The 68,706-nt window shown below is 45.1% G+C and overlaps 1 protein-coding gene and 1 non-coding gene across 2 annotated transcripts; one reads left to right on the top strand and one right to left on the bottom strand.

Moving 5' to 3' along the window:
- The first annotated feature begins 31,731 nt into the window (after positions 1–31,731).
- On the top strand, positions 31,732–31,803 carry Trnai-gau (transfer RNA isoleucine (anticodon GAU)). The gene has a single exon. It is a non-coding gene; the product is annotated as a tRNA-Ile (tRNA).
- Positions 31,804–48,050: 16,247 nt separating this feature from the next.
- LOC119463512 (uncharacterized) lies at positions 48,051–58,726 on the bottom strand. The gene is made up of 5 exons (XM_037724352.1): positions 58,601–58,726; positions 57,961–58,032; positions 54,029–54,198; positions 51,939–51,988; positions 48,051–48,163 (listed from the first exon to the last, which is right to left on the bottom strand). Exons 1-5 carry the CDS (start codon positions 58,610–58,612, stop codon positions 48,051–48,053), a joined length of 417 nt encoding a protein of 138 aa, XP_037580280.1. The 5' UTR covers positions 58,613–58,726.
- Positions 58,727–68,706: the final 9,980 nt, after the last annotated feature.

The following is a 68,706-nucleotide window of genomic DNA, read 5'->3' as shown; positions in this document are numbered from 1 at the left end:
CTATCTTTGTGTCTTTCAACAGCAAAATACGATTTGGTGTTGATTTCATCATTTAGAAAGCTGCGGCAGTGGTTCGTTGCCGATGATCCCAGGTGGCACTGCAGTTTCGGCCAACGTTGAAAATGTATCGACATCTCCTGAGCCATTGATGGCCTGAGGATGAAGTGCGTTACCAGTGTAGGCTTTGCCGTTTTTATTCCTGTCCCAATGATTGCCAGAGGTGGACAGCGTTGCGCCAATATCAGCTATTCCATTTTGAAATAACCATCGGCGGCTCAGATTGTTGGCACTGCCATGAAATAAGGCGGGAATTATTGTCCCGAAATGTATCTTTTTTACCAGCATCGGACACTAAGGTGCCATTGTTAAGGGAACACTTGGTATATTCAGATTTGTTGCTTTTATTCATTCTGAAATAATATAAAAAATATTTCACTCAGTACAGCGCATAAAACAAGCACGGTTTTCGCAGTGACACGTTGTGACCCCGCCAACAAAACTGGCACTACTGCCAGATGGCGCCAAGACACAGGACACAAGCAATGGTATTTTTGTTCAGATTTTTAGCCTAGCTCATGCTTATCTGTCTCCGGGGACGGGCTGACTTAGCGCTGGTTTCACAGACCAGGTTTCACACAGCGTTACTGTATATGGAAGAGATAATTATTTACCTATTCACAGATTATTTATCTATCTGTCTATATGTCTATCTATCTATCTGTATACTTATCGATGTATGAATGTTTGTATATTTGTATCTAACGATTTTCCTGCCTATCTGGGCCACGAGGTGTTCTGTGGTCGAGTGGTCAGCGCATCGGGCTGCTGTGCTGAGATAACAGGTTTCGAAAGCAACCACCGGATCAACTTGTACCACTGAGTATGTGCCACTGTGTACATAACGCGCCTATCTGCAAGGAACTCGTTTTGCTCCGGCATTGGTCACTGCCGATTTCAGACGGCATAGGCACTGGTGTTCGAAGAAACTCTGTGACGCCGACTTACAGTTGAGCGTATCTGGCACGCGGTCTGTGCTGATGTTCAATGAACCTCTTTGATGCCAACTTCGGTGGCTGGGTATGTGCTGATAGGTGTGTGTGCCGCTATTCAATGAACGTCTTCGATGCCAACTTGGGTAACTACGTATGTGCCACTGGGAACGTACGTGCCGTTCTATAACGACAAAAAAGATCAATTAAATGTATCCTTTGCTCAGCGGAATGAAACCCACGTCACAACTGTTGCTCAAGGACAGCAGCCACACATGCACGGGGTATGCGCGGCGTCCAATGAACGCCTTTCGTGTAAACGCTTGAGCGAGCTGCGCCATGAATCCACCTCTTTTGGGCAGACCTTAACTGAAACCCTGACCAACTTGGGTCACTGAATGTGTCCCACTGAGTCTGTGGGAAGCAGGGAGACAATTATTAGAACTTGCATGCACCGGCGCGCCACGCTTCTCGTCTTGAAGGCCACACGCGGACTTCGCGGCACTGCCACTAGATGCAGCGTGTGCGTGCCCAGAATGAAAACCGACAGAAGAGCCTATTTGCCGCATTGCACGCTTCTCAGCCTTTGCACGCACCGGCGTGCCATGCATTACGGAGGCCAATTGCAGGCTTTGTGGTGGTGGTGCTATATGGCACCAGGTGTTTTAACCGTTAAATGATGGCATATGTGAACATCCCGAAAAAATGCGTATTTGCTATTTAAACGTGCAAAACACGCCGAAATTAAGCGTCATAAATTAAAAGAAAAATATACTTTGCGGAAACGTTTTCAGCAATAGAGGGGAAACACCAGGCAGATAGCTCGAAGTGGGCTTCACTCTAAGCCACCTATGGCTTCGCTTTGAATTTGTAGACAGCTCTCGTCATATGTGAACCATAGGGGTACATTTCGTTCGCTTTACATAACCTGTGTGACACTAGAGCATGTGGAGATCTTGCATCGCTGTGCTTCCTCTGACAGTGCGTTCAAAAGAAAATGAGTCACGTGCGAAACCTTTTCCTCCTCATCCTCTATTCCTACACTAAATAAGCAAATGACGCTCACTGCTTGTCATTCAGTATTGGCCAAAGACATTTAGCCGCAAACTTTATACTCAATTCCAAATCTTGGGAAGACAAACATTTTTTTCTGGTATGCTGCCTGTAGGCAACACTCGTATTTGAACGGTTGAAGAAGCGCGAAAGAGAAGTCACGCTGCAGCACACGCCTCATGCATACCTCGTTTCGACGGTGGCAATACGTTTTATCGCCATATTGATTCAATGCTAATAGCGTTGCAATTAACAATCATCATGAGATGCGTTCACCTACTATTTTTTATTCATGTTGTCCCTCAATTTCACGGCACATGCCTGTGTGGTCTGCCTACAGCTTTAGGTATCTTCTAAAGCGGCACTCATCAATATACGTTACAAGCGGCATTTTTCTACTTTTTCTTTCACATCGAGCACATGAGTACACGGTGTGTGGCTAAAAATTCTGCCCTGCCGTTGTATTTGCGAAGTGCGACTCCTTTGGCCTTTTTCCTTTTATATATTGTGTGAATTGTCCGTTTTTGCGGGTTGGCGTTTCTTTGTCTAGCCATCCAATGGATTGGCGTACCAGTTCACGCGTGAGCTTGCTCTGCCCCTTCTGGAAGTGCTTGTTAGTCTGCCTTCAAACATGTTTTTTTTTATATTCATAGCGATGACAACAATTTTATATAGATAGAATATACGATATACGATTTCACATGAACTTTTAGGATAATTTTAGACTTTGATGGTGCATAGAAATACAAACTGTTTACTAAAATCAGGAACAACTTTTTTCATAGAAAATATGTCAATGTAATTATAAAGACCTTATTTTCTCCACATTTCATTCCGTCGAGGTAAGCAAAGTATCTACACATGTGGCAACTTCCGTAGTTGTAGTCGTAGTTGCCTTCACTTAGAGATTCTTCTGTATATGTCGAATTTATCTGGTTCTCCATGCTAAGATTATCTGGCCAGCAACACTCGACTTCACATTCATCTTCATCGCGATTCTGCTGAAGAAGAGAAATAAACATGTACAATTTGTCGTTGCTGACTGAAAGATTTCAACGAATGAATGCAAGATAGTCATAAAGCGTGCCATTTCTTGATACATAAACAATTCGACTACATTTATATGCCTCTGTTGTCTCAAAATTATTACATTTATTGTGATTTCGGGTGTGTTCGCCTAAAGTTTGAAAGTGGCAAATTATTCCTTCTAGCTACCACACTTATGTGAAGTTGGCTGCTTTCTTTAATGATTAGTAGAATATATACAGGCAGGCGTTATAAAAAATTTCACGAATTGATTGCACTTGGTTACAGAAGAATATATTATACAAAACATTATAATGTAATGACCATGAAAAGAACGATATTTTAGCCAGGCTTAAAAGAACAAGGTCCTGACAAAACAAGTTATTAGTAAGAGTTTACTGTACGAGGAAGCTATCGTTATAGAGAAATTGAGGTAGGCAATGTGACCAGTAGTATTTTAGCCAGTGGCCTAACGTACTTACTCTGGAAGCTTTCACATCATCATGCTCTGGGTTTATTATTTTGCAATATTCACTTTCAGTGAAGTTTTCCCCTGGATATATCACATTCGTGTAATTTCCTGCTATGCTGACACCTATTCATGCGGCTGATAAATTGCTGCATAACAAAAAAAGGTTGCGTTTTAATATTTGCAGAAATGTAGGTAGAACAAATGAGCAGGATGATTTTGTAGAAATATTGAAAGCATACTGGAAGTCGTTCGGTATATTAGGAATACAGAAATGTGTAACGTGAGGCGTGGACCATAAAAATGTTCAGAATAATTGTACTTTAGGCCGATTGTGTTAAGTACTCTTTTAGTGCTGAATAACTTTTGATTGTACAACGCAGTTGCCTCTAATAGGAGAAATTAGGAAATCGCACACGAAGTACCAGAATTGTACAGTTGATAGCCCTGCAAAATAATTAATACATAAATGTAAAAAAAACGGGCAAGGCCTGCTTGTTTTTTCAGTGAAAATACCAATACAGTAACACCTCGCTTCATTTCTAAATCCCCTATTTTAACATTGTGAATCCGGCATCTGGTCTTCACGGGAAAGAGAAAACAAAGGTGGGGGAGGCGTGAAAGTCTCGTATACCCCCGGAGTCCTTCACTCAGCCTCCCCTGCCACAGTTCCCTGTCCATATCGATAATGCTTGACTGGACCTTTATCTCTTCCAAACACATTCTTCATTCCTTCTGCATCGGACACCCCCTATGCTTGGTAGATTTTCTGCCCTAATAGGATCCGGGACATAACAAGGCGCCTGTAGCCACGCGTGTCACTGGTTGCTTAACCCCACTGAAGCCACTGTGTTATTTGCTGTGGGAAAGTCTACGACTCTTTCATTGTTACATTTCCTCTTTATACCACAACTTTTGAGGCAATGTTGTTTGCGTGGTTCATGCGAAGGAGCAGACAAGTTTCCAGGGACGAGCGACGTTTATTGCCACAGATAGTCGGTGCGTGACTGGCCGAGACAAGCAGCGGGCCGGTTGCGGCGCACGTCTTTTATTCGTTTTGCGCGCCTGCGCATTATCGACCTGACGATAAAACTGTGGTGCTTGGCCGGACAGCACAACTTTCACCTTCCTTTTTTGCAGCGGGTCGTTTGGAACTAGCCAGAAATATTTATGTTACGCTTTGGTTTGTTCTCCAATTTTATGTAATATAAAAACATTCGCTCACTAGAAATGAGAAACAGCTTTGAGTGCATCAACGCCATTTCATAATTCAAAACAAACCTAATCCTACCGCGCGGAGGTGTTATATAATAGGCTGTCAGTATTACACATGGGGGGATGCTACCGCATCACGGTCAATTTTGGCTGCACTTCTTGTCTTTTTTAATAGTGTACAGTCTATTAGTGCATTAACATAGTACCACAACAAACATGACACAGTCTAAAAGATAAGCACCTTTGTGCAACCCTCTCAAGTTACATAGGTCGTCTACCCCCAAATTCGCTCTCTTGATCAAAGTGTAGAAACTGGAACATAATAAAGAGTAATTGTACTACTGTAACGAAAAAAAGCATGAAAAATCAACAATATAATCTTTCTGCTAGGAATGTTAGCCTGGGTTTTGTATGTACAATATTTGCGTTGTGGCCTTCATGGTTGTTTTAAATACTGACAACGAAGCTCGCCGTTTTTCCAATGGCATTAAAAAGGTGAAGAAAGCACGCAAGTGACGCTCTTGACCATGCTGATTCATTTCTCTATTTATGCTTGAGTGTACTACCTGTCTTCTTGCGTATTCTTCGTCCTTGCGCAGTTACTATATAACATAAACTATGTAGATCCGCTCTCGTGCACTCATGCTATGCAATGTGCCACACGTGGCTTTGGTCCGACACGAGTATACGTGGATGTCTATCGAGCTGCCATACTTGTTAACCGTTGTTTTATCCAATCAGCAGACATGTAATTCAATGTTGTTGTTTTATTATTTTGATCAAATAATCGGCCGAACTGCAGCAGCATCCAGCAGCCACGACCATGAGGGTAATGACGGGTTCGAAAAGAAAGCTTCGCTTTGTTAGTGAAGCACCACGTTTTGAAAACCAAGGTTTCACTGTAGAAGAAGGCCGTGAAACTTACGTCCTCTTCAATGGCTCACGTATAACAAATTATTAGATGCATGATTGTGAATCACTCAGTATTGAATGGTGTTCATAGGGAATAGTTTCTGATAAAACATATTTTTATTTTGATGAATAACTGTAACATACCGTTTAATCAAACATCATTATTCTGGCCGCCACTTCTACCTCTTCTCTTCTCTTGATCTCCCCTGTGCGCTTCTTGCTTCTCTTTCACGAGCGTTACACGGGCCTCCCCTCTGTCGTCAACCCTCCTGGGTTGATATGGTACCACGTTGTTCACAGATGATGTTTCAATAACACCTTGTGGTCCACTGTAGCAGAGTCTTAAAAATTCCTTGTTGATGGCGGTCTTCACGACCTTGCAGGGCCCTGTAAAAGGAGTCTCTGATCCTTGCAGACCCCTCCGAACAAGCACGTAATCTCCCACTTGTATGTCCGGAGATTGGACTGAATGTCGGCGGTCGTAATTTCTTTTCATTGCGGTCTTGTATAGAGCACGTTGATCTTCAGATTTCTTTCGTTCTTGCAGCACCAAAAGATTCGTGATCCCCAACAGGTGGTCTGCGGGAAGCCATTCCGATTTGCCATGGTACGCGAAGTACAGTGTACACCCCAAGCCAGCCGTGTGTGCGTGGTTGTGGTGGTTCACAGCAGCTTCAAGGGCACATTTCCAACCGGCTGGAAATCCCGGCTACAGCGCGATGAACTGTTTGACGTCCCGTATCGCTGTCTCGGCTAGTCCATTTGCTTCTGGATGGTATGGTGCAGCGAAACGAAGCTCTATGTTCCTCTCGTCAGCCCAACGTTTCAAGCGATCACTTCTAAAAGCTGGACCATAGTCAGTGATGATTACTTTGGTGTGTTTGAACATATATCTCCATTAAGCAGTGAGATAACGCTCTTGGAATCTTCTTTTCCGGGCTTGCATGCCACCATGCGTGCGCACTCATCAATGGCCAGTAGAAAAGCTTGCGTAGTTCGTACTCCCTCCCCCTTTTTTCTGAGCTCCGCGAAGTCAAGGTGTATAGTCTCAAATGGCTTTTCTGAATGTTTTTGGATAATCAATGCGCTTCCACGGGGCCAGAACTTCGCTTTGCAGAACTGGTATTGATGGCACGTCTTCACATATTCCGAAATATCTTGTTTCATCGTCTTACAGTAAAATATTTGTTTAATCTTCCAGTAGGTCCTCCAAAAACCGTCATGGCCACCGGATTCCGGAGAATCATAATACAGGCTTAATATTTTTCCTACACTCGTTGCAGGCACGTGTAGCCTACCATTTTTAAGAGTCATCTCTTCCGTGCCGTCCCACAACATAAGGGTGACATACTTGTCATCTTGGTTCCTAATTAGCAGTCTTGACAAGGCGTCTGCATCTGGTAATTTTTCTCCTGGCCTGTGAGCGACAACAAAGGAAAACTGTTGTATTTCGCTCACCCATCTGGCCAATCTTCCTTTAGGTTGTGAGAGATTAAGAATGTATGTCAGTGCTTGGTTGTAGGTGAATAGGCTGAAGTGTTTGCCTTCCAGGTACGTCCTGAAATAACGAAAGGCCGTTACGACTGCCAATGCTTCTTTTTCTATCGTTGGGTAGTTAACTTCTGCCTTGGTGAATGTGTATGAATAACAGCCGATCACTTTGAGCTGTCGCTTCGGATGCTCACTCTCACCCCTTTGGTATAGTACAGCGCCAGTACCATAATGGGAAGCGTCGGTGTTTAGCTCGAACGGCATCGAGAAATCCGGTATTGTCAGCACGGGGTCAGATGATATAATTTTTACAAGCTGCTGATATTTCCATTTGCATTCATTAGTTCACAGAAATGTCGTGTCTTTTTGTGTCAGCAACGTTAGGCATTTGGTCTTTAGGGCGTAGTCTTTTATAAAAGCCCTAAAATGTCCAGCGAGACCCAGGAACACTCGAAGAGAGTGCAAATCGTACGGTTTTGTCAGCTGGGAGATGCGCTTGACAGACTCTTCTTTCGTGCTTTTTGTTTGTCCGTCAAATATTCTCCCTAGGAAGACAACGGTGTTCTTAAAGAATTCGCTCTTCTTCAAGTTAATCTTTAGCCCAGCTTCGCTAAGTGCTTCTAGTACCCGGGTTAGATGCGAGCAGTGGTCATCGCGAGTCTTCGAATAAATGATGATGTCATCCACATACACGTTGCAGAAAATTCCGGTGAATTGGCTAAGCACGCTGTTCATTATCTTCTGAAACCATGCGCCAGAATTTTTCCAACCGAAAGGCAGTCGGTTGTATTCAAAATGTTGAAAGGGGTAACAAATGCCGTGAATGGTTTGTAGTCTTCTTGCAGCGGAATCTGCCAATATCCTTTACAAAGGTCGATGCGGGAAAACCATGTACATCCGCATGTCTCGTCAGTAATATCGTCGATCCTTGCCATCAGGTATGGGAATAAATCAGTGTGACGGTTTACAAGTCTGTAATCAGTGCACATCCTGAAAGTGCCATCATCCTTGGGCACAATTGTAATCGGAGATGCAAAGGTAGATGTTGATGGTCGAATAATTTCAACATCTAGCAAGCCTTGCAACTCTTCTTTTAGGCATTTCTTTTTTTCATAGGACATCCCATAGGGCTTTTTTTAACAGGTGTTAAAAAAAGCCCATTCAAACGAAAGTGCCATTCAAGCTGAGCTTGAATGGAACTTCAGTTACTTTTGCTGCAGGAGGGTAAACTCCAATGCATATCAGCTCCGGGAACTGTGTCGGTACATCCGAACTTTCTCTGACCAATTTGAGACGTGTTTCAGAGTCTGCACACACATTCAGCTGGGATGTCTCAACCAGAATATCAACAGCGACTTCATCGCGCCATGAGATGTTTATCTTTAATTTCTTCATGTGAGGGCGTACCAGTATAAAATTAAATGCGCGGTCATGAACAAGCATTGCTTCTACAGTTGTTTTGCTTGTTTCAAACTCCACACACACGCGTGCCCACTTGTCTAGCACTCGAGAACTTCCATCGTAACTTTGTACTTCGACAACCTTTCCATTGAATATTTGATCTTGCAGAATCAGTAGCGAATTAACTATACTAACTGATGCTCCAGTGTAAATTATTACTTCAATCGTGTTTCCATTGACGCTCATCTGTGCGTACAGTAGGCCTGCCGCAGACTTCGCCAAGTAGACGCTTTCTTTCGTGTCTCCAAAGAGAAGGAAAAATCCGGGCTTACCAGTTCTTTTACTCGTTTCGGGTATGGAGTCCTCGCTTTGGCTGAGTCAATTTCAGCACAATTCACTTTCGTGCTTTGACCATAGGACGCCTGGTCTTCCGGGGATCCGATGGTAGAGCTTCGACTACTGATGTTGCTCTCTTGGTCGTTGGCTAGTAAAAGGTCGTCGGGGACGTCTTTCAGTGTCTGTAGGAGTTCATCCAATGTGGCAGGTTGTCTCATCATGATAAGACGCCGATAATCCTTTGTCATGCCCGGAATAACCAGGGGCACGATTGATAATTCCCGCAGCTCGGGGTCGGCGCGTTGCAGAAGCAAACGTTTCTCGTAAAAGTAGTCGATAACCGATCCTTCTCGCTGTTTGTATGCAATGGCCTTTCCCCAGCATTCTATTGGATTCAAAGCGAAATCTCGCAGAAAGCTAGCTCGCCATTCAACCCATGGTACACCTGTGTTGATGGGTACGCGTAATTCGAACCACTTCTTCGCATTTCCTAAAAGGAAATGGCGCACATTATAGATGCGGTCACAGTCCGTGGTCCAATTGTTCTGCGAACAGGCATATTCATAAAGTGAAGCCATGTTGACGGGCTTAACGATGTACCATCAAAAGGTTCTTGCTTTAAAAGTGCTTTCAACGCCTGCTTTGTTGATAGTAGTGTTGATGACAATATGGTCAGAAGCTGTCGCTGTACTTGCTGTTCCTGATTTTTCAAAAGGTGTTATATGAGATGGGCGGCAGCTTGAGTTTCGTGTTTAACTACCGTTGGTCTACTCGAACTCTTAATCCAACGTTGGAAGTCAGTCACGCGCATATGCACTCTGACTGAGCCAATGGATTCGAGATTCTCAAGCGATGAATTGGCTCTATCGGCTAAGAAGGCCAAAAAGTCCAGTGTGCTGACCTTTTCAGGTAACTCGACGGCATTGTCTCCATCTTCCTGGTAGTTCCTTACCAGTAGACGACCATCTTCATGTCGGGCGATGGTGAATGACACCCACCTGGTTCAAAACTGCGACTGCGCCAAAATGTAACATTCCGTTTAATCAAACATAATTTTTCTGGCCGCCACTTCTACCTCTTCTCTTCTCTTGATCTCCCCTGTGCGCTTCCTCCTTCTCTTTCACGAGCGTTACAATAACTATGGCAGAAATATGCATAAAACGTGAAGCCTAAACCTGTATTAACGTCCCACAGCTCAATTGCTTTGCTAGAAGCTAGTACAAAACTACATAACATCGATGTTATGCCTGATGTGCACCAACAACTAAAATAGTCTCTGGGCAGATTCGCCTAAGATTAGGCAGGCAGTGTGTAGCGAGATCACATCGGACTAAAAAACATTCAGGATCAATACAACCTGACTACTTGCTGCTTCAAAGCGTTTCGCTGGTAAGGAAAGAAAACAAAGGGCACATGCTAATTTTAATTTATTTAGGGCAAGCTTGGTCTACTCTGCCTCAGAGTAGAAATTCTAGCCGTGCCTTTTATTGCGAGCATCCCACACTGCTCGGACCATGTGTACTTGGCATAATGCGTAAAAAAGGATTCATATACGACATTTAGTATATTTCCTATTAAACATTATACGAAATATTTGAGTACCCCCCTCCCCCTGTCAGTGTAGTACACCATAAAATAATGTCTTGCTGAACCACACCGGTGCCCTGTGCATCCATCGTAAACAGACAGACAGTGGAATCATACCGAGATCGAATTCGAAAGAGCCAACAAGTCAGCAATGACGCGGTCTCCACGCGAGCATAGCCTATTCCCTGATGTTGCGGAACCAATTTCCCTGCGAAGCGCTTCAGTGCTGTATCTCTTCTTTCTTCTGTAGCTACATTTAGTGTTCTTAATAACATTGTTCAAATACACCGAAAATAGCTAATTCTATTGTGATTTCTTCATGCAACACCTTTGATACAGCATGCATTGATCGTGAGACGAAAAGAAGTCGCAGTTTCAACCGAAACAGGAACATTGATAGCGACAGAAAAGTATTAGACAACTATACAAAGTAAGGTAGGTAGATTTATCGTCCATATAAATTGCAGTAAACATTTTTTACTAATTATATAACGGGTACAGGGTTATGCGCTTCACGACAAACATGAACATACCTCATTCTATGACCATGGCTTTCACAACTCTGGCCTGATGAAGACTCCCAGCAGGAGCAGCGAACGCTTCGTGCTGCAGCTAGCTGCGCTGCCAGACAGCGCACATGAAGCAATTAGCCATCTCGGGTCACCCAGCCGTTTGAACTGCCACAAAATGCCACACTGCCACACCGCAGCCAAGAAAGGGAGCATGTTCCACCTATGCGCTCAGCGCAGACATATGGAGCTACGGCCATGCTCAAGCAGGAGACGCGTGTTCGCCTTTCGCGGATATTGAATTAGGTCACGAACATCAGTGCAAGATTGTCCACATTTACGAGATTCTTATGACACTTTTATTACAAGCACACAGATTTTTCTTACATTTTTCTTGGCGTCAATAGCATTTGTACTGAAATGGTTAAACACGTTTAAATAAAGCCTCTTTAAACAAAAAAGCCTCTTGGTCCATGAAGTGATTGTGGAGCTACATGTTCACCAGCATAATAGAGATGTATGTGAGTTTAGACGCACGTACGAAAGAAAATTTCTTGTTCTACGAGCGATCGACAGCTCTAGTATCAGAACAATTACGTAGAATCTCCTCAGAGAGTTATCTGAATGATGCGTAAGCATTCCGTAGTAACGACGTGCATTGAGCGCTCCCATTCAACACTGCTGGTAATCGTAGCACTGCTCAATGGCTGCGGTCGTGTTGGCGCCATTACGGTGAATGCGACATCGCTGCAGTGACACGAACTGATGCGGAAGCGGGGAAATGTGTGAACTGCTGAGGCAAGACAATTAGTGCAGGTGGCAGCGACAGGTAGGCTGATGCCGTTCAGATCCGAAGCCACGGCTGCTCCACAGCTCTGGCTTACTAAAACTATTGCGTGCCGGATTTCACACTTCACGGGGTCGCAGAAAGGCTCTCGGGCCACTCCTCGTGCGTTCGTCGTCTTCTTGCACAGCTTGCCCCGATGCCGCTGATCATGCCAACGTTCCCATACTGCCTCTCGCGCTCGTGCCAATCCTCGCGGGTTCGTCGTCTTCTTCCACAGCTTGCCCCGATGCCGCTGATCATGCCAACGTTCCCATACTGCCTCTCGCGCTCGTGCCACTCCTCGCGCGTTCGTCGTCTTCTTCCACAGCTTGCCCCGATGCCGCTGATCATGCCAACGTTCCCATACTGCCTCCCCCGCTCGTGCCACTCTTCGCGCGTTCGTCGTCTTCTTCCACAGCTAGCCCCGATGCCGCTGATCATGCCAACGTTCCCATACTGCCTCTCGCGCTTGTGCCACTCCTCGCGCGTTCGTCGTCTTCTTCCACAGCTTGCCCCGATGCCGCTGATCATGCCAACGTTCCCATACTGCCTCCCGCGCTCGTGCCACTCCTCGCGCGTTCGTCGTCTTCTTCCACAGCTTGCCCCGATGCCGCTGATCATGCCAACGTTCCCATACTGCCTCCCGCGCTCGTGCCACTCCTCGCGCGTTCGTCGTATTCTTCCACAGCTTTCCCCGATGCCGCTGATCATGCCAATGTTCCCATACTGCCTCCCGCGCTCGTGCCACTCCTCGCGCGTTCGTCGTCTTCTTCCACAGCTTGCCCCGATGCCACTGATCATGCCAACGTTCCCATACTGCCTCCCGCGCTCGTGCCACTCCTCGCGCGTTCGTCGTCTTCTTCCACAGCTTGCCCCGATGCCGCTGATCATGCCAACGTTCCCATACTGCATCTCGCGCTCGTGCCACTCCTCGCGCGTTCGTCTTCTTCCACAGCTTGCCCCGATGCCGCTGATCATGCCAACGTTCCCATACTGCCTCTCGCGCTCGTGCCAATCCTCGCGGGTTCGTCGTCTTCTTCCACAGCTTGCCCCGATGCCGCTGATCATGCCAACGTTCCCATACTGCCTCTCGCGCTCGTGCCACTCCTCGCGCGTTCGTCGGCTTCTTCCACAGCTTGCCCCGATGCCGCTGATCATGCCAACGTTCCCATACTGCCTCCCCCGCTCGTGCCACTCTTCGCGCGTTCGTCGTCTTCTTCCACAGCTTGCCCCGATGCCGCTGATCATGCCAACGTTCCCATACTGCCTCTCGCGCTCGTGCCACTCCTCGCGCGTTCGTCGTCTTCTTCCACAGCTTGCCCCGATGCCGCTGATCATGCCAACGTTCCCATACTGCCTCTCGCGCTCGTGCCACTCCTCGCGCGTTCGTCGTCTTCTTCCACAGCTTGCCCCGATGCCGCTGATCATGCCAACGTTCCCATACTGCCTCCCGCGCTCGTGCCACTCCTCGCGCGTTCGTCGTATTCTTCCACAGCTTTCCCCGATGCCGCTGATCATGCCAATGTTCCCATACTGCCTCCCGCGCTCGTGCCACTCCTCGCGCGTTCGTCGTCTTCTTCCACAGCTTGCCCCGATGCCACTGATCATGCCAACGTTCCCATACTGCCTCCCGCGCTCGTGCCACTCCTCGCGCGTTCGTCGTCTTCTTCCACAGCTTGCCCCGATGCCGCTGATCATGCCAACGTTCCAATACTGCCTCCCGCGCTCGTGCCACTCCTCGCGCGTTCGTCTTCTTCCACAGCTTGCCCCGATGCCGCTGATCATGCCAACGTTCCCATACTGCCTCCCGCGCTCGTGCCACTCCTCGCGCGTTCGTCGTCTTCTTCCACAGCTTGCCCCGATGCCGCTGATCATGCCAACGTTCCCATACTGCCTCCCGCGCTCGTGCCACTCCTCGCGCGTTCGTCGTCTTCTTCCACAGCTTGCCCCGATGCCGCTGATCATGCCAACGTTCCCATACTGCCTCCCGCGCTCGTGCCACTCCTCGCGCGTTCGTCGTCTTCTTCCACAGCTTGCCCCGATGCCGCTGATCATGCCAACGTTCCCATACTGCCTCCCGCGCTCGTGCCACTCCTCGCGCGTTCGTCGTCGCATTCTTCCACAGTTGGCGAAAACATAGCTGGTGGCTCTACCTTGAAAGTGATCGTCTTACGCCAAGGACGGACGGACGGACGGACGGACGGACGGACGCGCGGACAGTTTTGTCGTTGGATAACCATAGAAATGCTTACGCATTTAATAGTAGCAGTTTCTTTACGAAAACGTAGGCAAGCCAGAAGAACTACATGAATCGAAAGTGGTGTTCGTTTGGGAAAGTCCTTCAACGTATGATATATTATCGAACATTTATCAAGTAACCTTGCCGGCCTGAATACAGTATTACATAATAAAAGCCCGTATCTGAGACTGAAATATTTTCGTATTAACCGTAGTACGAAAACATCAACGGTGACCGCATTCCACCGACTAAAGGCAAACAATTATGCGTGTCATTATTTAGGCGCAATATTCTGTTTCTTCTCTATAAAATGTGCAAAAATCGCATGTAGATTGTGGTACCGGTGTTCTTTTTAAACGCGGCCCTTTTGTAGGGTTTCGACGATCATCAAAAAAACCACGCCACAGGAAATTATTCCTTTTTTCCGCAATGCTCAACGCACTGTTAGTTCTTGCCAGTTCAGGCATGATAAAACTTTGGTACTACTAATTTGTTTTGTGGCAGAAACAGAAATTTACGTTACAAAATCTCGTATTGCTGCCTGACTGCAGGGTGACAGTTTGGATCTGTTAAGCATTTCTTTGTCCAGGGTACTCATTAGGTTCCCGAAAGCCGCAGGACAACACTGTGCTTCTGAAGAGCCATCATGGTAGGCCCCTAGCCTGGAAACGTAAAATAAATTTCATGCTGCGTTAAATTAGACAAGAGGTATAAAAATAGTACCACCAGAATCTCTGCAAACCTAACCTTCGGATACATACAGACTCGCAAGATAGTTGAAGACAATATTGCAAAAGAGAAGTTGTCATACCAGTGAATCACCATTGTAGTTATAATATTGCCCATATGCTCTAGAAACAATTTTTTGTGCACGTTCAGGGGTACGTGCAGAATTCACCTGTGCGAGTATTAAAGGATTGTTATACCTTTACATTCGCATTACGATCAGTGTCTGTTTGAAACACTATTTTACTTTGTTTCAAATGTGGGTAAATTGTTACTTCACCCTGAATTGCAGAATGCAGTAATTTCTCGAACTACTAACTCATTTAGTGCAACAGCATGAACTCATCTGACACCTGTCAACGTCCTCAGCTTGGTGAATACCTGCTTTAGTACTGTGCTAAGTACCCAGTATGTACTCAGTGAAGACAGAGAATTCGATGTCGGCGTCAGCGAAGGTGGTATGACAATGACCAAGGTGCGACGCTAATTGCAACTACACTGGCACCAGCGGGACTACGACACCAGTACAGCATACGGGCTATGAGCGACGCCCTATAGACAGGGGTTTTCGAATAAATAACGAATCAACGTAGGTGATCGTTTTCGTAATTTTGCTTCAATCGGAATGCCGAATATAACTACCTATAGTCCAGCAGCAATACACGGACTGCAGGGAGGCAGAAGAAACACAATATTTTGTTAAGTTGGCTTAGTGAGGGGTGGCTGGCTGACGAAACGCTCTAGCCATAGGCAAATAATTTTGTGTAAGAACTAAAGAAAGAATCTAGGCCGAAGAATATAATCACAATGTATATTCCATGACAAAGGACAATTTGTCATCCGAAACGAAGGTACAATCCGTAGCCAGTAAGGAAAGTATCATATGCCCAGAAAGCTGTACACGCAGTAAAAAAATGGGACAGGATGGACGTACGCTTCAACAACTGTGATATTCGGAGGCTGGAGAATAGCGTTGAAAGCCTCCATGGGACGAAGTTCCCTCGTAGCCTTCGTCGACGATGTACTTACGCAAACCTAAAGACAATGCTTCGGGAGCAAGCACTCCGAAACTGAATCAAATAGGGAGCCTGTGCAGGATAAGGTGGGGGCCATCAAACAATATACAAATAATGTGTGACCATTAGACTGTGTGAACTTATCCTTTTCAGTCCCAAGAACACAATGTTGGTGCAGTTTCTCTCAAACTCGTTTATTGGGCTCTTCTACATACAAACAAACTTAGAAAAAAAGATATTACTGAGCCTTCGTGTTCCGCCTGAGGTGTGGTGCTGGTGAAAGCGTCTTTATTTACAGGAATAACCATGAAAGGGAAGGAAAGGGGAGCAAAGTATCCCGCGTCTGATCTCAAGAAGTCTAAATTTACATCATGTATGTAGCATATTAGCGTGCGTGAAAGAACACCGGGCGGTAAATAACTCGGATTGGGGCTCGGTAAAGTAAAGCATGGTATTAGTGAATTAAAAAAATGTCTACCCTTGCACTCGGCCGCGCAACGTTAGGGGCAGTGAAGCTAGACAATCGTAGCCCCTCATTTTCCGAAAGTGTGCGCGAAATTTTCATCTTATTACTCATGATGATGATAATTTCTTTTCGCGCGTCTCGGACTTATGGCTGTCACTGCGTGTTGCATACCGCAGCTTGCAACAGCGATACCGCGTTGCAATACCGACGACGCGTTCCAGTGGACCCGCTCCTTGAATGCGTCTCTCACTCCCTCAGAGCGCGCAAAACCACTTCACCTCGCAGAGCACGAGCGTGCGAACACGCCAGCTGTGGACGAATACGACGACGCTCGAACGCAATCATATGGTTCGCATAAATGCATGCTCTGCAAGCGTAGCTGTATAGCCTAGTGGTTACGACGCTCCCCTTGGGACCGGCGGCATGCGGGTTCGAATCCCACCTCGGCAAGAAAGTTAATTTTCCCTTATTCTTCATAGTTTCTTGATACAAACCGCAAATTACGGCTGGCTTAAACAGCTTCACTCTTAAAATATTGGGCAGTTTCGCTCGAAGGTGAAGCACTGCAAGCAAGAACAAAAATTAACTTTGTGTTGGAGCTATTTATACGGTGTTCTAAGTATAGGTGGAGGCGACATGTCGGCGCGACGCTGTACGCGAGTCAACTGCTGTTACGCAGCAGAAACAGTGCCCTCGGAACAATTGCCCATCTCAAAACGCTGGTGTGTTGAGGTCCACAGCCACCTGCATTTCAGGCAGTGCAGTCTGCTGGTGCAGGATGTGAGTCCGAAGGAATGTCATCAGCGTTTGTTCTTGTTCTGCTTGGAATGCTGCACGTCCACAGTGCTGTATGATGCTCAACTGGAATCTTACGTTCGTGCGCACAACGCTCGTACCTGTACTAGGCCCCGGAAAGTAAAGCTAGTTTCAGTTTCAAGTAACATGCCTAGCGGTTGCCGGACATTACAAGTTATTTTTCTTATTTCTCTTTTTGTGAAGTTGCAATCAGGCATACACAGCCAAGGTCAAAAAACAGAAAAGAAAAATCTTCTTTGGATCTTCTGGAATGTATTTTCACTCATTATGTACAAATTTTCGTTGTGAATGAAAATTGCTTCTGTAGATTGTCACTATCACACTGCGTGGAGGTCAGTCTTTTTCCCGTGCGGAATGTGTGAATAAAAACAAAAGCGTTCAACTTTTACTTGTGTTGAGTATTGGCTGGCCGTGAAATCGGCTAGTTTTAGTGGATCCATAACTTCACAATACACGAACAAAATTAACGATTGATGGTGGCAGGAAGTTATTTTTTATGCTACCCCCCACTATATCTGTGGACTAGTTGAAGTGTAGCATTAAACGGAACTGCAAGTTAGGACTTGCAAAGCGACTACTTTCACGAAATGACTAAATGTAATATATTAGCCGCGATTAGAGGTAATTAACAATGGTTCGCTATATAAATATTCTTCATTATAATTGCTTGGCGCTGGTGCGAACGAGCAGAGGTTTCGAAAATGAATAGCAGCTTCCGAGGTAAACCTGGTAGGAAGAAAGCGCTTCCTAATACACGACACACTTCAGCGAGTTCTGTTCCGCGATTTGGCCAATGTCGCCACACGGCCAGCGGACCTGCAAGACACCACAAACACAGTCCGCTTGCATGCGAAGTGGGAAAGGAGGGCTTCAGTGGCAACCCTCTTCCTCCCGGAAGCGCGCCTTCTCCATCGACCTTCTGACCTCATCAGTGTTGTCATGGAAGCGTTTTTTTTTTTGTTTGTGAATAATTTCCAGTAGGATATCCGGGAAGCACCAGTGGTGGAAGCGGCTCTGCCGCCGCGTATCGGCTAAAATCCCTATATATAAAACGTAGCGCCATTCATAGATCTTGCCGCCACCGCGCTAACCCTAGCGTTTCCTCCTCGCCGCCACCTGTCGCCCCAGCCTCCTCCCTTCCCCCATTGACCAATTCGTGTCACGTGGAAGCACGCGTTGCGCTTTAGTATATTTTTTATTGCGATGGCAATTATATGGACACTTCAACCGGATTTCTGCCGTCGCCGTCGCCGTGAGGTTCCGTATAGATTGCAAGGGCGATAAAATCGTCGCCGCACGCCGTATGCGCGAGCGAAAGCGCGCGGGGGACGCGCGCTATCACGGAGGGCGAACTCCCCCGCGTGCTATCACGGAGAGCGAACGCTCGGCGGAAAGCAAACGTGACCGTCGCGCGAAAGACCGTGGGGGTATGGGAGGGAGGAAGGCGGGACGGCGCTGTGCTCCGGCACCCAAGGCGTATCTTGCCACTAAATCTCCCACGCGAAAGCAAGAAACGGAAAGAGGGTGGGAGGGAGGGGGGGCAGCTTCTCCTTTGCCAACAACTTCTCTGCGCTTTGCCCGGCGGTCGCCCGCACCGTCTCTTATCTCCACACGGCTCTGACCTTTGTATGCGCTGTGCATTCACCGCTCAGTTTCTGTTGAAGCGATAGACCGCGCGAACTTGCGCTTGCTGCCAGCGTTTTGACAGTCGTTGGCTGCGGTCATTCAGTGTGATCTATTCACGTTGGCTTGCGCGCGCTGACACCATGATTGTTAATTCAGTTAGTAAGCCAATGTGTCCAAGTTTATGCAGCCGATAAAACTACTCTCCCTACTCCGAATAGCTCTCTACTAATTTGCTATCGCAATCGATGCTTCGCCTTTCGGGCGAAACTGCGACATTTTTTTTTCCAGCGCGCTCCGACCGCCATTCTCGGGCCTGTGCGACGAAAGTGATGTACGCACAAAGGGATAAAACGTGTTAAGGGCCGTTTATACTCCGACGTTATCCGCGCGCGGGCCAGCGTCGTTCGCGGCCAGCCACGCTACGCCGGTTGCGATGCGCCAGCCGAAACGCCATCTTTTCTATTGACCCTTTTCGCGGCGATCCCGTGGGCGCTGCCATGTTTGATCACGTGGTGACGCGTCCATTGCTTGCCTCAACTGCCTCCGTTGCCTCCTTGTTTATAACGGAAATGTATGACGCCGGCGCGGCTTAGAAAACCTCTGTTTTCGGAGATATCGTAGACGGTGACTAGGTGGACGACACGAAGCTTTCATCACAGCTTCAGAGAACATGCAAAAACGCTAAAACGAATGAATTCAGTCAGGATTAGTGTGTTTTGCTCTTTGTTCTTTATTCGGCAAATATTTTGAAGCAGTGGCTTGTTAGTTTCACGTGAAGTTCCTCGGTGCGGCCACTACCTGATTATTTTCAGCCTAATCGCTCGCGGGTGTGTTCAGTGCCGATACATTTATTCTTGCTGCGCACAAGGCTTGAAACGTAGCTGTTTTGTACACTGTAATACCTTGTAGCAAATATATATTACAGCTAGTAACTCGCTTACTCTTGTGGACCGTCACGAAACATTAATTTCGACCATTCGTGCGCCATCGGTGTAGTCCGTCATTTATTGTGTGTATATAGTGCGCATATATTCAAGTGTGCACCCATTCACTTATTCTTAACACGTTGGTGAAAGAGTGCGCGTAAGTTTCCGCGCCAGTTGGGGTAGATGTGTGAAGAAACTGCGCGAAACCTACTATGACAGGAAACGGCGCTACTCCCTTGGTCATTGTTTAACGAGCGGTACTCACTGTTACCGACGTTCCTGGGATGAAGCCCTTTCTTTGAAGGTTAGCGAGACAAGGCTGGCGGATGAGCAAATTTCTGTATCCTCGAGGAAAGCCGTACATCACGAAGTGGTGGTAACACGTTCGGACAGTTTCAGCAGCGGTCCGCGAACTTGGCCACACAGATTCATTCTATTCCTTAACATGCCAGTCACTATTTTTGCAGCCAACTACTGCACACGACTTCAATCCACATGATTCAATCTAGCATGATTGAAGCACAGTGTGTTAGCGAAAACTCAGTTGCATTTCCGACAGCTGATCGCACAGAAGCAAGGTAGAAGCGGTAATGGTTTCGTATTCGTGCGTGATCACTGAGGAGAGGTATGGCGCGCCGCCGTGAGCGCCATCTCGTTTCTCTAAAACAATTTGCTCCGCGAAAAGGGTCAATACTCCGACGCGCGCGCCGTATATGACCCTTTTCTCGGCGCTCCCGTGGGCGCTGCCATGTTTGGTCACGTGGTTCAGTTTAATAAAACAATTCAGTTTAAGAACGCAGCTAAATATTAGAAAGCAAAGAATGGAAACCTCGTCGTGTTGCAACTTGAAATCTATATTTTGAAGAATGGGCCAATAAATGTTGATTTGTGAAAGCATAAAAGTAAACATATAACAACTCGAGAAAACGCTTAGCGGAAACTAACACTTACATGTTGCTACCAAAATTATTGAAGCGCAGCACATCGTCGGCAAAACTGCGAGCTATAGGTAAGATGGCGTTGATCCTCAGGAACGTTCGTCCTGTTGCTAACTTCTTCTTTCTCAGCGCTGACTTGTGACGGCGAGGAGTATTTTTCTTACGCTAAAGTGTAAGCACCCCTCACGCTCTTCCCCTCCCCTCTCACTCCTCCCATGATGGCTGCAATGGAGGTTTTGCTGAATTCAATTCAAATTTCCCGCGTTTGCCCAGCTCTCGCGACATCTATGGGACCTTTCATTACTGTTGGCTTAAAGCCGGCTACAGAGCCGCGGATTCAGTCGGCTTGTTTATAACGCGTAGCGTCTCTTCGACAGCATTTCTAACGTGTTGATTCTTTCATTTGCAGCGTTTCATTTCTTTCTTTCTGTCTCTCTCTTTCTATGTATCTCTTTCTTTCTCTATATATCCTTCTTTAAATGTCTCTCTCTCTCCCTCTCGTTTTATATTTCTCTCGCCCATAGCAAGTTCTGTTACAATCGTTGGTACAACGCAATCATATGGTTCTCATATATGCATGTGCTACAAGCGAGGGTGTATAGCCTAGTGGCTATGACGCTCGCCTTCGGACGGTGGGTACCCGGGTTCGAATTCCGCCTCCCCAAGACACCTTAAAGCTCTACTTGGATTTGGTATGTGAGGTTCTATGTTGTGTGATGTACACTCCCATGTTATGTGGTACAGGGTTGGTGTTGACCCGCACCAATGAGCCAAACAACGTGGATAAAGAGAAGAACAGTCACAAGGTTTACTTTTACGTGTCCCCTAGACATTATTGATCCTTTGATTTATTGCACTTCAAGATACACTAAAGGTGTTCCTAAATCTACAGGCAAGCAGTCACTATGATAAGAACCGTTTTAGAACATAGTTTGTACGATGTCACTGTGTCTTGAAACAAGTAGCTCAATGTTCGTGTCGGTATTTGGCTGTAATAAAGGCAGGTTATCGGTAATGCGGAGCGGATGCAAATTGTGGGGTTAAATGAAAATGGGTAAAACCTCATTTACCGCCTCTTTCTAGCCGTTTTATAAAACGCTTACAGAATGTTCCCAGTTTCTGGAGGGAATAAGAGGCGGCCAAAATTTTACATTTCGAGATGATAAGGGCCACCTTATGCGATGTGCACCGAAACGTTTAAATGTGTATGGTTATAGTGGCTTCTAAGGGAAACACAAACCATGTACATGAACTCATGAGCCGCTAACTCCGTTTTATTGAACATTAGAGGAAATGATCAGCCAAGTGCGTCATTATTTTAATATTTGCAAGAAAGAAGGATAGACGTGTTGAGCATAATAAAGCAAGAAACTAAATTTGTCGCTACATTTTCACAGAGTTTATTGCCATCATCTGCACGGCGCTCTCGCAGAAACAGCAGAAACAACTTGCCAATCCTGACGTATCTGTTTCCAATCATGCTCTCCACAAACACCTCCCTTGCACGTCTACAAAGGAAAAAAAATGCGCGCCGTTTTAATATCAAGGTTGTTGCGACAAGGTATAACACTAAATTGTGAACATGGAAACTGTGAAATGTAATATTTTCTTATTTTCATCCCGTTATTCTGCAGTGTCGTGCGCCGTGTCATCACAAGTCCCCACTAAAGTTTTAGAAACCATTTAAAAAAGTGAATGTAAGAAACTCTGCGTTTTATTTACAGCCAGTAACGTAAACCTTTATTCTGATTGGTGAGACAGACACTGCACTAGTTCGCTTCTAAAATTTCTCTGTACCACACTTGTTGCTGATTGTGTACGTTCTTGGATTTGCCTTGAAGCCGTTCGCGCCTCTACCCGCTGTCGTAGCTCCGTGGGTATGGTAGCGTGCTGCTGAGAACGAGATTTAGTCTTGGCCAAGGCGGCTGGGATTCCGAGAGGAGTTGAAAGCAAAAAGGCACGTGAATCGCACATTGGCTATGTGGTAGTGAATCCCAGGTGGTCAAAATTATTCCGGAGTCCCCACTATGGTGTATGTCATATGAAGATCGCGGTTTTGTCAACAAAACCTCCGGAACCTAAATTAATTTTGGCGTCCCTGAAAGAGCAAAGCTCAAGGTGCCAGCCTCGTGCGTATTACACCGCCAACCTAAGCGCCGCTATAGCACAGTGGATGTGATTTTCTGCTGCTAAGCAAAATGTTCCTGGTTCAATGCCCTGCCATGGCCGCTGTCTTTCGATGGTGAGGAATTTGCGAGCACTGGTGCTCTTATATTTACATGCAAGTTCAAGAACCCCAGGTTGTTCACATGCTTCCGTAGACCTCCCCCTTAACTCCCTCCAATACAGTCTCTTTCACAGTCGCTATGTTGCTTTCAAAATTTCAACAGCAACATTTTATTTCCTGTAGATTTCACTATTTCTAAAGCTGCGGCTGTGGTTCGCTGCCGATTATCCCAGGTGGCACATTAGTTTCGGCCAACGTACAAACTGTAGAGACAGTTCCTGGGCCAATGGTGGCCTAGGGGTGACAGCGTGTTACCAATATAGGTTGCGAACGAGAAGAAAGGGAACCGAAGGGCCCGATTTTTATTAATCACATCATGAGTAGCCAACAAACAATGACACGAAGGACGACATCGGCAAAATTACTTGTACTTACTAATTGAATTAAAGAAATGAATAATTATTGGAAATAAAAATGGATGAAAAAAAAGTTGCAGTGGCTTAGCTCGGCTATGCCAGGATATTAGTAGCGTTAGCAAAGGTTCAGCTGATTATTCTTAGCTTTCCTGGTTTTCTAGATTGTCAAGGATTAGCTTTATTGTCATGCTTACTGCTGCTCCAATGACACACACGCGGTATACGTATTATGTGGCACATGTATATTTATTTTTGCTCAACGTCACGTTGCTTCTCTATTGCCACAAAGACGGCTCGGTGATCAGTGAAGTAACACGCTGCCGTCTCTATGGCCCCAACACAGTATTTGGAGTTGTCTGTCGTCGTCATCGACGGCGTTTTGTTGTTGCTGCAGGGGTGGTCGGGCACGTCGCTCAGCCTCCTGGCGACGCCGCTTTGCTAGACGTTCGTCCCTTTGCTCCAGTGTCTCCGCAGCACGTTTAGCCTTCTTCTGTTCAATCCTCCTACGCTCAACCGCTAATTGCCAGGCAACTACTTCGGGATCCGATGAGTCAAGTTTCTCCGTTCTTCTGCGCTGTTGAGCAGCATTTGCGCTCTCCTTCTCCATGGCTATACCACACTGGCAAAGGCCAGTCAGACGCGCAGCGGCTCCAGCGCAGTGTCAGACGGCGACTGCACAGTGAGCGCGCGCCGGCGCCAGTGCGTCTACCATGTCTACGACGTCACTCCTCTGGAATGCGCAGACCGGCGGCGGTGAGTCGCGCGCGGCAGCGGCAGAGTGCGCGAGAGGTGCCGGCCCCGGTGGCTCCGGTGCGCAAGCCGTGTGACATCACTGATCCTTGCGCATGCACAGCACGGCTCTTGATGTGCCGCGCGAAACGGGCTTGGCTAGGCCAGTGTAGCTAACGCTACAAAAACAACTGACTGCAGGTGGGGAACGATCCCACGTTTTCGCATTACGCATGCGATGCTCTTACCATTTAGCTACCACGGCGCCGTTTTCCCATCCGCCTTCTGGGGTATTTATGTTTTATAACTAGAACTAAACCTGGGAGCGTTAGCCATGCGCCACGGTAGCTGAATGATAAGAGCATCGTACGCGTAATCCTAAGACGTAGGATCGTTCCCCACCTGCGGCCAGTTGTTTCTTCACCCATTTTCATTTCCATTACCTCATAATTAGTAAGTACAAGTAATTTACCCGATGTTGTCCTTGGTGTCATTCCCCGCAGGGGCGTCTGCGCAAGCAGGCGTTTGGTGAGTTGCGCCACCACGTACCTGAGCACACGGGGGTTGGACCCTCCCACGCGTAGCCGTGCGTGGCTTTGCCGTGTCTGGGGAAAGGGGGATCCTGGAGGTTGAGCTAATGCCGGGTGTTTGGACCTTTAAGGCCCCCCGGCGGAGGCAACACACCTCTTTGGCCTCTGCTTCACATAGACGGCACCTCTAGACTGACCCACCTGGAGGAAATCGGCAGTCGCCTTTTCCTGTCCCCCTCCTCAATCTTTTGTCTTTCTCTCTCACTTTTACGATCTGTCCTGTCTTCTAGTCACTTCTTCTCACTTCCGAATTTCTGGGTGGCAAGGGTTAACCTTGTGTATTATATCCAGCCTTGGATATATATATTAGGTTATAGTGGCGGTGTATAGCTGGCGTGTGCAGGTAATCTTCAAACCTTGTACCGTCCCCTTGTTGGGCTCCATGGTGGGCGGCTACCATCGCTGCCGAAATCAATAAACCTGTATGGCATTCTCATCATTCCCTAAACTACCTGATCGTCCTCTTTCAAAAAGAGGGCGCACCGAAGAAACAGCTCAATTTTTCTTTCAACGCAAAGAAACCTTTCCACGATTCCATGTCATTCATAGTGAAAACCCTCAAAAGACCGTAAGAATGATTTCACCTTTCACTGTTGCAAAAAATCTCACCGAAACAATTGGTCCCGGCTACAAAGTTACAAAGATGGCGAGCGGTGACCTCCTTCTTGAGGTCCGCGACAAACAACAACATGAGAAACTCGCAAATCTGGTCTCACTCGGTGGTGTGAACCTCACAGTGACCCCACATCGATCCATGAACACAAGCAGAGGAGTGATTTCCGACGATGATCTGCTGTACCTGACCGAGGAAGAGCTCCTAGAGGGCTGGAAGGAGCAGAATGTTACCATAGTGAAGAGAATAATAATCAAACGGGAAAACAAAGAAATTCCAACTAAACATCTGATCGTCACCTTTGCGTCCAGTGTGCTGCCAGAAACGTTAGAAACAGGATACACGAAAGTCCGAGTCCGACCATATATCCCGAACCCTAGAAGGTGTTTCAAGTGTCAGAGGTATGGCCACGGTTCACAAAGCTGCCGAGGCAGACAAACCTGTGCGAAGTGTGGTGACCATGGTCACCCCTCAGATGACTGTGATGGCACACTCCACTGTTCGAACTGTGACGGTGGACATGCAGCTTACTCTAGAGCGTGCCCTACGTGGCAGAAAGAGAAGGATATAATAACACTCAAAGTAAAAGAAAACATTTCATTCCAAGAAGCACGAAAGCGTATCTCTTTTCTTCATTCCACAGGGTATTCTGATGCGGCGCGTAGGGGGGCAACGTCGCAGCAGACTCCGGCATCGGCCCGGTCCACAAAGAGTGTGGCCGCGGCGGTGCCACCAGCCCCCCAGGCGACAGCAGCCAGCGCTGCTGCGCCGTCTCGTAAGGAAGGCCCATCGACTTCTGGGTTGGTGGCCTCCAAGGCCCTGCTTTTCGAGGCAAGGCCCACCCCGAAAACACCCCGCTCGCTTGAGCGGAAGTCCAGCGGCTCCTTGGAGTCGATGGACACAACCCCAAGCCAGGCGGCGCATCCAGCGCCTCCGGAGCGACGCGATTCTCGCGACCGCTCCAAGAAAGACAAACCCCGGATTACGGCGCCTGGAAAGGCTCCGTAAGCCAACTAGACTCATCTCTTGACACACAGCCCAAAAACACAAACAATATGGATACACAAATATTACACTGGAACGTGAGAGGCTTAATGCACAACCTCGATGACATTAAAGAACTTTTACACAAATACAATCCAAAGGTGCTGTGTGTTCAGGAGACACATCTTAAACCCACACAAACAAACTTTCTACAGCAATACGCCCTTTTCCGGAAAGACCGGGACGATGCTGCTACAGCGTCAGGCGGTGTAGCTATAATTGCCGACAGAGGCGTTGCATGTCGGAAACTGAAACTCCAAACTCCTCTTGAAGCAGTTGCTATCGAAGCAGTGCTGTTCAATAAACTAGTCACCATCGCGTCTGTATACATCCCCCCAGGTTATCAACTCTCTAGAACAACATTTCAAAGCTTTATTGATGAACTCCATCACCCTTACATAGTCGTTGGTGATCTAAACGCACATAGTACACTGTGGGGCGACTCTCGTTGTGATGCGAGAGGACGACTAATAGAAAACTTCCTACTCTCTTCAAGTGCCTGCTTGCTTAACAAAAAAGAACCAACATTCTACAGCCCTACACACAAAACATTTTCTTCCATAGACTTAAGCATAGCGTCCAGTACAATTGTGCCGTATTTGAAATGGGATGTGATCAATAACCCTTATGGAAGTGATCACTTCCCCATAATACTAAACCTTACAAAACAATCTGAGTGCTCTACACACGTTCCTCGATGGAAAGTCGACTCAGCTGACTGGGCGCGGTTTCGCGAAGAAACACATTTGCCCTGGGACGATGTCTGTTCACTTGATATTGACGCTGCAGTAGCATACATTACAGCGTTTATTATTGATGTTGCATCAGTATGTATTCCCCAAACAAATGGGTCGCCTTCGAAACGACGTATTCCATGGTGGAATGAGGAGTGCAGGGAAGCCCGGAAAAAGCAAAACAAGGCCTGGAATCTCCTTCGTAACTCCCCGACCACAGAAAACCTAATTAACTTCAAGGCGAATAAATCACAAGGTAGAAGAACACGCCGCCGCGCTAAACGAGAAAGTTGGGAAAAGTACATATCCAGCATCAATTCTTATACAGACGAACGCAAAGCCTGGAACAGGGTAAACAAAATAAAAGGCCGCGAAACTCATCCTCTACCTGTAGTAAACACACAAGGAGACACTCTTGAGGACCAGGCTGATTGTCTAGGAGCACATTTCGAGCATATTTCCAGTACCTCCCATTATACAGATACATTTCTAAGATATCAGCGACAAGCAGAGCGACAGCCTCTGGGTTTGAAAGACACAGCCAATGCAGCATACAATCGTCCATTTAGCATGGCGGAGTTTCAGGCTTCACTGAATTGTAGTAACGCGTCTGCTCCAGGAAGTGACAGAATACTATATGAAATGATAAAACACTTACACCCTGAAACCCACAAAACACTATTGTCACTCTTTAACACCATGTTCTCTGCCGGCTACATTCCGAATGCATGGAAAGAAGCAATTGTAATTCCTATTCTCAAGGATGGCAAGGACCCTTCTTCGGCCAGTAGCTATAGGCCTATAGCTCTGACAAGTTGTATATGCAAGCTCTTTGAGAAAATGATCAATCGCCGCCTCATCCATTTTCTTGAAAGTAACAAAATACTCGATCCCTTACAGTGCGGTTTCAGGGAAGGTAGATCCACAACAGATCACCTTGTCCGCATCGAGACAAATATTCGTGATGCCTTTGTGCACAAACAGTTTTTCTTGTCAGTATTTTTAGATATGGAAAAGGCATACGACACAACTTGGCGATTTGGAATCCTCCGTGATCTTTCTGGAATGGGAGTTCGAGGCAACTTATTGATTGTGATTCAGAGTTACCTCTCCAATCGCACGTTCCGTGTGAGAGTTGGTAACGTCTTGTCTCGTCCATTTACGCAAGAGGCTGGGGTACCTCAAGGTGGTGTGCTGAGCTGTACTTTATTTATCGTCAAAATGAACTCGCTGTATACTGTCATGCCACGTAGTATGTTTTATTCTGTGTATGTGGATGACATCCAAATAGGTTACAAATTATGCAATCTAAATATCTGCGAGCGACAAGTACAGCTTGGCTTAAATAAATTGTCTAACTGGGCGGACGAGAACGGTTTTAAATTAAACCCTCAAAAAAGTACGTGTGTCCTCTTCTCTAACAAGAGGGGTGTACTGCGGGACCCGGTAATAGATATCAATGGAGAACGACTATCTGTAAGCCGTGAACATAAATTTCTAGGTATCATTTTAGACTGCAAGTTAAATTTTGCCCCACACCTGAAGTATCTTAAAGCAAAATGCCTCAAGACTATGAATCTACTGAAGCTTTTGTCAGGCACATCCTGGGGAAGTGACAGGAGATGCCTCATAAAGTTATACAAAAGTCTTATATTATCGCGTCTTGACTATGGAGCAGTAGTCTATAATTCTGCGAGGCCTAGTGTTTTGAAAATGCTGGATCCTATTCACCACCTAGGCATCCGCCTTGCTACAGGTGCCTTCAGGACTAGTCCTGTACAAAGCCTGTACGTCGAGTCAGACGTATGGTCTCTATTCTTCCAAAGGACATATTTAACTTTCTCCTATGCCTTGAAGGTAAAATCTGCAGTAGACCACCCATGCCACTCAATTATTCAGGACTTGTCCACGGCCAGGCTGTTCCGTAACCGCCCAGCCACTAGGCCTCCTATGTCCCTCCGATTGGAAGCCCTGTCGGAAGAAACAGGCCTCTCTCTTCTAGAGAATGTCCTGATGGCTTCTACTAGGCTTCCACCACCTTGGGAGTGGCAGACCATCCAGTACGATGTCTCTTTTGTAGAAATATCAAAATGGGCACCTGAACCACACATACACTCGCATTTTCTTGAACTTCGGGAGAAGTATTCTTGCAGTGAATTTTATACGGACGCCTCCAAATCTTCTACTGGTGTTGCTTACGCAGCTTTGGGACCATCTTTTACAGTGTCCGGGGCACTAAATCCGCATACAAGCATTTTTACAGCGGAAGCATTCGCAATCCTTTCAGCAGTCAAACACATAAAACAAATGAATATTACAAAAGCAATTGTGTTCACAGACTCATTGAGTGTCGTTAGAGCTCTAATGAGTCTACGAAAACACAAGAACTCAGTTTATAACGAACTGTACAGCTTGCTATGCTCAGCTTACAAGGACAACCAAGTAATCATAATATGCTGGGTACCTGGCCATAGAGGTATCAAAGGCAATGTAGCTGCAGACGAAAGTGCCACTTCAGTAGTTTTTGAACATACAAACACAAACATAGCCATCCCTTTCACTGACCTAAAGCCCTTCCTGCGCCATGAATTACGGAAATATTGGCAAAGGCAGTGGGACAATCAAGTGTCAAATAAGCTACATGTAACCAAGCCAAGAATTGGGAAATGGATATCTCAGAAAACAACAAGACACAAGGAAGTGCTTCTTTGTAGGTTAAGGATAGGACATACCTATGGAACACACTCGTATCTCCTTACAGGAAGTGATCCTCCGACATGTGATAGGTGTGGCGACATACTTACAGTTCTCCATGTTCTTATCCAGTGCCCAGAAATAGAAGCTCAGCGTAAAAAGTACTTTTATCCCGCGTATCGTGAGCACATCCCTCTTCACCCAGCATTCTTTCTTAGCCATGAGCCGCTTTTTGATTTTAATGCCGTCTTAAAGTTTTTAGCAGATGTAAACACGTTACAAGTCATCTGGCCAGGGTATCTGTAGCGCAGCCTCGACTTGCAGGCTGCAGCTGCAGTGGAAAAACATTTTACAGCACGTGCCTCTCAGTCCTTGATTTCAAGGACCTCTTGAGGCAATAGTGCTATTGCATATACTTTATTATGTCACCGCTGTGTAATGAAACCTTTACGATCATAGCTCACATCATTAGTCTTTGTCATTATTTTAACACTCATATATTTTACGCAATTTATAGCGATTTGTTTTAGGCCTCTTTACAGCCACCTTTTATGTACCATTTGCATCCTACACTCTAAGAAGTATTCCGGGGAAAACGGGAGTAACTGCACAGTTAGTCCAAAAAACGGCACTTTCGTCCCTCAAGGGAGTAACTGCAGGAGTGTGCGTGGCGTGTGCAAATTTTGGAGAGTAAGTGTACAATCCCTGGTCCGAAAGAGAGCAACGGCGAGGACGAACTGCAACAGTTACTCCCCATGCACTTTGCTGTTTTCGTCCGTCTCGTGGAGTGATGCGGCGAACGCGGTATTGTCTATATATCATGAATAGTTGGAAGTTCGTGTACTGTCTATCTGAACTAGATGTAAAGCAGCACTTTGCATCTTCGTGAGAAAATTGCCTGAAATTTAAAAGGTGGAATCTGAAGAGCCGTGCACTTCGTGTTCGTGCACACCATAAGTGAACGATACGCAACGGCATTAAGCGCGCAAGTCATAAATGGATTGCCAGATTTTCTTGGCCAGTAGTACCTAAGGAGTTCCTTTCGTTCCAAGGAGATTATAAACTTAACTGAAGCGATGTGTAACTCAAAAGGGGCACGCTAAGCGATAGAGAAGTTGTCCTTCTCTGTCGTCTTGCGTGCCCCGTTTGCGCTTGCTACACGAAGATCACGTAATGTCTCAGTTTAAATCACCGTAAGAATAATCGGGCAGCGTTCTTTATGTAGTCGCTTAGATTTGTAAGTATGCGTAACGTTAGACTCTCCCGGCATAGCATACACCAAATGCCGAGTCTCTTCTGTTATTGCCGCACCTGCGTTAAGCTGGTTAACCTCGACTCGGTAACCTGATTTGTCAACCGAGCTGCTATGGTGAAGTGGTTAGGGTACCCGACTTGTAAGCGAGAGGACGTGAGTTCGAATCCTACTTGCCGGCGCGTTTTTTTTTTCGCCCAGTAATTTTTTTATTAGCGAATGAATGGCTAATTTAATTAATTCCATCTTCGGGGAGCATCGGAAAGAATAACCGTTACTCCCTTGAGGAGCATCGGAAAAGAGCAACTGTTAGTCCTCCGCATGGGGAGTAACAGTTCATCCCCTCTCACTTACCCCCTAAAGGGAGGAATGGTTGTGGCAGATCAGTTCCTCCCCTAAAGGAGTAACCTCAATACCCCATTTCCTCCTTTTCTTCTTAGAGTGTACTGTCCACTCCATCTATAATACATTCAGAACCCATCACCATGTGTCATGGCGCTCTTTGGCCATAGCTGGCCCTTGCGCCATTAAACACTACATATCATCATAATCATCATCATCGTCCTTGGTGTCATTGTTTTTTGACTACTTATGAGTAATAAAAATCGGGCCCATGGTTCTCTTTCTTCTCGTTCATTACATAACGAGTTCTCGAATCAGGCAACATTGATGCCTTCAGGCAGCATATGTGGGTTTATTGACCAGTTGCCTTCACCAAAATAAATCACGTACTCGTGACGCCTGCGGCAGAAAGGATGTTCCACATCCGCCACCTAGGTTGGTGAGTGGTGGTGCTGGCTAACACTCCCAGGTTTAGTTCTTGTTGTAAAACATAAATAACCCAGAAAGTGGATCGAAAAACGGTGCCGCGGTAGCTCAATGGTAAGAGCATCGCACGGATAATGCGAAGACGTAGGATCGTTCCCCACCTGCGGCAAGTTATTTTTTCATCCGTTTTCATTCCCAATTAGTTGTGTCTTTAATTCAATTAGTAAGTACAAGTAATTTCCCCGATGTTCTCCTTGGTGTCGTTGTTTGTTGGCTACTCATGATACAATACAGTATGGCATTTTTATTCCTGGCCCAAATATGGCCCGAGGTGGACATCGTGGCACCTAAATCTGCTATGTCATTTTCAAATATCCAGCAAGGCGAATGTACCTGGTAGCGAAGCTACTAATGAAGCCCATACGTTCGAAACCTGGCGGCTCATCGGTGGTTCATGGGGCTTAACGCCATCTGTGTAACGAGGGAACACTTCCGGTGGAAGAATAATAATGTGACGCCATATTCGTTAAAAACAGAAGTGACGTAATTTTGTTCTCAAATAAGCGAGATTTCTTTTGGTGGCCTGCCATTGGAGCGGTATTTTCAAATATCCCCCCCTTCGACTACATTGGCGTCTCGCCTTTCCGTGCCAAAATGTATGCAATGGGAGGTCAGTACACGGCTGTCGAAATTGCACCCCTGCACAGGACATACTTTCTTTGGAAGCCGACGAAAGCTTTAGATATACGTTCCGGTGGCTCAGTCTGCTACAGCGTTGTGCTGCTGAGCACGAGATCGCGGGATCGAAAACAGGCCGCGGCGGCCGCATTTTGATGGAGGCGCAAATGCAAAAACACCCGTGTGCTTGCGTTGTAGTGCACGTTAAAGAACCCCAGGTGGCCAGAAATAATTCGGAGCGCTCCACTACGGCGTGTCTCATAATCAGAACTCGTTCTGGCACGTAAAACCCCAGAAAGAAGAAGAAGAAAGCTTTAGATGTAGAGTGCTGGCCCCATCGTCGGACGCCAAGCCCGTCGGCCAGCTCAGCCACACGAAAACAGCTAAACAATTACCTGGTGGTCGTAAATCACTTCATTTGATGTAACAAGTTAATAAACGATGAAATTTTCCGCGCCACCAAACTCAAACGTCTACAGGCAAAACAACACAACGTGTGATGGGAGCGTATTGTAAAAGGTGAACTTTACGAGTGCGCCTTTCTGCACACTTTAACAGCCGCATTGCACTGAAAGTGATAGCGGCGTCAACGCCCCTTCTTTATAGTGGGCGCTGAAAAATTATTTAATGATAATGATAAAGTAAAATAGAGTTGTCCTTTTTTCATCGCCACTCGTGTATATACAAATGATTAGGAGTTTTATTTTCGTTTAATGAATCAAACTGTCTCCTTATAATGACAAAACGATAAAATCGTCGCCGCTCGCCGTATGGTCTATGTGCGAGTGAAAGTGTGCGATAGTGAGGTGGCGATTGCGGCTTTACTCGGCGCTGCCCGAGCGATCACGCACACCCGCCGGGCAGCATGGCTCCGGCGGGAAGGTAGGGTAGAGCACTGCACGTGCCGATTTTTTCAGCCCGGGCCCGGCCCTAGCCCGTTTTTACGTTGGGCTGCCCACCCGAGCCTGATCAAAACTTTTATGGCGAGACCCGGGCCCGGCCCGGGCCCGGAAATAATCTCGTTACCCGCCCGGCCCGACCCGCCACCCCTTTACCTTAGGGCCGAGCCCGGCCCGAGCCCGGCTCGAAACCGGCTCGAAACCGGCCCGAACCCGGCCTGAACCCGGCCCGAACCCGGCCCGAGACCGAAAAATACACGTTTTTCAGAGTTGAGACGCCCGAAAATAACTCGCTGCATGTTACATGCACACCTCCAGAAAGCCCGAGCCAGGCCCGGGCCCGCGTCAAAAAACCCGAGCCCAGCCCGGGCCCGGGTCAAAAAGCCCACGCCGTGCCCGAGCCCGGCCCGAGCACGTGAAAAAACTGCTCTACCCGGCGCGGCCCGGCCCACGGGCCATGCCGGGCCCGGGATTTCGGGTAAGCCCGAGCCCGTGCAGTGCTCTAGGGTAGGGGGAGGCCGCGTACTACGCAGCGCGCTCCCGCCCGGGGCGGCTGTATCTTGAAAGCCATCTGCGGCGGGGGCAGAGCCCTTCCTCCCTGCGCTGTGTTTTCGCGGTTTAGTTCGTGTTGATGCGAGCGGCAGGACGAGGGTTCATTGGCTCACTACTGCTGCCGCACTTGCTCACTACAGCGTTTTGACAGCGACTTTCCGCGGTCATCGAGTGAGATGCGTTCATGTTTGCCTGTGCGCGCGGGACACCATGCCTGTTAATTTAGTTATTATGCCTATGTTTACAAGTTTATACGGCCGATAAAACTACTATCCTTACTTCGTAAAGCTGTCCATTAGTTTACTATCGCAATCGATGCTTCGCCTGTCTGGTGAAACTGGGACTTTTTATTTTGGAGCGTATGATAAGATTTTGCTGATATGGGCTGGTCAGTTGTAACTTATTTGTAAATGTAGCCCCTTCTGAATGCGGTTACTAGGGTGCCTTCAAACATGTTTTTTTTATCTTTATGCCGATTGCAATATCTATATATACAGGGTGTCCCCAATAATTTAAGCCAAACTTTAAAGATATGCATACTGCCATGTAGCTGGACAGCACCAATGTTATGTTGGTTGCCGTCGCATGGAGATGCTGAGATTATTTTTTGAATTCCGCCTAATTATATAATTAGTCCTAAACAATTATTGAACTTCTCAAATTTTATAATTTGATGAAAAGTGTCGATGAGAAAATTGTAGAGCAACATGAAAAACACCCGATACAGCTTTCTGTTGCTTAATAAGTACTACATAAAAGTGTTTTTGCGAGTGTGAAAGAAGCCCGCGAATACACGCTCAATTGCGGCGCGAGCATGGATGCACATTGCATGTATTCGTGGGCTTCTTTCACGCTTAGGAAAACAATTTTATCTAGCACGTATTGAGCTACAGAAAGCTGTATCGGGTATTTTTCATGTTGCTCTACAATTTTCTGATTTACATATTTTATCTTATTATAATATTTGAAAGGGGAACTAATTCCGTAAGACAAATTATCTAAATAGGTAGAATACAAGAACATAATCTGAGTATGTCCATGTGACGGAAAACTACATTACCTTGCTTCTGTTAAGCTACGTGGCCGTTTGCATATCTTTAAGGTTTGGCTTAATTTACGGGGGACACCATGTAAGTAGAACATACACTTTCCCATTAACATTTATAATATATTAAGACTTGGTTGCACATGAATGCATAATAATAACTAAAAACAACAATATCTTTTGACATGAAAAATACGCCTGTATGTATTCATAAATACCTTATTCTCCCCGCATTTCATTCCGTCGAGCAAAGCAAAGGATCTGCACATTTGAACATTTCCGTTGTCATAGTCATAAATTTCTTCACTTGAAGATTCTTCTGAATATGCAGAAGTTGTTCCGTCCTCCATGCTGAGACTAAATGACCAGCAACATGTGAATTCACATTCATCTCCCCTATGATCCTGTGCCTGTTCAAGGAGCGATATAAACGTTTACAATATGTCATTGCAGACTGATAGAGGTCAACGAATGAGCACACGATATTCATAAATGCGCCATTTCTTGATACATAAATCTATTCAACTGCCTTTATATGCCTCTAATGGTTAAAAACCTTTACATTTGTTGCGGCATTCCAGCTTGTTCGCCAAAAGTTGAAAAATGGTGAATAAATTTGCAGCTACCAACTTTCTGCGAAGATTGGCTGCTTTCTGTCATGATTAGTAGAATATATACAGGTAGGTGGTATATGAAACTCTACGAATTTATTGCATTTGGTTAAGGAAGAATTCGTGATTAAAACATTAGAAAATTATTTAGCATGAAAAAAGAATATCTTAGGCAGGCGAAAAAGTACAAGGTCTTGACAAAAGGTTTTAGTAAGAGGTTATTGAGCAAGCATGCCATCATCAGAGAGAAATTATGAAAAGCCATCTGACCGGTTGTATTTCAGCCAGTGGCCTAATCTACTTACACTGGAGGCCCGCACATCTTCAAGTTCTGGGTTTAATATTTTACAATATTCATCTGCAGTGACCTTTTCCCCTGGATATGATTCATTTGTGTAATTTCCTGCTATGCTGACATCTATGCATGTGGTAGATAAATTGCGGCATAAAAAAAGGTTGTGTTTTTAAAATCCGCAGAACAGTAGGCAGTAAAAATGAACAGGATAGTTTAAGGGAATATATGGAAAGCATACTGGCAGTCATTATGTGTATTAGGAATATGGAAATGTGCGACGGGAGGCTCAGACAGTAAACACGTTCTGGATGATTGCACTCTCGGCCAGTTGTGTAATGTGCTCTTTTAGTGCAGAATAACTCTGGTACACATTGCAGTCGCTTCTAATAGCAGAAATTGGTTTAAATGACATGACTTATGGGGATTGCTTGTTTGATGATCTTATCAGATAATTAAGATATAATTAAAGAGATCGAGCAGGATCCTCTTGTTTTGTGAATGGAAATGCCAATACAGTAACTCAATCCTATAGTTCCAAATCCCCTATTTGAATTTAGTGAATCCGGGATTCGGGGGTGGGAAGAAGGCGTAAAGGGCGCGTTAAATCCCCTAGGAGTCCTTCACCCACCTTGCCTTCCCACAGTTCCATGCCCATATTACTGAAGCTTTGGTGGACCTTTATCGCTTCCAAACACCTCATTAGATCCGTCTACGTCTACCCACTTCGGCTGTCGCTTCTCTGCGCTAAAAGTTGCTGGGACACAACTAGGCCACTGAAACCACGCGTAAGTATTGTCGCTGGTTGCTTAAGCCCGCTAAAGCTACTCTGTGCTTCGCTGTGAGAAAGTCTACGACCGTTAAATTGTTCCATTTTTCCCTTTATATTGAAACTTTCACCTTCATTCCTTTGTAGAAGATGGTTTCGAACTAGGCAAAAATGGTTACTTGACGCTTTGGCTTGTTCTGCAGTTTTGCGTCATATAAACACATTCGCTCACTAGAAATGAGAAAGAGCTTTCAGTGTGTCGGACCATTTCAAGCTTCCAAACAGACCGAATCCTTCCACACCGAGCTGTTACAATATGCTGTCATCATTATACATAGGCGGATGTTAGCACATCGCGGTCAATTTGTGCTGCACTTTTAGTCTGTTTTATTAGTGTTTTCATTATTAGTAGTATAGTGCCACTCCAACCATGCTGATCTTTAAAAGATAAGCACCTCTGTGAAATCCTTAAATGTTATATTGCTCGTATTCCCTAAAAATCCGCTATGTTGGTAAAATCGGAGAAACTGGAACATAATAACGAGTAATTGTACTACTGCAACGAAAAAAAAAACATTTTAAGATTTTGGCTGAAGACGTTTGCCTGGGTATAGTATGTATATTTGATGCATTCTGTCATTGATTGTTGGTTCACGTATTGACAAAGAAGCTCGCCGTCTTTACGATGGCAATAAAAAGGGGAAGAAAGCACGCAAGTGTCGCTCTTGGCCATGATGATTTATATTTCTCTATTTCTGCTTGACTGCAGTACCTGTCTTCTTGCGTATTCTTCGTACTAGTGCGGTTAATATGTAACATAAAGTATGTAGATCCACTCTCATGCACTCATGCTATGCAATGTGCCAAACGTGGCGTTGGCCCGACACGAGTACACGTGGATTTGTATGCAGCTGCTGTACTTGGGAACCAAGGCTTTATCCTATCACCACACATGTAATTCAATGTTGTTTTTATATTTTCAAATCAAATCAAATCAAGCTTTATTTCCTTTTGAGAGAGGAGGAGGCGGGACTAAAAGCCGTGAGTACGGCTTGACAGAGGTCCCTGCCCCCTTATTTTGCATGACAGCGTATATAGAAGATATACATCTGATTACATTGCAGTTAGCATAGAACATTTATTTGTTCTCGGAACAAAAAGAAAACAGAAGCATAAATACATGTCAGAATACAGAAAAAATTAAACTTCCCTAACACCACTGGAGTAATAATAAAAATTTAACTACAATATAGTTTATGACATCACATAAATAATAGATGTTGTGCCTGATACTTATCATTTAGACATTGTCGATAAGAAAAGTCTGATCTCATTATTTGAGTAACAGAACCGGTCAAATGATTCTTGATGAAACTTATTTAATAAATGCGGGAGGATATAGGATAAAGATTCTTTATAATATTTATCTCGTGGGGTTGGTACAAACCAAAATTATTTGTTTCTCGTGTGGAGTACACTTTTATTTGCACGTATGTTTGCAAGGTCAGTTATGTATGTATTATTGTACTTGACTGGACGTTGTATAACACATCAATAATGTATTGTGATATAGTTGATGCACAGTAGAAATGTTATATTGTACAAACAACTCCTTAGTGTGCTCATAATAAGGCAAATTTGCAATACATCTTATAGCTTTCTCGTGTAGTAGATGTATTTTAACCTTGTTAGTAATACCTGTTGTACCCCATACAAGATGACAATACGGAAGCAAGGAAAGCACCAATGAATTGTAAAGTAAAATTTGCATCTTTACAGGGAGTATATTTCTTAGTCTAGTAATTATACCAACTGCTGAACAAACTTTAGAACAGAGGTACTCTACGTGTTTGTTCCAAATTAAATCTCTTGAGAAGAAAACACCCAAGATTTTAATATTATCAACAACTTCCATTCTATCATTACCGATGCTTATATTATGTAATCTGGGGATAGTTTTTGATTTAGGTGCATATAGGACAACTTTTGTTTTACTAGAGTTTAGTTTACGAATATTGGCATCAGCCCAATTTTTTTATATTTGCAAGGGCACAGTTGGTTTTGCGTTCAATATCAGCCGTCGACATGCCAGCAATAAAAACAGACGTGCCATCTGCATAAGAAATAAATTGGGCGTCCTCGTAGCAGAATACAATGTCATTTACATAAACTGTGAAAAGGAGCGGCCCCAAAATGCTGCCTTGAGGTACTCCGGCAAGTATTGACTGTAAGGATGACCTGTTAGTGCTTACATCTATATATTGAGTTCCTTGGGCAAGGTACGATTTCAATTAGATCGTTTGCTATTCCACGTATTCCATATTGTTTAAGCTTAGAAAGGATAATAGAATGACTTATCGTGTCGAAAGCCTTCGAGAAGTCTATATATATACCCAAAACATACAGTCCGGTACTGAAGGCCCGTACAATTATTTCTTTCTGAGCCAAAAGTGCTGTTTCAGTGGACCTGTGTTTCCTGAAACCGTGTTGGAAGTCGTGCAGGAATTTGTGGCCAGTAAGATACGAGTACATTCTAATATACGTAATTTTTTGAATACCTTTCGATAATACAGGCAAAATCGAGATTGGACGGTAGTTGTTAATAACTTTCCTATTGCCACCATTAAACAGTGGTATTACTCGAAGTTCTTGCATGGAGTTAGGGACCACACCACTGCATGAGATGAGATTATAAATACACGTTATCACTAGGCAAATTAAATCAAGTACGTGCTTTACGGGCGTAATTTGAATTCCAGTAGTATCTATTGATTTACTATATTTTAGAGAGTTGATGCAGGAAAAAACCTCTACGCAGTCTGTAGGTTGTAAAAACAGTGAATTCACAGGGCTGTAATTTATTGAACTTGTGTCAGAAGTAGTAGGAATAGAACTAGAATTAACATTGCTCGCACGTCCTTGCTCAATAAAGAAGCGATTAAACGCATTTGCCATTTCAATACCTGAAAGATCTTGGGCTGCAAGCTCAATATTATGCAAATATCTATAAGCAGTGTTAGGATTAAGGAGCTGTCCGAGTTTTTTCCAGATCAGGTCCGACTTTTTTAAACTGTCACGCCAAAAATATGCTAATATAGTAGTTCTCTTTTGCCGTCTTCAGCATAGATGTAAGTTTATTGCGGTATGCTTTAAATTCTTTTAGTACCTCAAGATCCTTTGTTTTCACAAAATGTGCATACAAGTCATTCTTGTGCCTTCTCATTTGTAATATATCATGATTCACCCAGGGTTTTCGTGCCTTGCTCGGTTTCCGTACGTTTTTCAATAGAAATCATTCATGATATATATTCTAAAGGTATCTATAAAATTGTTTTACGCCCATATCACTATCATTAGATTCATAAGTACTTTCCCATGTCTGCTGACTGATGGAGCTGCGGAATCGCTCAAGTTGTCGTTGCGTGATTACTTGAGTGAAATGTTGTTCCTTTGGTGTTTTCGATATGCTGCAGTTCTTGCGTGCTAACATGAATATACCAAAATGATCAGCAATGTAAGTGATAGTCACATCTCCAATAATTAGGTCACTATTCATGTTTGTTATAAATATATCCAACAAAGATTCGCATGTAGGTGTAACTCTCGTTGGCCTTGTTATTACATTTATGAAGCCATTTGCTGATATGATTGTCTGAAGCTCATTTGAAATATTCGTAGAAACCAACGAATTCAGATTTACATCTCCTCCTAAAATTGTGTCCAGGTTATGAGCATTGCCATATGCAAGAAAACTATCAATAAAGGAAACATAGCGCTGTGCACTTCCTCAAGGTGGTCGATAACAAACAGAGAACACTGTACTCCCGCTGCGCAAGCTATGGACCTCATAATCAGCAGTTATGGCGGTCAATTCATCAATGATTTCGCATTCAATATGTTTCTTTACAAGAATACCCAATGCCATCTCTCTTCTTTTCAGTACGATGGCGAAAAAAGGACCGGTATCCAGGAAGCTGAAAAGTGCATAACTGTTCTGTATACCAAGTTTCTGTAAACATTATTACATCAAACGGTGCCCCAAATGTTTCGAGCATTGTTTCAATCTCATCTTCTTTGTTTGAGAGGGAGCGGGTGTTAAGATGAAAAAGTGAAAAACGTGGTTTGTTAGTTAACACTAATTCTTTAATGTCGGTCGGCAGAAAGCCGATGTTGATCTGTACCATAAATTAGAACCAGAGAAAGAAGAATTAACCGATTCTCGACAACTCTTCAATGTGGGCAATGAATGCGACATCCGACGCGTCCGACCTCCGGACAAAAATCTTCCCATTAGACGACCAGATGTACTTCCAGCTACATTCTCTCCGTTTGGCGTTCGCGATTCCGAACAGACGTTTAAGTGCTGGGCACAAGTGCTCGTTCACATATACTGGAACATGAGAACCAAACGCGAGATCGGCTGAAGTAACCATTTGTTTCCTTGCTCTCTGTAGGAAACTGTCCCGTTTTTCACGTTTTTCACGGCGCGTGAACTGTATGATTATATTCGATGCTTCACTTCCATCCTGAGATCGAACACGATGACACGCCTCAATGTCCCCGTCCACAAGAGGTGCTCCAATGGCTATTGCAAGTTTCTTAGTTATTTCTAGCACACTTTCGTTCGGTGAGTGCGGAACGCCCTTTACCTCCACATTGAGTCGCCTGGAGTACTGTTCGGTTTGAACGAGCCTGCTCTCGTGTTCCTTAACACCAGCGCGAAGAACATCACGTTCATCCTGTAACACTTTCACCGCTGTTTTGAGTTCTACATTTTCCTTTCGTACATCGTTTAAGGAGGCCTTCATATCTTCATAACACGTATTTATGAGGGAAAGGCTAGACTTGATTTCTCTGATATGCCTCCTGAGGTCTCGCTCGAAACTTTCACGCGATTCTCGGATCTCCTGTTTTATGTCACGTTTTAATTCCTCAATGAGTTTACTCAAATCCTTAGACATGGCTAGTGTAACTGTGATACAAGGCATGATTAACTGGTACAATTTCAGTGGTCGACTGTTCCAAAACGGCAACACACTCACAAAACAACTTTCATGGCCCGAAGCACTCTTGGCAGCAGCAGCAGCGGTAATAAAAATAATATCACTTCCTGTGCTTAAGGTAATGTGAAAAGATCAACCCACCTGCAAAGATTCCACATACGCTTGATTATAAGATGTGCTTACGCCACCGCTGCCGCTGCCTGAGTGCGTTCGTGCCAACAGCTGTCCGAGAAAAACGCCACCCCTGATGAAACTGATAAATCCGAGGTTGGGCAGTGCAGTTGGATAGATGGCGGTCCCGGCGTTTTTGGTCGCTTGATTAGAAGATGTGCTTATGCCACCGCTGCCGCTGCCAGAGTGCTGAGAAAATTGCTGAGATTTTGATGAGAAAATTGGTAGAAATCCAGCGGCATCGAGCAGCCGCGGTCATGAGGGTAATGAAGGGGTCGCAAAAAAAGCTTCACTTCATTATCTAAGCACCACCTATTGCAAACGAAGGTTTCGCTGTAGAAGAAGGCCCTGAAACTCACATCCTCTTCTCTAACTCATGATAACAAATTAGTGCATGCATGATTGCGTATCACTCAATATCGGATGGTGCTCATTGGGTATAATTCCTAATAAAGTATATTGTTGTTTTGATGAATAACTATGCCACAAATATACGAATACTTGAAACCTAAATCTATAATAACGACCCACAGCTTAATCGCTTTGCTACAAGCTAGTACAAAACTACATAACGTCAAAGTTATGCCTGATGTGCACCAACAACTAATATACCGCCTCTGGGCAGACTCACCCAATATTAGGCAGGAAGTATGTAATGAGATCACATCGCACTAAGAAACATTGGGCTAAGATTGGGCGAGTTGGTATTCCATGTCTTATACTTATTAGCGCATGAAAAGGGACGAGGCACGGATGGACGACGCGGACATAGCGCTGTGTCCGCGTCGTCCATCCGTGCATCGTCCCTTTTCATGCGCTATTAAGTATAAGACTAAGAAACATTTAGGAGCAATACAACCTGACTATTTGCGGATTCAAAGTGTTTCGCGGGTGACGAAAGAAAACAAAGGGCACATAACACTTCCTTGGTTTATCTAGGGGCAAGCTTGGTCTACTTTGCCTTAGAGTACAAATTCTAGCCGTGCCTTTTATTGCGAGTATTCCACGCGGCTCGAACCATTTGCACTTGGCATAAAGCGTAAAAAAGGATTTATATACGACATTTGATAGATTTCCTATTAACCATCACACGAAATATTTGTCTGATGTTCTCCCCGTCAGTGTAGTTCACAGTGAAAATAGTGTTTTGCTGATTCATACCGGCGTCCTATGCAGCCATCGTAAACAGACAGACAGTGCAAGCATACCGAGATCGAATATAGAAGAGCCAACGAGTCAGCAATTAGGTGGTGCCCACGAGAGCTTGGTCTATAGCATCTATGCTTCCCTGATGTTGCGGAACGAATTTCTCTGTGAAGTGCTTCCGTGCTGTATCTATTCTTTCTTGTTTAGCTTACATTTAGTTGCTTTTAATTATATTGCTGAAATACAATTGAAAATAGGCAATTCTATTGTTATTTTTTCACGGAACAACTTTGATACAGCATGCCGTCATCGTGAGACAAAAAGAAGTCGCAGTTTCACCCGACAGGGGAAGCATTGATAGAGAGCAAAGTATTAGACATTTGTACAAAGTATGGTTGACAGATTTATCGGCCGTATAAATTGCAGTGAACAATTTCTTACGAATTGTACTACGGGCACAGGGTTATTCGCTCAACGACCAACATGAACATATCTCATTCCATGACCACGAGCACTCGCTGTCACAACGCTGGCGTGATGAAGAGCGCCAGCAGCGGGCAGCTGGCTGCGCTGCCATACTGCGCACATGAAGCTACTAGCCATCTCGGCTCACCCAGCCGTTCGAGCTGCCACAAAATGCCACGCTGCCACACCGCAGACAAGATAGGGAGCATGGTCCACCCATGCGCTCAGCGGGGCACAAATGGAGCTACGGCCGGGCTCAAGCAGGAGCCGCGTGTTCGCCTTTTTTGGATATTGAATGAGGTCAGGAAATTCAGTGGAGCGATTATCCACAATTACAAGATTTCTATGACAGCTTTTTTATGAAAACACTGATATTTCGTAAGTTTTTGGCTTCAATACCAATTGTGCTCCACATGTAAATAAAGCCTCTGTAATTAAAAAGAGCATCTTGGTCCATTTAGTGATTGTGGATCTACCGGGTGTCCCAGTTTACTTGGAGCATGATTTTTTTCAAACCCGAGAGCTGTACAGAAATCGTACCTGACTGCATAATAGCCGTAGTCGTGTGTACTTACAGCCAGTATTTTTTTTTTCATAACGTATAATTAAACAATTGACTTCAATTAGTTAACTTTCTAAATATTACTTGAATCGCAAACATGAATTACAAAGTTGTAGGGCACCTCAAATAACCTCCGAATCAAGCATTTGCTTCGTGATCAGCTGTGCCTCAATGGTTTTTCCGAGAAAAAACAAAAGCGCGCGAAACATCAAAAATACGAAATATATAGGCGCTCGCGCGCCGCTACTCAAGCGCTCCCAAGCGAATAGCCACGGATACGCGCATTTCCTCGCGGTGGCAGCTCGATACAGCCCTTCACGCTATGTGATGGTTATGGCATCATGAGAACACGCCGTTGACGCATTGATAAGCGTAGCGGAGCGGTTGGGAGGGGGGGGGGAGGTATATTTCTAAGCCGGGAAACCCTGATGGCGTACTTGGGACTGTTTTTTGCGCATTGTTTTTTTATTGATTGTTTGAATTTATTTGTAGTTTTGTTTCAAGATACACGCAGGTTAAAGCTATCCCGAGTGCGTCATGATCGAGGACTAACATTCTTGCTTCCGCAGATGCTGACGCCTTATCGTCACCACGCTAATTAGGTCGCGAAACCTCTCGAGCCATCCTACATAACGAAGCCTTGTACGATGCGGCAGTAAACGAATGCAGCCGTATGTCTTCCTAAAGTTGCTTGGAGGCGCTTCTGTATTGGCGTGCGGGTGCGCATCTATTCCATATTTAGCGTATTTCACGAGATTTTGTTTTGTAGCGATAGCTACATTACGCCAGGTTATCGCCTCTTCGCCGTCGCCGCACTTTGAGCCGTGGCCGCACGGTGACTTCACACCACAAGCCTCGATTTCTCCGGCGACTCAGCTCGTCGTGGTCGCCGCGCGGCCACCGCTCCTACAGGCGCGCGTCCGCCGTTGCATGGCAACCGCCACTTTCATGTGTCTAACTATGCCATTGATGATGTCGCCACAAAAGCCCATTGCTTTACGGATCATAGACGCGCATCCATTGGTGTGAAAAATACAGTTTTACCCGATGGTTGACCACAACGTCTCTCCTTTCTTAGTCCTAGTGGGAAACCACTAAGTTAATAGCAACATGTCTGAACTACAAGCGAAGCCTATAAGCGCAGACGGGGGTCTGTAGCTATCGAAACTCGACTAGGTTTAACCAGAGCTAATCCACAGCCAACTTTTTTCCTTGGAAAATACAACCAGGCACTCTTCAGCACTACTGAAGGTAGCGGTGCCAGGCGCGCTGATGACGTACCCATCCGAAGCCACGGGTACTCCAGAATTTGCCTAGGGCGTACTGGATTTCACACTTTATAAGGTCTCAGAGACGCTTTCCTGGCAATGCTCGCGCGTTAGTCGTGGTCGTCTTTTACAGCCTGCTCCGATGCCACAGATCATGCGAACATTCCCACATTGCCTCTCGGCTCGTGCCACTGCTCGCGCGTTCGTCGTTGCCTCTTTCCATAATTGGCAAAAGCATTGCTGCTGGCTCTATCTTGAAAGGGATTGTATTATGCGAAGCACGGACGGGCGGGCGGACGGACGCAAGTACACTTTTCTCGTTGGGCAACCATAGAAATACTTACGTATTTAAAAGCGCCAGGTTCTTTACAAAAAACGTAGGCGAGGGAGATGAAATAGGTGTATCGAAAATGGTGTACGTTTGCGCAAAGTCCTTTGATGTATGATATAGTATCGAACATTTATCCTAGTAATCTTGCCGGCCGGAATACAGCAATACACAACAAGAACTGGTGAGTGGTGAGACTCAAATATTTTCGTAATAACAGTAATATGAAAACATTCTACGGTTACCGTATTTCACCGGCTACAGGCAAACCAAGTATGCGTGCCAATATTTCAGGCACAATGTTTTGTTTCTGCTCCATAAACGTGCGAAAATCGCGTGTAGATTGTTGCTACCTGTCTTGTTTTTGATCGCGGTCCTTGTGCAGCGTTTCGGTGATCCTCAAAAAAAGCACGTCATAGCAAATTTTTCCCTTTTCCGCAATACTGAACGCAATGTTGGTTTCTTCGCCAGTTCAGGCATGGTACAGCTTTGCTACGACTAATTTGTTTTACTGAAGAAACACAAGTTTACCTTACAAAAGTTCGTATTGCTTTCTGACTGCAGGGCGACAGCTTGGATCTGTTAAGTATTCCTCTGTCCAGAGTACTCATTAGGTTCCCGAAAGCCGCAGGACAAGCCTGTGCTTCTGAGGAGCCATCATGGTAGGCCCCTAGCCTGGAAACGTAAAACAGAATCTCGTGCTGCGTTGAATTAGACAAGAGGTAAAAAAATAGTACCACCAGAATCCCTGCAAACCTAAAGTTCGAATACGTACAGACTCGCAGGATAGTTGGAGACGGTATTGCATAGGAGAAGTTGTCACACCAGTGAATCGCTATTGTAGCTATATTATTGCCTATAAGCTCTAGCACCATTTTTTGTGCACGTTCAGGGGTACGTGCAGAATTCACCTGTGCGAGTATTAATGGGTTGTTATACCTTCGCATTCGCATTACGCTCAGTGTCTGTATGAAATACTGTTTTACTTGGTTTCAAATGTAGGTAAATTATTACTTCACCCTGAATTGCAGAATTCAATAATTTTTCGAACTACTAACTCATTAAGTGCAACAGCAGCAACTCATCTAACACCTGCCAACGTCCTCAGCATTGTGAATACCTGCTTCAGTACTGTGCGAAGTACCCAAACTGTGCTCAGTGAAGACAGAGAATTCAATGTCGGCGTCAGCGAAGGTGGTATGACGATGAGCATGGTGCGACAGTGATTGCAACTACTCTGGCACCAGCGTGACTACACCAGTGGCAGCATGACGGCGACATTTGAAGGAATGACATCAAGCATAGCAAACAACCGACTATGGGACAGGAGCGCTGATAACGACTGTGGCCCTCAAGGCCATGTTGTGAACAACTGTTTGTTGTTGCAGAGCGAATTACCTCCTATTGCCTTTGAATACGGGAAACAGGTCATCACTATGACTTGGTGTAGGCCGCAAAGTGCCACGCAAACTACCAAATATGCCTGTCGCGTTATGGCTCAGTTATTTCATTAGAATAAATTACTCCGGTAGTGAAATAATGAATTAATTTTATGAGGAGCCCGAACCACACGCGCGGCAATTCTGCACGCGCGGCCAGTAGCGTTGCAATTCTGCGTGTATTCGCGAGCTTCTTTCACACTCGGAAAAACATATTTATGTAGCAAGTATTGAGCAACAGAAAGCTGCATCGGGAGTTTTTCATGTGGATCTACAATCTTCTCATTGACACTTTGATAATTAGGGCAGTACTTCTCGAGTTAGATAATTAATTACAATTAGCTAATTAAATCTCAGCAACGAAAAAATTACTGGTGGCTACTCCAATGTATTGTAAACAATGCGCACTAGGTTTGCTTCGCGTAACGCCGTTCCTCTTTTTTAAATCGTGCTGCGTGATAGCTGGGACGCCCTCTATATATTGTGAACTAGAGCAGAAATGTATTCCTTAGCTGGATTGCAGAAAGAGGTGGACAACACTTGTAAAAGAAACCAAATGCATCATGGATCATTGACCAATAATTTTCTTCTCAATCTTTACCTATTAACTTCAAAGCGAAGACCGGACTATGCCAATTGGAGCCAATAAATACTCAAGGCATATCTCTTTCGGCCTAAGTTTGAACCCAGCTCCCATTTCGAGAACGGTCAAACTTTTTGTTAAAAAACGCACTATTGTTGCAGTTAGCTTGTAGTTTTGTGCACTGAAGCGCAATAATAGGTGGAACGCCAGGGAATTCGGTAACATGATATTGGAATGCATATCTGAAAACTGGTATCATCTTTCAAATTTGTTGAATGCAGAAGTCAGAGAATTCAATTTCTACATTTTAACAGGCGCCATAAAGCAAGAACATCAATATTCATTTGGAGATTGTGGTCAATAGTATTTTATTAATTTTGACTTCTCGTGCAAGTAATCGCCACTTACTTGAGCAATCCAGTCCGAGGAATAAATTTTGAGATGTCTAAAGCTTTTCTTAGATTCACAATAAAACCCTATGTATATTTTAAAATTGTACTTGTCAGTCACAGAATACAAATTTACTGATTTACTAAATATCCACCTGAATGGGTCTGCAATGAAACGTTTTTCTTGATTTATTGCACACCGTTACTTTTCAATACTCACAAATGCCCGAATTCATGCGCCATTGTCATAAGTCCGAGGTACGTGTGAGGTTTGTCTTCTCCCACGCCAAATCTTTGGTCTGTACACGCACCACCAATTGTGGCCAAACCTGTAAGTTTTGAATAGGTTTACGAGAATTCTTTTGTTTCAACTGCGTGGAGAAGGAACCACACAGCACAAATGTCTAATTGTGTGAGGTATGCGCATAAATAGACCTACGCGATAGTAATTTACATTGGTAGCTTAAAGTACTATTTTACACGACATAGATTGAGTCGCTATATTTTACTAGAAGACAGTGGCTGCCTTTGAGAACAGTTTCATAGAAACTGAGTAGCGAACTAGCTTACCACACTAAAGTGCAGAATGATTTCAAATACAATTTTTAATGGTTATACGTAAACTTGTACACGCAATATTTGAAGGTGAGCGACATACCGCTCTTATTTGGGAAAGCGTTTGCGCTCATGGGAAAACAATATTCAGTATATGGTAGACGAATTCCTGAAGCTCCAATGTGTTACAAATAAGTGCCATAATATCATACCAATATATAGAAGCTTCTGCATTATATGAATTTGCTTCACGCCTCCACTACTGTTAAATTGTCAGTTCATATGACACAAATGATTATAAATTCTAAAAACCGTCTTTTTTGAAAGCACTCCATTCAGGTTTCAGTCGACCTTTGATACACGCAGACGTGAATTACTTTTGAAATATAACGTCTTATTATTGCGCTTACAAACGTAACCAAACGCTGTTATTTATTGTTAGAAAATTTAAATATGCAGTAGTAATGCGAAACGCGAAAAACGAACGTTAGAAACCCCAAATTTAGACAGCACAGGTACGCTTATTACTTTGCAGTTACACGCGTATGGTATACAGATATTTACGGTAATACGGTATACGGATTGAATGCTGAATAATTTAGTCTGCAGCGTTTACAATCATATTACAATATACAAGAGTTCTAGGTGGCGTCTGTTGACTGCTTATGTCTAATTACGTTTTATTGAACCTAATTTGCTGAAAAGTCTCAGAACATTTCCCTTAGAAGTATTGTAGAATTATTTTGTTACTTGAAAATGCTTACTATGAACTACGGCCCTGAGTTGGTCAGTGGAGAGATTTCAAAATAATTTATTGAAAAAACTTAATTTTTTAAATTAAAAAGACGTTAAGCATTTTGGTAACAGCAGTCCCGCGAAAGAGGGGAAACAGAACTGATGAACTTGAGCTTTTGTTGCTGAGCACCCATCTCGAGGTTGCCGTTGAGAAAGATGAAGATGCTAAAAAAGGCTTTAATATCTGCTTAAGATTGCATTTTTCTCGCAATGCATTGTTTCCTGAAGGCTTTTGACTAACAGTTTTCTGGGAAAATGCAAGATAGTTGTAGTAGCAAAGCGACAGCAAGGTATTTGAAAGTGAATTCGGATGCATGGAGCGTGGGTATTTGCGCATATGTTACATAAATGGCAAAGTATTCTTTCCGGAGGGATTTAAATTACTAAACTTGCAACTAAGTTGCAGTACTACGGAAAGTACGACGTGTAGACATGTTAATATTCTTAACCCTTGAGTTTAGTTCAGCGTAACTGACAGATCATTTGCGATTTATAGAGCCCTATTTTTTTCTGTGCATAATACGTTAGAGTAATACGTGGTATGCTAGGCTGTGTGAGCATGCATGTCTCATACCGAAAATTACGGTGATGATAACCACCCGCTTACTGTAATAGCCACCTTAACCGTGAGAACATAGATACATTGCAGCACCCATACAGACCAGACGGCCCGCTTCCAGCAACGTTCGTGCTTGTTACTCGCCTTCCCCACCCTGACAGCAAGATATTGACGATTTTCGCGAGGCAGTTTGCTCTGGAGGAACGAGATGGCGCTGTCGGCGGATGCCGCCCGTTGCCTTAGCGGAAGCGCACGGATAAGAAACAGTTAAAACGTCTGCCCTGTTTTAGTGCCATCAGCTGTCAGAAATCAAACTGGGTGTTTGCTGATGCACTGTGCTCTTTTTATGCTGCAAGATGTGGAGCGGCAGAGTGAAGAAACGTGCCGTAGTCGGCTGCAGAAATAGTTACTCGCCTATTATGAAATAGAATGAATCTGTGTGACCGAGTTCATGGACCGCTGCTACTTCAGGACTGCCTTAGTTGCCGGGCCTTCGCGATACACGGCCTTTTCCTGATTATAAAAAAATCACTTATACGCCAGAGGTGTATCGCTAACTTCCGAGGAAAGGACTTCAACCCCAGAACATCGGCAAGACTGGGCACTGCTCTTTAAACAATGGCAAAGAGAGTAGCGCCGCTTCCTGACACAGTAAGTTTTATGCACGTTGTCTACGCGCATCTATCCCTACTCACAAGCAAACGTACACCCTCTCTACCGCCCACGTATCATGGATAAGTGAATCAGCGCACACTTCAATCAATGCACCGAAGCATGGGTGACGGCGACTACACCGACAGCACATGAATGGTCGAAGCTGAATGTTTTGTGGCGGTCCACAGAGTAAGCGAACGACTATCGATAACACGCCTTTGCTACAAGCTATTACAAATGACAAAACATCTATGTTCCAAGCCCTTGTGCACAGCAAGAACAAATCTGTCGAAATTAAGCACTGCCGCGAGAGATTAGGCAGAAAATAAACACACTGAAGAACTTTACTGAGCCAGCAACATGACAAGCCGCTACTTCAAAGTGTTTGCCAAATAAATACCAAAGAGCAAAACACTCTATTCCTTATTTAATTCATAAGCGGAAAGGTTGGACAGATCGGAATATATTTCTAGCACCAACTTTAGTACAAGCCCCGTATACACTGCTCGCCCCGTTTGGAAAAGGCATTATGAGCTCAGAAAGCGCTTACATGTCCTCTGAAGCTGTGATCAAAGCTTCGTGTAGACTCAGTCACCGTCCACAATATCCGCCAATACAGAGGTTTTCTGCGCCGCACCGGGCTTCATTCTCCATCCATTGTAAACAAGGAGGCCGCGGAGGCAAGTAATGAACGCGTCGCCACGTGGTCAAACATGGCGGCGCAAACAGAATCGTCGCGAATAGGGTCAATAGATGGTAACATCTGCGACCCTCAGTCTCATATCTCGCCGAGGGCAACGCATTACGTATTCTTTGCAATTACACTTGTGATCAGCTGCTTGTTTTGATTCTGCTAGGACTGCAGAGGTGGCACGGAGCCGTTAAAGTCGTTTAAAGTCAAGCTTGGTGCCGGTGGGGAGGGGCGAGGGCGGAGTCAGGCTATTCAGATCGTGCCGCAGCATTAAAACTGCTTATTTATTGACGATGCGGAATGCTATTGAGCGCATTTGCTAGCTGCATTAATAAGGTACCACTCCTCTCTTGTTTGGTACGAGATGACGCTGGAGAGCAAACGCCAAATATACGCCGACCAGACGACCCGGAGGGAGCGAACATTTATAAGGGCGTTCAGGCTCGCGGCTGGCGAATAAGGCTGTAAGAAACTTTTTATAACGCGCATCTGGTGAAGAGAGGGACCCCTGTCGTATTTGCGTAGACGCAGCCTATGGTTACAACGCCAAAACGTCTACTACGCTAACCCACCAAACGTAGAGATTCTATCGATAGGATAGCAAGGAGACGTTCCGCAGGCGACGCGATTGGAATGATCTGGAGGGTTATTCGGTCTTCTTATTGGCTAAGCAGTCCTGCAGCTTCCACAGTGCTGCAAGGAAATACTGAGATAGTGTATAGGTATTAGTCACAATAAATACTTGCCGCTTCCTCACAAATTTGTGACGTACCCTATATCGCAAAACAGGCTTCCTTATAAATATGTAAAGTATATTTCAGGACGCTAGCGCGCAAATGCGTCGGCTTACCTGTGATGTCGGTAGAAAACGTGCCATTTACGACGAATGTAAGTTCTGCACTAGAATGGAAGATGTGGTTGGAATCAGGTTCGACAAAAGATTGTTTTTCATATTTTACAAGCAACATTATAGACTTTCTTGCAGCCAAATTCTGGTATTAACAAATAACGTCACAGCCAGCCCAACAGGATCAACAAAATTATTGAGTTTTGCGAAAATTATTGTGATTCTTCCTACAGTATAAATGAAATCGTGGCCTACTTCTGAGTTCCTTTAAATAATTATTTTATTGAGTATTGCGGTGATGGCAAAGTACCTCTTGGATGTTTTAATGCACACATTCTTCTTCAAAAGGTGTCTATGGTATAAGTCTTGATACACTGTTCTTTACCTGGAGTAATTTAAAAGGTAGAGGCAAATTTAGCTGCAGGTAATAAAACATAAATTGACATAAAAAAGCCGTTTTCTTGGGCAACACAATAAACTTTTCTGTGTAATAAAGTGACGACTGCGACAAAATTTAACATTTAGCAGAACGAGTGCGACATCATGTTAACTGATAATTTTGCAGTTACATCAGTGCAATTTTCACATTTCACTGATCATTATTCGTGTGAACACACACTTCGAACACGTAAGCACGTTTCCCGCGACCGCGTAGTATTTATGATGCTGCTCTGCATGGCACGTGAATTTCATCTCGCTGACTTTCTCGAAGCCATCTAGATCTGTGATAATCGAGGGGTCTGATTAGAGGGATTGAAAAAAGTACCCCTCTGCCTACTGCTTTTCACATATAGAGAAATATAGGTTTGCTTTCAAAATAAAGGAAATATTTATCAAATAAGTATTATTCGTGTGTTTCCGTGGTATCGCAAGCCCACATAAAAGGGAAAAAACACAAAACAACATATGGGAGTCACCATGCCTAGGGATACGGATACGAAGAACTTTATTCAAAGCATCCTGAGAACAATCGTCTCTAATATTTTGACCCCTTGTCTGCAGAAATAAAGAAGTATTTCACTGCGACAAAAGCTGTTTTCGTAAGGCTGCACGATTGTCTAAGTGTTCCCCAGCTGGCAAAAGGTGCTCACCCACGCCTTATTATTTGCAGCATAGCTGCCGCATTTGCTTTTTGTATGCGATCTAGTAACACGCGCACAGCTATGTCCTCATCCACCGCTGCACACGGACACGATGCGTAGCTTGCAGATTGAATTATGTTTAGATTAGCCAAGGCAGCAGCAAGGTCACAATGCAGTTATTGGTTATTTTGTTCGGATTTTATGGTAAACAAGCAGCGCATGCCAGTGCGACAGTCCCATCTGAATAAACATTCCTTCTTTACTTCAAGGGTCCTATATTTCGAAGTAGTGCCTTTTTTAAACAATGGTTCATTACACAAGGCGTCAGTATATTCAATGCTGACGTCACAGTCATGTCGGTAAGTTTCAACAGAACTATATGCCATTTTGTGTATTGCAGTACGCATCTTCTGTCTTCGGTGAGGCTATTATATGGCTATATAAATATTAGCACTCTATGAATATATCGGGACGGTGAATTTGTTGATAAATATGAACTTCACAGTATTTCACGTCTTCCGGTGACTAGAGGGCCAGTTGAGGATTCAATATCATTGCGCTGAATAAAATCGCCAGTCACCGGTACACATTGATGAAGTAATTTATTCCATGGATGCGCATGCATTATACTCCGTGCAGTGCTAATTCAATGTAATGTTCCCTTGCACAGAGCCAACGCACTATATGCAGGTGAAACGTATACATACTTTCAAATGCCTTGTACGCGCAACACTTTTTGCAACTGAAAGATACAAAGCATTGCATTACATCGGAATCTATTAAAGAGGGCGTTCTGCTCAACACACTGATGTTTCAGGCTCCTTTCTTCTTAATCAATACGCTAAATGAGGGTCACAATATATCCACTTCGACGGGAATTCCATATTAATGCTGAAAGGCCTAGCCTCGATGCAGGCTTGCCCCTAACTACTCTTAAGGATGATAAAAAAAACTTTGTGAGAACTCCTTAAACGTGATAGCGACAAATAAATGAATGTAAAGAAAACGTACCTGGTAATGTGGTAAACAATATCGCATGGTACAACTTCACATGCGTTTACATAATCTATCGTCTTGTTTAACGTATCTTCAGCGTCAAAGCCGCAGACGATGGTGCCCTTTTGATGCCTAAACCCATTGTTAGCTTTGCCGCAGGTGCTGTTGCCGAAAATTTTTTCATCCTAGAAAATCGGAACAAATTCGGCTGAACCCATCTCACAATAAATACCGACGTCACTGCAATAAGCGTTGAAGCTATGTAGAGACGTACCGTATTACCAGCACGGAAACAAGTCATTTATGACGCTTTTCATACGGGTGTCACACGGCGCACTTTTGTACGCGATCAAGCCCAATCTTGATCAAATTTCTCGGTTGTGATTATCTCCCACGCACAGCTTGTGCAAGAGGGCCAATCACAACCAAGAATTTTGATCCGGATCGGGCTTGATCGCGATCATAAGTTCTCGTGTCAAAACCGGTATCCCTGAACACGCCGCATCTATCATCGACGCAGCTGCGAAAGACGCGCGTGGCGCTAGTGTGAACGTATAATCAGACAAGATTGTTTCAAAATATATATCGCGTGTTCTTTTCCACCAAGCACCGTATAAAGCGTAAATATTTTTCTTTTGTCATTAAAGAGCTGCACGTACCCAGTGACATAACTAGTTCGGACGGTTGGTTTCGCACACTGTTTCCGCAGCGCAGCAGCCAGAAGTTGTATCCATTTCACCATGAACTACCGAATGACGCAAGCTGGTGGGAAAACACATAGACATCCAGACAGACTGCCAGGGACATAGATAAATAGATAGTTTCCTAAGTGAACGTTAAGTTTCCAAAGCAGTCTAATCGCAATAAAACTTTATATCAGTTGCAATGCACTACATTTGTGCACACTATTAAACACTTTTCTACTTCGAAATTGTAAAAAGTAGTAGCGCGGCGATCACTTCAGCTGGACGCTATGAATAATTACAGCACAGGGGCTGTGGGCTGGTGAAGCTGCCTGTGAGCAACTTCTTTCTTTCCGCCCTCTCATCTAATATGTAGGATGGCAAATAAACTTTAATATTAAATACCGCTGCTAAACCGTGCACTATAACAGTTACATAAAACAATTCAGTTTAAGAACGAAGCGAAATATTAGGAAGCAAAAAATGGAAACCTCGTCGTGTTGCAACTTGAAATCTATATTTTGAAGAATGGGCCAATAAATGTTGATTTGTGCAAGCATAAAAGTAAACATATAACTCGAGAAAACGCTTAGGGGAAACTAACACTTACATATTGCTACCAGAATTATTGAAGCGCAGCGCATCGTCGGCAAAACTGCGAGCTATAGGCAAGATGGCGTTGATCCTCAGGAACGTTCGTCCTGTTGCTAACTTCTTTCTCAGCGCTGACTTGCGAAGGCGAGGCGTAAGTCTTTGACTACGCCAAAGCGTAAGCACCCCTCACGCTCTTCCCCTCCCCTCTCACTCCTCCCATGATGGCTGCAATGGAGGTTTTGCTGAATTAAATTCAAATTTCCCGTGTTTGCCCAGCTCTCGCGACATCTACGGGACCTTTCATTACTGTTGGCTTAAAGCCGGCTACAGAGCCGCGGCTTCAGTCGGCTTGTTTATAACGCGTAGCGTCTCTTCGACACCATTTCTAACGTGTTGATTCTTTCACTTTGCTAGCGTTTCATTTCTTTCTTTCTGTCTCTCTCTTTCTTTCTCTATATATCCTTCTTTAAATGTCTCTCTCTCTCTCTCTAGTTTTCTCTTTCTCTCGCCCATAGCAAGTTCTGTTACAATTGTTGGTATAACGCAATCATATGGTTCCCATATATGCATGTGCTACAAGTGAGGGTGTATAGCCTAGTGGCTATGACGCTCGCCTTCGGACCGTGGGTACCCGGGTTCGAATTCCGCCTCCCCAAGACACCTTAAAGCTCTATTTAGATTTGGTATGAGAGGCTTCTATGTTGCATGATGTACACTCCCATGTTATGTGGTACAGGGTTGGTGCTGACCCGCACCAATGAGCCAAACAACGTGGATAATCTCTTGAGTGGTGCTGCCGACCCTGCGTTGACGCAGCAACTTCAGGTATGTCCTAGTCGTTCACCTCACTGTTGCGGCATAACACTTTGTACGGTCTAAAAGTATCAACTACGCAGCTTTTCAGGCAATCTTTAGCGGCACACGGGAGTGCACACCCATACCTGGGCGCCTGGATGGGTTTACCATTTGCCGTTGGCGAAGGTTGTGGCGCTGTGCATCTCTACCCTGCTGCTTCGTGACATTTACTGCTGCTAGTTGACGAGCATCCTCGGCGTATTGAATAAGCTGTTCAGCGTCGGTAGCGAGTGAAGCGTCGATGCTCTGTGGGATCACGGCGTCTATACCGTGGTTTGGACCTCACGCTCCTAGACAAGAGGGAATGACGTGAATCGGCTGGTTTCCTGAATAGTGCTATTGTGCAGAGGTCAATACGCTTCTCTAGAACGCGCGATCCGCGGTGTCAGGACTGCGCTGGCGAATCTGAAGATGGCATATGACACAAAATCGCTAAATGTGAGGTTGCGTGACTACATTTACAGTTTCTATTGATCTACTGATTTCTCTCAACCTGGTAGTCGGGTTAAGCTTTTGTGGATATTTGGCACACAGGAGTGAGTTCTAGACAAGTGTGTTGAGCTCTGCATGGTAATTTATTGTACGATAGTACCTGGTCGATCTTTTATGTTCAATTGTCTACGTACATTGGCAGCAGGTAGGCGGTGGATTTTAATGCGAAGCATTCTTTGCCTGATTATAGGCAGTTTGGTGCAGGTAGGCAGGAAGGTAGGACTCTGTCTTTCCTGGCTTTATTAAAAATAGAATAAATGTTTGGCTAAAAGTGAAATCCAACCACTGCCGTCCACCACAGATAACCGGTGCTCTAACCATTAGCCCCCCATCGCACGACTACTGCTCTCCATCCAAAGTCAGCCAGCTCTCTGAACCATTTGGCGTTTTTCTCCGATGCCACCTCCTCGTGTTATTTTCTTGTGACAGCTCGACATTTGGAGCGGTGTGTCGAACTTCAACATTACCAGGATCGACCCACATCGCTAACTATTTTCTTCATAGCAGCTATTTAGTGCATATACAATGTATTACCGATCTCATGATGGGCGCAAGTTAACCTTGCTTGAACATTTCATCGGAGATTGCAACTGTCAACGCTGTTGTAACATAGACTATATATACATGACATAAACAAGCTGCAGGTGAAACGCGACACCACATCTTCCGCATTACATGTGCACTAATTTACTAGTAACTACCACGCCGGCATCCTCCCAGCCAGTTGCGTGGGTTTATGTGTACATGTACAAGATCTAGACCGGCTAGTGTGAACCAGCGCTGCTCACAGCCATGGTGTAGGATGTATAACATCCTTTTAACCGCAGGCGTAACGTAGTACACAAACTAAGCAGCAGACCAAACATCCACCACCAAATAGCATCATCGCTTTCAATGTGGAATTCCTGAATATGTTGACACATAACCATTTACGGCCGACATAGCAGATACAGGCAGCAATAAACAGGAAATAACTTAAAAAATACAAATGAGCATTAACAAAAAGTTTAAACACTGATCCTTCCTTTCAACAAATGTCTCATAGATTGTGGATTTGATGCCCTTTGCAGTACTCTGCCATTTTCTGGCTACTTCACATGCCCAGCTCTTGTGCTAAGCATTTCGGGGAAGGCCACCAGCAAACACTACTTGACTACTTCACTATGGAAGCCACTAAATATCTTCGCAGCAGGTGATTGACGTTCAGCTTCATTGACTAACTTTGACTATGTGGTGACCGCATTTTATTACCGTCGTAGTGTTCGAACCTTTTTTTTTGGAGGTTACCCCTAATAGTCCAGCCTTGAATTAAAAATAGCTTACCTGAACCTGCAGAACTTGGTTAAGCTGGAACTTTATTGTTGGACAAACCATTTCAGAGAATCTCAGTGCCGCCTGTGATGAAAAATAGAGATTGATTAGTTTTGGGCTATTGCATAGTCCATATTTTTAGTTTCTATAAAGACATCGTGGTTATTTTGCTATTATTTCTTCCGGCATACATTATACAATAGTTTCTTATTACGGGTATTATCCCATACTTCAAGAAAACAGCAGGGTAATATGGGTTCCAATAGGAACGTCCTTACAATAAAGGTTGCCCATTTACGAATAAATTAGTAGTTCATAACCACACACACACACACACACACAAGGCTCCTTACAATGGGAGCACCTTTCGGCTCCTAGTGGTACTCATGATTAGAGAAGACATAAAGAATAATTAGAAGTAGGGCAAGCGACATTGTTTGACATAAATCTTCTCAGCAGAAAAAAGGTTATCCAAATAGGATTATGTCGACTAAAAAAAAGGTGCAATCCTGTTATTTCACTGTTGGTACATACATTCTTAAGTAAAATGCTTCATAAATCAAAATTGTAGTATATTAACTTACGTAAAAGTTTATTCCTTAAAGATACCCAAACATCAATACACCTAATAAACGCAGTCAGTGCAGCTCACCGCATTGAGCATAGCTGCGACGTAGATGATGAGTTCTTCTGTTGTGTTAAAAGAACGGGTGTAGTTCGTGCTTGTCACAATGCACGTCTCCACTATAAACAACTTAGGTTCAGAGTTCCTATTTGGTAGCTCTGAAAAACAATCGTCGATGAGTTATGTACAAGGTGCCAGCTGATAAGAAACTTCTCTTTCAAGGTAGGTTTCGATAATCACGTCTTTTCAACCAAAGGCTGTTCTTTGCACGAACAGATATCAGCAGGCTAATGGTAGGCCTTTGTTGTGGACTGAATTTTATATCAGTTTAGATGAATGGTAGTTAAATAGTTTGCATAATGCAAAATAAAAGTTCAGTTCCTCGAGGTCGCATATGTTTTGCACTCTACAGGTACGTATTTTCAACTGTGTTGCTTTTCGCCACATGAGTATGCCGCTAACCAATTTTGATACAATTGGAAGTTTTGCAATGAACTCTCAAAAACTGTATTATTGTTGTTCAGCCGGAATATATATTGCGGGTTCGTGAAGCACGGCTTATAAGGAAGACACCAAGCATTGTACCTACTGTAGAAAAACATGTAAGGTATATCTTTTTGCAGCAACTATAGGAGTCAGAAAATGTGCAATGTGATGTAAATAACACGAGTCATAAAAATGCACTGGCTACTAGTAGCCTTATCCTATTAAAATATCCTAGTACGTCAATTGCAAGCGATATGCAGCGCAGGTATTAAACAAAGAGGGACACTGAATGACTTAGAACACTGTACCAGTTTCGCCGCGGATCAACGGCGGTCTGACCTAAGCTATCAGAAAGACAGTTGTAAATTGTTAGATGTCGTTCATCTCTCTCTCTCTCTCTCTCAGAAAGGCAGTTCTTTGGGCAACTGTGTAGCGCATTGCCAACACTGTAGCACGTGAAGTGGAAACACCGAAAATAATCAGAATGTGTTAGCAGTTATCATTTCGGTTGTTCAAACGCGAGCTGCTTGTGGAAAGGTTTTCCGGTATCATTTTAACTTAGTAAAGTTACGCGGATTAGATTTAAAGCTAAGATTCTGAAAAGTTGGTAAGCCTGCGTAGTGTATTGTCTGTTGTCGTTGGTATGACTCATTCAATGAAGGAGCTGCATCGTGAGGAGGAGGAGAAGGAACAACTTTATTAAAAACACCAGCAAATGCATGTCAAGACTGAAATCCATCTCCCCCGTCACCCCTAGCCATCGGCCAGAATAGCTTGAGACACAGAAGCAGCAAAGGCGTGACCGATGATGTCCTGCTGGACGTTGTGGTCTGCGCTGCGGAGCAAAGCCTCCCAGGATTCTAGAGTGCGCGAGCTATCATGCTTAGACGGACATGTCCACACCGAGTGAACCAGATTTTCTGCCTCATCTTAGAATTTTCAATTTGACCTGAACACTCCTAGATGCCACATGCATTGTGTGGCAGAATGATTTTGCGCTGAATAGAGCGGAACACTTAGATCTGTTAAATGGGTCGAGTTCTTATGGCCAAATATTGACACATCTGCCAATGTGCTACGTTTTCTTTGTTTATTTGACTAGTAATTGGCGATAGATTTCATTGGAGAAATATATTATATCCAAGCCCATAACTTTCAGGCAAAATTTAAGTGTTTTTGACTAAAACACACTTTCTTAACAAAACCTTGATTTATGCATTGAAGAAGTAACTGGAACACCAAAGCATTTCTCCGCAAAGTTCGCGAATTAGTATGTCGAAACTGGTGTCATACTGAGGATTTGTTCCAAGTGGATCCGCCTCACGAACTCCACGGCTAGAATTGCAATATGAGCCATAGGGTAATTATTTAAAAGCTTAATTAGTGAATTTTGCTTAATTAGACGATTACGAATTTCAATGTTTTGTCTAATTTTAACTCATGAAATTGAATTGTGATATCTGCCACAGGCAACCTTTAAAGGGACAGACAACCGCTCAGAACATGAATTGAGATAACCCGGCAGATGGAAAGATCGTGTATCGTATTGGCTAGAACGGGCCCTCTTTTTCTCATTAAACGTGGATTTATATTTTTAATTCTTCGCTAAAAGTCGTGAAAAAAGACCTTTGGCGCCCCATGCGGCAAAAACGTGAACCTATTTAAGAGGGCTACACGTGACCTTCTACCAGTGTATGCTGTTCCTGGTCTTTTTATTAATATTGAAATGCAGTAACATTCTTGCTATTATAAGTTTTTTCTAACTAACAATGTGCAGATAAGCCTTCGTTTGTAGTGAAGTAGAAAAGTGACGCTGCCTTCGCCTTCTTTTTCGATTACTTGGCTTGGCTCGTCTATCGACTGAATAACGACGACGGGTACCAGCCGAGCCATGACGTAGGCGTGTACTTGGGAAAAGAACGCGGTGCAGCTATAAGAAAGGTCTGTACAGCAACGCAAACTTATGTGCCAGTCTATTTACCTTGAAAAGTGGCTGGAAAGGTGACAATATAGGTGGCTAGCCACAGTTGCACTTCCTCCAATGAAAGCAGGACGATGGGCGGCTTTCCCAATTTGCGAGGCGGCCTATCGGCATCGCTATCACTTCTCAGCGTTGCTGGAGGAGGGACTGTTATTTTTTTAGAGTCAGGTGCAGGTGCATACACTACCGAGGGTGAGCTTTTCGTTGCGCCATAAAAAAGTGGATCCATAAATATCGGTTGTCAGTCCCTTTAAGATTTTTGAAAGTGTTCACTGGAATTCCCGGTATGTGCCAATACATGGTGGTCGAAGAATTGGATATCTTTTCGTACTGCATTTGGCAGGTCTGACGTGGCGCTTAAGGTTACACAATATACCGGCCAACACCCCAAACCAATCCAGACGCGAGGCGGTTGAATCGAGGCTTGCGCATACATCCATTAACAACCCCACATTAAACTCTAAAGGGTTACTACTGGTCTTCTTCCCATTGATTATGCGGTGTCTACGCACCCGCCGTTCTATGGAACTGTTCTGATGGCAACGTTGCATTGCCGTGACGCCTAAGTCACATCCATATCACTTGACGATTAGACAAACCTGCCACCATAAAGGCGTCGGATTGCTAACTTCTCTAGACATTTGAGGGCACTACTCGAACATCACATGGGATTACTCCGTGTGCGCAGTATAGGGTTTCGTCCGCAATAACATTGCTAAATGTTTATCGTTTTCATGGGTACCGCCGGGCTTCTCACTCAACGGCCAGTGAGGTAACAAACAACCGTTAAAATCGCCTGCCCAACTTCATGGAAAGCACAGTTTTTGACGTTCGAAGAGTTAGCTGGTTCAGTTTGCTCCATCACCGCCTTAATACATCTGGGAATCCGCGCCCTTAGCTTTTACTATGGTGTTAATTTTCCACATTTCCGCAATATTGTGCATTCCATGCCGGCGGCATCGATTTCTTGTTGACTGCAAAGCAATCCGGCTGGTAAAAACTTAGATGACGCTTAAGCTTAGCCTTTAAGAGTGGAACGCGATAGTCTTGCGCTAGCTTATTCCAACTTCATAGGCTGAAAATTAGGTGATGTCACCACGCCACCTAACTTGCTGCCGTCCTCAACAGTGCGTCCCTTTTCTCGGCATCCATTCTGTAACTCTCATGGTACACCGGTTATCTGCCCAACGCATTACATGGCCTGCCCAGCTCCCCTCTTTATCTAGCCGACAGATGCTGATGCATTCTTTATGATTGGACAAAAATAGAAATTCTTAGTTGATGCCGACCATCCCGTGAGCCTTCGCCCGGTTACATCGCATGTGAGAGAAATGGTATTCGGAGATGAGCGCGTGATTTACACGGAAATCAGAAAAGTTAACGACCAAACACATTTCAACAGCTTTGCAGGAAAAGTAAATGAGTGGTGGGAGATGTCTTTAAGCCCGGGAAAGACCGTATGTATTATACCATTTCACACAGGCGTGCACTATATCCATTCACATGTACATTTTAGGCAAACCACTGCTTCGAATAATGGAAAATAATATATTGCAATCATGATAGCGACGGGCCTCAATTGCACACCGGGAATCCACAAATAGTAAGCTAGCTAATCAGAGATTTGATATATCTGACGCGCCCTTAAACTCGCCTCTTCGGCTGCTAAAGTGGCTGTCTCGATTATTAGAATATGTCTGCGAAGTATGTGACCTGTATCCAGAGATGCTCTGTGCAGAATGGAAAAAAATACGAAGACGTGTGCTACCACTCATTTTCTCGCATTATACTTGGGAAGACGCAATAACAATACAACAAAAAAAGGTATAGCTTCATCTTTTCTCTGAACGAGCTTCTGTACATAAATAACGCAGTGCGGAGTAGTATATGATAAACATATTAGCGAAGTTAAGGAAAACTGTTTTACAGCGTAAGCTGTTATGGGCTCATTCCAATAGTCGTTTCGATTGGCGATGGGGTCCGCCGCTGCCGCCACCGGTGTCAGACGCAGCTATCGCCGGGAATGAAAAAATACCCATTTCCCGCCGGGATTGAATCAGGGCCCGCTGCGTGAAGTGAGCGAGTCTACCAATTAGCCTCGCCAGCGCTTGCTAGCTTGCAGCGGGAAACAACCTATCCACGCGTCCTAGTGCGCCAAGAGAGAGAGAGAATAAAACATTTATTGAGTCCCTGAAATGAGAATATCGGCGAGTGGGATCCTTAGTCCAGTATTCAATCGGCGAGGGACGCTGTATTCGCCTGTTTCACGAGGGCGTCTTGGGTTTTCCGATCCTAGTTGAACAGAGCTGCCTCTCACCCTTCCTTGATTCTGTCCTGTGTTGTCTCGATGGATTGTGTTGACTTTCTCATACCATGTGGTACAGGGGGGCTGTTTGATTGACACAGAACCTCTACTGTTGTGTGTGTGTGCGTGTAAGATAGTTTGTATGGGTTGAAGTAGCAGTGTGTCTGCAGACGATGCCACGCTGCCTGGGATTCTTTACTTCGTTTGTGTTCTGGGGGTGCAAGTGTCCGTCTTTCGAGTCTTTGGTGTTGATGTATTTCTGTGTATGTGAGAATCGGGTCTATTTTTCATAACTGTGGGAGGGTGCGATAAGCCGGGGTCGGAGGTCCGGAAGAGTAATTCTCGGGTCGAGGCCTGAGCGAGCTCGTTGCCTCTAACTCCGCAGTGGCCGGGTATCCATATCAGTTACAATACCTTAGCAGGGTTCTCCTGCGAGTTCTACGGCGTGACGGAGGAAGGTTGATACCCATCGTGAGATCGGGGCACGTATCTCTCGAAACACTGTTACCCGTGCGAGTAGGGTAGGCTGGTTCGGTGAGGAGAGTGATACCCCCGAGAGCCTTCAGATTGTTGAGTTTGCGCCCTTTTATGTCGGCCTGTGGGTAACTCCAGGTAGGGTGTCGCGTGTTAATGTCGCCTACTATACCCAGGGGAGCATTTTGAGCTTGTTTCTTGGCTTTGCGGAAGGCCGCTGAAGGATTGCTTATACGCCGTTAAGTACGCATAGGGGCAGCTGGGAGCGCTTGATTGGCAGGAGCTGTATGAAGACGTATTCAAGCTTTGTATGGCGAGGGTCGAGATTTACCGCGATCATGGTGCAGGTGTTGTGCACAAGAGTACGGACCGATGCGTTGTGTTTGTTGGCGTGTGTTGTGTACAACGAGAGTCTGATATCGGGCATTATTGTATCCTGCAGTGGGACGATTTTGGTGTGTGATCGAGCGTACCTATGTATTGTTGCAGCGATGCCACCTTACGGCGAAAGCTTCTGCTGTTCCGTAATGTGGAAAGTTGGGCGAGTTGGTGAATAATCATCATACCGTATTGGTGAAGCAGCCCACTGACAAGGACAAAGTCGAGAGACACAATAATACACGACACCCGCTGCAGTTACACTGTATTATATTTAGGATGTGAGGGGGTTCCGCCATCACGGAGTCGAAGAGGATGTATCTTCCGAGTCCCCGGTGTTATGCGTTGTTGCGGGAATATCGCGGCGTCCCGTGAGTATACCTTAACGGGTGCTCGCGCGCGTCCCTATTCCAACTGTGAGGCGCTATGTTTGTATTTACAGGTGAGGGCGTCTAGTTCGAGTAGCTTGGGCTGAACGGTTTCTTTAATTGAGGCCACGCTTTGTTCCCGAAATTGTTTTATAGAGGCGAAATGTTTGTCTCGTATTTGTTGTAATTCCTCGTTGATCTGTTCTCTTCTAATTGGTGTGAGCAATTTGACAGCTCCCGCAGGGGCGTCTGCGTCAGCAGGCGTTTGGTGTGTTGCGACACCACGGACCCGAGCACATGAGGGTCGGACCCTCCCACGCTTAACCGTGCGTGGCTTAGCCGTGTCCGGGGAAAAGGGGATCCTGGGGGTTGAGCCGATGCCGGGAGTTTGACCTCTATGGCCCCCCGGTGGAGGCAACACACTTCTTTGGCCTCCGCTTCACGTAGACGGCACCCCCGGACTGACCCACCCGGGGAAATCGGTAGTTGCCTTTCCTGTCTCTCTCTCCCTCCAACCTTCGTCTTTCTCTCTCACTTTCAATCTTTCCTGTCTTCTTCTCTCTTCCACTTACTTCCAATTTTCCCAGGCAGCAAGGGTTAACCTGGTGTATTTTATCCAACCTTGGGTATTCTATATTAGGTTATAGTAGCTACGTACAGCTGGCGTCTGCGTTTCCTTCGGGTCTCGCAGCGTCCCCATGTTGGGCTCGGTGGTGGGTGGCTGCCTAGCTGCCGAAATCGACTCAGTCCTTTATGGCTAAGATGTCATTCCCCCCACTTCATGATCGTCCTCTTTTTAAAAGAGGACGCACCGAAGAAACTTTTCAACTATTCAGCCAGCGCAAAGAAAACGTTCCCCCGCTTCCATGTGATACACAGTCAAGACCCTGAAAAGACAGTAAGAACCATTTCACCTTTCATTGTGGCCAAATGTCTCACCGACACACTAGGTGCTGGCTACAAAGTGACGAAATTGAGCAGTGGTGACCTTCTTCTGGAAGTTCGCGACACTCAACAGCACGGCAAACTTTCAAATCTGGTAGCATTCCATAATGTGCCAATCACTGTTAGCCCGCATCGATCAATGAACACAAGTAAAGGAGTTATCTCTGATGAAGATATCTTAAATCTAAGTGAGGAAGAGCTCCTGGAGGGCTGGAAAGAACACAACGTGATCCAAGTGCAAAGAATAAAGATCAAGCGGGACAACCAGGATATTCCAACTAAACATCTGATCCTCACCTTTGCGTCGAGTGAGCTACCAGAAACCCTAGAAACAGGATATACCAGAATTCGAGTCAGGCCTTACATCCCAAATCCCCGAAGATGTTTCAAATGTCACGATATGGCCATGGTTCGCAAAACTGCCGAGGCCGACTGACCTGTGCGAAATGTGGCGAACACGAACACGCATCCGACAACTGCAGTGGCACGCTCCACTGTCCCAACTGTGACGGTGGACACGCAGCATACTCTCGAACTTGCCCCACATGGAAAAAAGAAAAAGACATAATCACACTGCAAATCAAGGAGAACATCTCGTTTCAGGAAGCGCGGAAACGTGTTTCTTTTTTCCATACCACAGGGTATGCTGATGCGACGCGCAAGGGGGCAACGTCGCAGCAGACTCCGGCATCGGCCCGGTCCACAAGGAGTGTGGCCGCGCCGGTGCCACCAGCCCCCGGGGCGACAGCAGCCATCGCTGCTGCGCCATCTCTTAAGGAAGGCCCGTCGACCTCTGGGTTGGTGGCCTCCAAGGCCCTGCTTTTTGAGGCAAGGCCTACCCCGAAAACTCTCCGCTCGAATGAGCGGAAGTCCAGCGGCTCCCAGGAGTCGATGGACACAACTGCAAGCCAGCCGGCGCACTCAGCGCCTTGTGAGCGGCGCGAATCCCGCGACCGCTCCAAGAAAGACAAACCACGGATTACGGGGCCTGGAAAGGCTCTGTAAGCCACTTGACTCCTCTTGACACACAGCACAAGAACACAAACAATATGGATACACAAATATTACACTGGAACGTGAGAGGTCTTATGCACAACCTCGATGACGTTAAAGAGCTTCTACACAAATACAATCCAAAGGTGCTGTGTGTACAGGAGACATATTAAAGCCAACGCAAACAAATTTCCTGCGGCAATATGCCATCTTCCGCAAAGATCGTGATAATGCTAACGCCCCATCTGGCGGCGTAGCAATAATTGTTGATAAGTCAGTAGCTTGTCGGCACTTAGTCCTTCAGACGCCCCTCGAGGCAGTATCAGTACGAGCAATTATTTGCAACAAATTGGTTACTGTCTGTTCCATTTACATACCACCGGATTACCACCTTAGCAAGACAGAACTTCACAGCCTAACGAATCAGCTCCCTGAACCTTACGTGGTCGTTGGCGATTTCAATGCGCACAACACTCTGTGGGGAGACTCCCGGTGTGACTCGAGAGGTCGACTAATAGAAAACTTTCTAGTGACGTCCGGTGCTTGCCTATTCAATAAGAAACAGCCAACATACTACAACATACATTACAATTCATATTCCTCAATAGATTTAGCTATTGGCTCTCCGACTCTCTTCCTCCACCTGCAGTGGAGTGTCATAAACAATCTTTTTGGAAGTGACCACTTCCCTGCGACATTAAACTTGGTAAAACAAGAAAATGGTCCTCCGCATCCTCCTAGATGGAAACTATCAGCAGCAGATTGGTTGTGTTTTGAAGAGTCAACCTGCATAACATCGGATTTTATCAGTGATTTTAACATAGACGATGCCGTAGCGTATTTTACTGCTTTTATTGTAGACGCAGCAGAGAAATGCATTCCTCAGACAAAGGGCAGCTCATCTAAAAGACGGGTTCCCTGATGGAACGACGACTGCAAGGAAGCGCGAAAGAAACAAAACAAAGCATGGAGCATATTGCGCCGATTTCCAACTGCTGAAAATCTCGTTGCGTTCAAGCACGTCAAGTCACAGGGAAGGCGGATGCGCAGACAGGCAAAGAGGGCAAGCTGCGAGAGGTTTCTCTCAAACATAAACTCTTACGCGCAGGAAGCGAACGTCTGGAATGGGTTGAAAAGACTTAATGGCCAGCAAACCCAGCCATTACCCCTGGTCAATGACCAAGGGAATACATTAAAGACCAAGCTGACGCTCTTGGCAAGCACTTCGAGCATGTATCCAGTTCAGTTCACTATTCCGAGGCATTCTTAAATTATAAAGATATAGCAGAACTCAACGTAATAAACCGCAGATGTAGACATGACGAACCTTATAACCTCCCCTTCTGTATCGCCGAGCTGAAAGCCTCCCTGACTGCTTGCCTCAGCTCTGCACCCGGACCTGACAGAATCATGTACGACATGACTAAACACTTTCACGAAGACACTCAAATGACACTGCTTGCACTGTACAATGCTATATGGGCTGCAGGACATCTCCCATCTACATGGAAAGAAGCCATTGTAATCCCGGTCTTAAAACAGGGCAAGGACCCATCCTCTGTGACAAGTTATCGCCCAATTGCGCTCACTAGTTGTCTATACAAGTTATTTGAAAAAAATGATTAATCGGCGTCTTCTACATTTCCTAGAATCTAACAGACTACTTGACCCTTACCAATGCGGTTTCAGAGAAGGCCGGTCTACAACCGACCATCTCGTGCGCATCGAAACAAACATTCGGGATGCTTTCATACATAAACAGTTCTTCTTATCTGTTTTTCTAGATATGGAGAAGGCGTATGACACAACGTGGCGTTACGGAATCCTGCGAGACCTGTCGGCAATGGGCATCCGCGGGAACATGCTCAATGTTATAGAGAGCTACTTGCAGAATCGCACTTTCCGGGTCAAATAGGTAATGCGTTGTCCCGTTCATTCATACAGGAAACTGGGGTACCTCAGGGAGGCGTTCTCAGCTGTACGCTCTTCATAGTCAAGATGAACTCACTTCGCACATCATTGCCTCCAGCCATATCTTATTCCGTGTACGTCGACGACGTACAGATAGGCTATAAATCCTGTAACCTTACAGTGTGCCAACGACAGGTTCAAGTTGCCCTGAACAAAGTCTCTAAATGGCCACAGAAAATGGCTTTAAAGTAAACCCAAATAAAAGTTCGTGTGTTCTATTCACACGAAAGAG

This window comes from Dermacentor silvarum, chromosome 9 (genome assembly GCF_013339745.2).
Source record: "Dermacentor silvarum isolate Dsil-2018 chromosome 9, BIME_Dsil_1.4, whole genome shotgun sequence".
In the NCBI taxonomy this organism is placed as follows: Eukaryota; Metazoa; Arthropoda; class Arachnida; order Ixodida; family Ixodidae; genus Dermacentor; species Dermacentor silvarum.
This window is presented reverse-complemented; position numbering and strand designations above follow the sequence as displayed.

Bases quoted from the DNA above. Each gene is read 5' to 3' on its own strand.
- LOC119463512 (XM_037724352.1), bottom strand. The intron at 54,199-57,960 runs GTAAGCTATTTT...CCGATTTTCTAG, and splicing joins ACCAAGTTCTGCAGGTTCAG to GATGAAAAAATTTTCGGCAA. The intron at 51,989-54,028 runs GTACGTTTTCTT...CTTCCATTCTAG, and splicing joins ATTGTTTACCACATTACCAG to TGCAGAACTTACATTCGTCG.